The sequence below is a fragment of the Larus michahellis genome (genome assembly GCF_964199755.1).
Source record: "Larus michahellis chromosome W unlocalized genomic scaffold, bLarMic1.1 SUPER_W_unloc_1, whole genome shotgun sequence".
Classification (NCBI taxonomy): Eukaryota; Metazoa; Chordata; class Aves; order Charadriiformes; family Laridae; genus Larus; species Larus michahellis.
Window position 1 is genome coordinate 428742 of NW_027435888.1, and position 70557 is coordinate 499298.

The following is a 70557-nucleotide window of genomic DNA, read 5'->3' on the forward strand; positions in this document are numbered from 1 at the left end:
TTGAAATGATCTTGGAAAGAACAAAGTGAAGCTTGAGTGAAGATGGCCTCCTTGTTCAGATTTTTCTGAGTACTCCAAGCTCTTACAGTTCAGTAACTGCTACTTTTCACAATGGAAATCTAGTAATAGAAGCAAAGCTAGTATGAGGTAAAAGTAAACAGGATTTTAAAGCTCAGTGGAAAAATATGAGATGATGCTTTTAGAGATGCCGGGAAGGCAAAGGGATGGTTGGGACCTATTTTACAGAGGGGGTGGGGGGATGTCCTCTTCCACGCTTACTCTAGAGGCGTGTTCTGTAAGGGCAGAATTCCCTTCAAAAAGCCCATACTCAAGAATAGCGCATTTAAACTTGCCTCCTTTTAATTTGATCTGAATTTCTTATCATAGATGTTCTCACAATACTGTGGTAGAACAGTAAACTCCAGAACTCAGGTTTCTTGAGTACTCTTTCCTGCCCTGTAACATTCTGTCTCAAACCCCTTGGAGAATGTGCTATTCTGCTTATCAGGCAAAAGACAAAAAAGTATAAAACCAAAAATGGGACTCTGAACGCTCTTGGGTGATTAGTTTTAAGGAAGAAGAGTGCTCTTCTAAGACTGTCTCTGCAGCTCGGAACTTGCTCGAGTTCAGTGTTACAGCATGCACTTGACGGTTTTAGTAATGCTGTGATGCGATGTCTTCAAAACAAACTCCCGCTAACTCCAAAGGAAGTCATGCCCATAGGAAGAATATACTGAAAAATGATGCCTAAATTGTGAACTATTCCTATTTTGGGTCTGATCCCTGAGCAAAATCTCCCTGACAGAGCTTAGCTTGCTATCCGGTATCTTTGGTTTTCAGGCCGTCGTTCTGCAAAGGTAAGGGCTTTTAGCATTTGAAACTGTAGGCAGATTACGGGGAATGGCTGCTGGTAGTGCTTTAAAACAGTTAGTCATATCCAGCTGGTGTAAGTACAGTAGACAACCATTCTCATGGGAAGGGCTTTGCATTTTAAGCTTGCTCAGTCCGAGTGTCTCAGGTAGTAAGGGCAGGTTTTTTTGGGTCGTATGTAAAAGGTCAGAAGGCTTTCCTCCGTTTCAAAAGACTGACAGGGTGTAAGCCAAGGCAAAGCACGGGTAGCGTCAGGCACACACTGTTTTCTAAAGGCTTTTAGAGGCTGTCTTCGTATGTAGTTTTGTTTGAGTCTCTCTGCTCTGCAAGAAGGGAATTGAAAGCGTTCACGTCCCTTCACGTTTAATTCAAAGAAGATGATTAGCTTCAGAGGGGAGATACCACTTTAGTTTGAGCCAATTCTGCCCTACTTGTGAAAGCAAGCTCAAAAAAGGCCAAAAGTTCTGTGATGCAAATTCTAGCACTGCCAGTTTGGGTTCCATTCAAATGTAAAGCACTGAGAGGCCGAGAAGTGTGGTTGTTGGTGGAAGATGCTCCAAGAAATAGACAGAGATGGCAGGGTCTCTTCTGCGTTCCATCAGTCTTGAGCACTGGTGGCATTAGGTGAATCGTTTGAGTTAACAGCTAGGGAAGCAATGGCGTTTTCATGCTTTAGCTCGGTGCCTGTTTTGTTGCAGGGCAAGCTAGACAGACTTTAGACTCTGGTTTATGCAGGTGAGACTTTGCTGTGGGTTGTTCTGCTCCGGAGATCTGTTGGCTTTGTAGCCTAACAGAAGCAAAAGCAGCTTGAGTTAGATCAGGACAGAACCTCATGCGTTAGCAGACTCTCTTTTAGTGACCATTGAGACCGTTTTGCTGTTGGCATTCCAACTTTTTTTAAAAAAGGAGACAAATTTTGCTGTATGTGTTTGGTTCTCAAACCTGAAGATTTCTTGCAATGTACTGTTAGTGTGTTGAGACGATAAAAGCGCGATGTGACATACAAAAGTTTGCTTTTCTATCTGTCAAGGGATTCTCTGAAGTGCTGTGTAATTACGTATTAATCCTTAATCCTTATGAATGGACTAGGGTTTTTTCCTGTGTTTCTCTTGTTCTCAGAATACACAGATGACAATGCCCTGATTCCTAAGAACTCATCGGTGATTGTCAGAAGAACCCCTGTTGGAGGAGTTAAAGCTACCAGCAAAACATCTGTTAGGTAAGTATCCATATACCATTGTATTCTTTCTAAGGGGTTTTGGTGTGATAGCTTTTTAAATTTATATTAGTTTATAGGGGCTTTCAGCTTGTATCTTTCTTGTTAAAGCTGCTGTTAATTTTTGTTGTCATGGGCTAGATTTTAATGTGTCTGCCCCAAAGCAGGCTGACATTTTTAGTCCTGTTGGGACATGGGGTTCACACTCCACCAACTGTAACTTTTCAGATGCCTCTACTGGGTTTGTTCTTGGGGCTGATTGTTCGGAGACCCATGGTCTCTACATGGATCTCCATACGGAGAAATTCCTTATTATATGTGTTTGCTTTTATTGCTTTTATAGTACAGGCAGATACACATTGTAGTGTCATCTTAGGCTTTGTTCCCATCTCAGAAGAGCCTGCGTCTCAGTGTTTGACTATTTCTTGCATTTGGGCTGGAGGGTATTCTTACGGCCCAAATCTGGGTTTTTAGCGTACTAGCTATAGAGGAAAGACCCAGGGTTGCCAGCTGGCGAGCAATGCAAACAAGAAGTTTAATTCATAAAGGATTCCTAGTAGTTTCCTAAAGACAATGTCCGTTTAAGGCCAGAGAAAAAGAACAGTGTCCTAAAGCCTTTTGTGTGAGTACGATGAAGGAATAGTTAATCCTTTCCAAACTTGAAACTCAGTAAGCAGTTGAGCAGGTTACCAAATGTTACTAGTTATCTTTCTAAGTCTGTTTTTACCCTAAGCCGATGTCTGTGCTCCAGGTTTTAATTCTGTATTCCTAAGATTTACGGAGGACAGAGAATCGGGTGTATTGATTAAAATTACAGATACTCAAATGCACTCCCGACTACAGGATTATTGCTGTCATTTCTGCATTCATACAGACCCGTTCTATGTCAGCTACATTAGCGCTGTTTGAATGGTCATATTTTCTGGCCTTCTTAAAGATATCCCTCTCCCCCACAATTAAAAGATGTTATTAAATTGTGGTTTTGCCATGTCTTTCTAGTGTTGGTTCTCAACAGAGTAGAGTGATGAGTTACAGCGTGTCTCGCACCAACAGTACAGCAGCATCCTGGTACTCATGAAGTGTCTGCAAGCAAAACCCCCTGAATTTACGTGGCTCTGCATGTCAGCTTTGGGCATGTTACTGCCGTAGTTGTTGCAGTGCTTTCAGGTACTCCCTAGTAATTCTGGAGGCCACAGAGTTGTGCTTCTAAACACTGGGGGTTAATTAAAATGTGTATGCTTAGTGCTGCGTTGTCAGTGCATGCTCCGTTTCTGATTGGACGGCACCCTCTCCTGGTATTGTAATGCTGCCCCACAATGAGAGGATAGATGCTGCTAGCTTCAAAGATCAGGTAAATACCTGTACGTGGGGATAAGGGAAGAATGGCACTGCTGTTCTAGCATTGACAATTCACCAGGCAGATGAGCTTTCTGCTCCTCCAGCTGGAAACATTGCAGAAGCCACTGGCAGAGTGGCTAAAGTTTGGGAATGATGAACGTACGCTGTAAGGGTGGAGAGGCCTTCAAAAATGTGTTACTCACCTTGTAGTGTGTTCTTCGAGGTAAGTGGATGAAGAAACCATTGGGTGGTCATTGACAGTGTTTCCTTGTACTTGCTCCCCTTCGGGAGCTGGGTGGCTGTAATTGTGAGCCTGGTGGTGGTCTAGCAGTGGCAGGAAGCACGAGCCTTTCTCTTTGTACGTGAATTCCACAGCAGCCTTTGAATTGCCTCTGCGATACGGATCAATGAGTATGTGGAGTCTCAGCAAGTTTTCAAACGTAATAAATGGTTCCTAAAATATTGTAGCATTTTCAAGATCATCTTAAAACAAATTCTGGCAATCGAGGCCACTATTTTCTTTTGTCACGGGACTCCTCAATTGAACAAAATTCTAGAAACTGTTGTCAGGTGACATTTCTAGTACTATTTTGAATCAACATAGCATATGTAACACGTTTAGTGGCTAAATATGGTAGCCGTCTGAGCACAGTGCTTGGGCTTCCACAAAGACACGCTCTTGTAAAGACTCTGCTGCTGACATTTTTGTTATGTCTTTGTGGGATGACTGATTTCTGGTTCGCTTAAGGAAAGGTGCACTTTGAAGGGTCTAGACCATCACTGTTCTTGCTTAGAAACTAAAGTACTGTGTATGGCCCTATTTGTGATACTAGGGATATACGGACTGGCTAACGTTACCTTCCTGTTTTGATGGTTGATTATTTAAGAACACAAAATATAGGACAGACATCATGGTTTTGATACTTAGGTAGCCGAGGCAAAATACCTGAGGACTTCCTCGTGTGCTGTTGTGTTCTGTATCTGTAAGTCTTGGAGTAATTTGTGACAAAGGTGAAATGTGATTTGGGGTTTGTTTTTCTTTGCACTGAGTGTACAAGAGAGAACAGTTTATGTATACGGATAAATTTCCACATTCAGTAGACTATCAGAACATAATGTTTTGACAATCCGTTTTTATAATCTGTTTTTGCTGCTTGATGCTGGGCAGAAGTGCTTTATTTTAAATTCTGATCACCTTTCTTTCTTCTTCTAGAAGTCGAACTGAGCCAGTGAGTGGAACATCAAAAGCGGTATGTAAAATCACAGTCTCACTTTTTTACGTTTGGAAAAGGAGCAGCATTTTTCTTCAGGTTTGAAAACACTGTCATTCGGCTGCTGAAATATAATTAAGTAACACAAGGAAATACTTGACTGGTAATGGTCTAGATCTTGATTTGCCACTTGGGTTGAATGCTGTGCGTAACTACACATTTCAAAATAGTCCCTACAGTATAAAAATCACTCTTTGGTGGGTTTTATTTTTCATCTTTATTTTAAGTACTTCACTGCTGTGGTGTGAGGCATTACACTAACCCTGGACCGCTGGATCTGATGCCTTGATAAGCTGTTAGGATCACCTAAATCTAGAAAGAGATGAACTCTGGCTCTGTGTTCTGCGAAGAATGCAGCCTCTGATGCTCATGGAATAGTATCCAATCAACTTAAAATTGTAAGCTTGTTGTATGTAGGTCTAAAACCACTACGTCTTAATCTGACACCTGTAATTCTGTCACCGAGTGGTTCGAATTCCTTTTTGGCCATGAATGCATGAATGCCTCGCGTTGTGAGTTTGATTTAGTTTACTGGCCCAGTGACCCAAGTAGTTAATTTTATGCATTTATGTAAACCACGTTTATAGTATTTCATCTAATTCAGATGAGTTTTTATTTCTTGAAAAGGGTTATTTTTCTTGTTGTTTACTAGCATGTGCATAAACACAAATCACATGTTCCAAAAGAAGGTTAACGTTCTTTTCGCCTCGCGTCTTCCCTGGCGTGTCTGTGTCACGTTTCTGAGTAGCATCTCGCCATCCGCTAGCACAGATGTCTCCAAGAAAAGGAAAAATCCTGGAGTGGGAGGGAAGCCTCAGTGTTAGCTAGAACTACTTAAAGTAAATGAAAGACGAAGCAGAAACATTCCCTTCTAGTTTGCTCTGCCTGGACCTGATTTGGGTTGTGGGTAGCCGTGGGGAGGGTGGAAGCCTTGCATCGCTCTTTACAAATCCTCTCTCTCTCTCTCCCTGTAAAAGCACTGCAGCCTCGGGTGCTTCTGGTGTTGGAGACACAATTAACTTTATTCTTAAAGCTAACTCACTCTTGGTTCAAAGCGTGGGCTTTTTGTTTCGGTTTGGGTTTTTAAATACCTGTATTTCTGCATGTATTTCAAAGACGAACCTGGATCTTAGTGTGGGAGGAAGAAATCACCAAAAAGCTTGCCAATCACTGTTGAACAGTAAAGCAGCAAAATTAAAATTAGTCATGATTTTTCTGAACAGGAAGCACAAAAGGTTTTACTTTGAGTATTTCTTCCTTGTCTTGCTCTTGTATTAGCTGTCATTCTATACGTCCAAATTTGCGCTGCTGTCCTACTGTTACTACAGCCAAAGCAAGAAAGTGCCTCCGTTTTGGTTTAGTATTACTGTTTCGGTAACTGCGAGGATTTCTAGTTAGGGCTTGTCCTTAAAGGCTGCAGAAACGCAGCGCCAGGCCCATTGTTTTAGCACCGTCAGGCACAACTGTGATCCTTCCTGGCTGAATGTTTAGTTCAGCCAAGCAATCGGATTTTAGGAAACCGCTGTAATTTACACGTAATGTTCCAGCAGCGCGACTAGCCTTTTCCTCCTGTTTTTGGTGCCCTTTCCCACGTGCTTCATGTGAGTTTCTGTCTAGTCTTGTGTTTGAAATGGGAGTTAATAAATTCACTGTCGGTTCTTGGTTTTTGAGGGTTGCGTTGTCTGGTTGGGTTTGGATTTTTTCTCCCCAGTTCTTCTGCAGTATTACCTTAGGGCTGTGTACAAGTTTCATGGAGGTGTTGTTTCTGCTTGATTGATTTGAGGGACTGGCAGGAAATACTTCAGTAGAAATTTAGAGGGGAAAAAAAGTCACGAGAATGTAGGATCATTGGAAGAGGAAGATGGCTGTTGGGCAGATGTACTAACTAGTACACGAATTATCTATCGCCTGCGTTTGATAACTGTTTAGTAGAAAGGAGTGCTATCGCCACCTTTAAGAAATCAGACTGTTGCCTGCAGGCCATATAATAACTGCTCCCTAAAAAAATACCGGAACTACTTAATAGTTTATGAAGCGTTATGTTTCAGTTCCTGGTCAGTACAGGACTGTTTAATGCTAGACTCCAACAGAGCACCTTCCCACTCTCTGAAAAACTGCAAAACGGTGGTGATTGTTCCTGCCGTGAGAGAGCACGGGCCTGTTTTGCGCATGGGAAAGAGAGTGGCAGACGGAGCATGAAGCTGTTGGCCCAAATCTGGGTGTGCGAAGAGCTGAGCCACACACGGAGTGGAGACGGGTGTTTATTTTGTGTCTGCGCAGAGGTGGGGGCTGGGGGGAGCTCCACAAAGCTAGCACACCTTGGCTTACACGTTGTAAGCTTTCATATTTTACAAAAAGCGACTGTAGTATGGCTTGTGGTCTAATAAAATACAAGAAATCAGTTTTCTCAGTGTCTGCTCTGTCCTGGTAAACACCTTTATTTCAATAATTGGAGCAGTATATTTTTTTCTAGACTAGGTGGTGTGTTACTTTTATGGCTGATGTTTTGGACTGGTGTTTTTATTTGGGTTTCGTGGGGTATGGTGAGTTTGGCATTTTTAAACGTAGTGACAGGAGAGGCAGAGTTCACGTTTCGGGGCTGATATGCCGGTGCTTTATTTTGACAGGCACCTCCTGTCTTCATCCAAGTGTAACCGTGTGCATTTATAAATGATGAGACATGAACTGATTAATTTTCAAACTACACCGAAGATAAGTTTCCTGTAGTGCTGCTTCCTTCTTGAATAAACTTGAATTTGTTTTCTAAATGCTCTTTAGCTGGAAATTGACAGCTTCCTTACCCCTTTGACTTTTAAGCAGTCGTGAGCATTTGAGAAGGGTCCCTCTCTGAGATATTCTGGAGCAGTAAGCTGATCTCAAATGGGTTTGGTAATTGTAGTTTCTTCTCATTAACCTCATTAACCACACTCTTAAGCTGTCGTAGGTCTGGGCTTTGCTTTGAACAAATACAAGTTCCAGTGGGTTGGAAATGCCGCTTTCAGTGACAGTCAGAGGCTATAGTGCAGGCTTTGGGACTGCAGTAGAGGTTAGCTATTGCCGTGTTTGGATTGTAGAACTCGACTGTGTGTTTCTTTTCTTGTGAACAGATTGGTGACTCTCCTGCATCTATTTCTGTGGCCCAGCTTACTAAGGTATATGAATATTCTCGTCAAATACTTAAAAAATAAAAAAGCGTTTTCTTTGTACTTTTAAATCTTATACTGTCATCTGTGTCTGGCTAGCACTTGTAATTTGAACAAGACTTTAATAAAATTTCTACTAATTTAAAGTATTTACTTTAACTTTAAAATGTGTGTATATTTTGATACCATCCTGTAAAGAGTAGTTCCCATTTTGGAAGATAAAAGCAGAGTACCTTATCAGCCTCAAGATGATGTTGTAGTATTGGTCTTGTTCAGGACCCAGAGGAGCAGCACTTTAGCTGTCTACCATTTTTGATAAGTTTTGTTAATTTTGCGTTGGAAACAAACACAATTTTTATGGAAGCCTTGATTTGTCTGTAAGCTGTGGACATTTAAGGGGGGTTTTGAACAGCCAAAATAGAAGCGTTTCTGTAACGTGGACAATTGCATCCCTATTTTTGAATTTCTAGTGATGGTAGTCACAGAAACTTTGTGTTCTGTGACTGTCTTCTTTGAATGCTGCACAATTTCATAAATTGTAGTATATGTACAGTGGAGAACGCAATCTAATTTGAACACAAACTGTGAATTGTGAAAATGTGCCCAGTTGTTTCTAAGATTATACCAATGTGTCTGTGTGGCATAATAGCAGATGTGGCCCTCTGAAACTGTTGTAATGCCATGTTTGGCTATGGAATCGCTTGCATTTTTGGCTCAATAACGTGTGACTTTGGCCGGGAGAGCACTAGTGATGGCCCTTGGTGCACAGACGTATTGCTGTGCAATGAAATTACTCGTCTTGAAAGAGCACAAAGATTAGAGGAGGCAGGACCTAATGCAGAGGAGACAGTTCTTTCTTCTGAAAATAAAGGCCGGCATTCATTTCCAAGAAGGAGAGATCTCTTCCTGCTGGTAACATCTTCCCTCTCTCACTGCAGAAATTAAATTGTGTACAATTGAGAAAAAAATAGTTTGGAAAGCAGCCTACAAAAGAAATTGGTCTCCATTAGTGCTGTCCTTAAACGTGTCCTTGGTTCTGTAAACTCCTGTGAAGTTTTGCTCGAAAAAGTGAAAAACCGTCCAAGCGGTGTACACATTTAAGCTTTTGAGAGAATTTAACTATTTCAGAAAAATGCAGGAACATACCATAAAGCAGGTCAAAGCCGTTACTTACTCTAACCTCTTCAGTGCAGGCTGGCTTAGCATGGAGGCAAGGTGTTCAGAGTTCTCTGGTTTTTTATTACTGTGCATTAAACGCCATAATTGAATGTTGGTGTATTGCCAGTAATGTTTTGTGGGTTTTGGACGTGTTTTGTAAACCGTTTGGGTTCAAACAAATTAGTCAATGATCTCTAAAGTTTTCTGGAAATGTAAATGGCAGTGATTTCATAGATGTCGATCTGGATTATGTCACTGTTGAGCAAAAGCTGTGTATGTGAAACAAGCATTTAAGAAAATGTTGAAACTAGTTGGCTGCTTTTGTGCATGAATGCCATTAAAACCAAACCACGAGTGGCTGATCTGACCGATAGGTGCTTGAAGGTCCAGATCACTGAGAGTCACTCCCTTAGACCCTGCTCGTATCTGGACTAGTGTGTAATTTGAACATTTGAACTAATACGTCTCTACTAATCAGATGGCTTCAATAATTTGAAAATCTGATTCTGCATAAGGTCGATATGACAATCTGTGTGAGCTTAACTGTGTTTCTAATGTGCCTGTCAAATAATTCCCTGACGTCATCTGTTGAATATTTGCATGTTTTAATTACACAAGCCTCTGGTTGCGTATTCATGCCATTTAACGTTAGTCACTGAACATATGTGCGTGAGGTATGAACTCGGCCTTCCTACAGAGATGGTGAATCTAAGTTTCCCCAGTGACTGGCTCAGAGCCCTGAATTGAGATCTCCCTCTGAACTGTGCTTTGGAGGAGGAGCGGATTTGTGTCTCTTCTCGGAGTGGATGGTGAGCTAAGGGATATTTCACCCTTAAGGAACCTGAAGTTAAGGCAAAGGATGTCAAATGAGTTCAAACCACTGCTCAAGCCTTTGGAACATCCTGGCTATCTTCATTTAGGAACATAAGTATTTGAGTCAAGCAACCCTTCTGCTGGGTAAAAGGAGAGGATGAAAGGCTTTTGCCGCTTAACAGAATCACTGACAGATCACTTTAAGTGTGGGTCTTGAGATGAGACGTGTCTGCATTTCTTTTCTTAGCAGGACAAAAGTTTGGAGTCTGTTCCCAGAATTCAAAAGAGCACAGGAATTCCAAGGAGTTTCACGATGGAGGTGAAAGATCCCAAAACAAAGGGTGCTATGCTGACAAACACTGGAAAATACGCCATACCAACTATTAATGCGTAAGTATGGAATTAATTGGACTGACCAAAAACTGAAGGAGAGAAACCACGAGTGAATGTCTGAGTGGCAATGCAGCCGAGTTGGCCGGCATCTGTAATTGCAGGGGAGGAAGCATTGTCACCGTATCTTAACCTTAAAATCTGCCATACTTTCTAATATGAAAACAGGGTGGTCCTACTGTTCGTGCCCCTGGAAGTTAGTTAAACGTGTGGTAGGCTGAGAATCTATTTCTGCAAAACATTTCCGTAGTGTTTACACTTGGAGTCGTTCTCTCAGAAAGCTCGTTTTGCATCTGGTTTATGTTTCAAAGGCTTCTTGCAAAATTTATCAAATTGGACTATTGGGCTGAGATTTCCTTCCCCTCTGCCTTTTATCAAATCTCACGTGTGAAACAGACTGAAGTTTTCCTGTTGCTCCAAACTAAAAATGCTACTGTGTGCTGACAAGAGTGGTTCTCTTAAAAAGGAATCGGTAGCACTTCTGTTTTTCTGTCACGGATCTCCTTTGGTAGAAGCTGTAACATAGACTTCGTTCACTTATAAAATGCAATTATTCGAAGGCCAACTCTATCCTGAGCCTGCAATTTATATTTACCCTCTGGCAAAGGAGGTCTGGGATTCATTTCCCCTGATTTCTAGCCGTCAAAAAATGATTTTTCTAGTCTGAGCTAATTTCTTAGTTGATTCAATGAATGGTAGAGTTCTGCAGAAGGAAAATTGTTCCCCCCTCCCTTCTCTGGCAGTTGAAACTAAATGCCTGTGTTTTAGAAGGCTAATGCGGAGTGAGAATAATTCCATCCGTTATCTTCCTTTGCTAAAATTAAAAGCTCGGAACAGTTTTCATATCCACATCTTTAACTTTTTTCTTTTTCCTTCCCCACCCCACCCTCCAGGGAAGCTTCTGCTAGAGGAAAGAAGGAAAAGCCGCCCTTTTTACCCTCATCCTCTGATGATCCGATTCCAGATGAGTTGCTGTGTCCCATTTGTAGAGATACGATAACCGATGCAGTTGTTACTGCCTGCTGCAGAAACAGTTTTTGTGGCGAATGTGTTACTCCCCTGTTTGTTGATTCAAAACCTGATCTTCTGAAAGCAGAAATAGGAGAGAACTAAATGACTGTGTTACCACTTCTATTTACTACTTAAGTATCCCCTGAGTAGGAAAAGAATTTTCTCACATAAAGGAAAGAAAATTAAGGCGGAAAGCTTTTTTTGCTTTTTATGCATGTAGTTAAATCCTCTTTACCCGCGGAGGGATGATTATGAGAAGAGTGCGTAATTGTGCAGGTGATTACAGGATTAGATAGTGAATGCCTTTAGTGTCTTTCTCTCACACAAAATTATGTGGCCAACTCTGGTGACTTGCTGTGGTCTGCAACAAGCGGATAGTCAGGCATTTAATCCACATTCTTCTCCACAGGAGAGTTGGTTAAAGCCGGCAGAACTCAACCCTACTATCGTTTTTTTGAGATGAGTTTTTTTCAAGAACCTTGAGGTTGGTGACTTGGCACCGTAGAGCCTGGAAAAAAAGAGGAGTTGAACCATCAAGACGCAGCCTGCCCTACATCTTCAAATGTTCAATAGTGAAGTACCAAAACTGCGTAGCTATTTACTGCATACTAGGAATTTTTTGCACTCTGGAACGTTTATAGCTTGATGCTCTCAGGGCAAGAGCAGATTCACCCATTAAGCATATACGTCTTTTTATGAATGATTAGAACCCTCAACATTTCCTTAGTTTGGCTAAAAACTATTTTGATGATTCTAATGATTCGCAGGTATTAGAACAGCATTACTGGAATCGGAGGAACATACGTGCCCAGCATGTCATCAGGCAGATGTTTCTCCTGATGCTTTAGTTGCCAACAAGTGCCTACGCCAGGTAACGTGATGACTTTGATGTAAACTGTTTGCATGAAAAGTCTATTTGTAAAAAGCTGAAAGGGAAGAAAATAGTACTTTACGTCTCCTTAAGAAAGGCTAAATTGAATGAGGCTAAATTTACTTTTCAAATGCTTCATCTGTTATTACAGAAGCTTACACCTTTAGAGACAGTCTGGCAAATTCGGGTCACACTTTTGTTTAACGTGATTGCCTCCCTTTCCAATTTGATGTTAACACAGAATTACTTTAAGTGCAGATACTCTGAGGTGCCAATCATTACTGACACTGTTTAACGTCCTGTGTTTGTGTATCCGCACATTGATTTATTTCAGGGTTGGTGGCATTTCCAGGAATACACCAGTAAATTTACTCTGTGGAGGTTTTTGTTCGCCTATCTACTGACGTTTCATAGTACGTTTTTGTAAATGTTTTTCTGCCTCTAGGCTGTGAACAACTTCAAAAGTGGAACTGGCTACAGAAAGCGGATTCAGCAGCAACAGCAGCGGCAGCTGCCACCGCCACCACCTTCACCACCACTCGTGAGACAAGCAATAACCCGCAACCTGCAGCCTCTGCTCCGGCCAAAAATGTCCAGACAGCAGGCGCCACTAATGATTTCGTTAGCTTCTCTGGCTTCTCCTTCTGCTTTGGCATCGTTGGCCCCTTGTCCGTCACCTGTGGCAGCCTGGCTGCCAGTAAGTCCCTCTTCTGTCATTGTCCCTGATCTCCCTCCAGCAGTGCCCCTACCTCTCCGTGCTGAAAAGCCAGATAGACCTTCTCGGTAAGTAAAGCTATAGAGCAACATGAATATGAAACGCTGAAGTTAGATTCTTCTTCTTGCACTCCTCTCTAGCGAGTGACATTTAGTGACATTCATTAGTGACATCAGTGACAGTTCCAGCTATATTTTTTTACTTTGAGTGAGGACACTTTGATAAGTTGGAAGTACACCTCATGCAAGAAGCTTCTCAGAAGTATTTGTTGTTTGGTTCCCCTATCAGTCGTTCAGTCCAGGTTTACCCCGAGAGAGGAACCTTTCTTCCCCGGGAGCCCTCTGATTTGAAGTGGCTAGGAATTCCTAAAGTAACCATTCGGTTATGCCAGACCTTCTTGAGTGCATTCATTTCTGTGTAGTACTGAGGATCTCATGTTCTCATGAAAAGTGTAAAACCAGCTGGAGGTAACATTGATCAGGTGTTTTCATGTTACTTTTTCCTACAGTATTTCTGCCATCAATGGTACGATAAGTCAGAGCCATCCTCAGTAGTCACAGGGTAGTCAGTGATGCATGCAGATTGGATAACAAACATTGAAACACTACATTTGAAGTATTTACAAACATGACAGTCTAACTTTGCAACCCAGTGAATTCATATGAAAACACGTGAAAAATCTGAACTCTAGTTTAGGGTTTATCTTCTTTCAGCTCGATGCCTTGAATGCAAACAGCCACTCTGTCCAGAAGGCTGTCAGGCTCCGCCGTACCGTTGAATACAGGGGCTCCCAATTCAAAAGAACCTCTCAGGCAGCCTCCGAACTAGAACACAGCTGATTCCTAATAGAATTTCCGTTCTTGCATCATCCAAAACTGAGGTTCAGCATGTGGGTTATACGTACTCTAATCCTCCCGTGTGCAGCCAGCTTAACAAATTCTGTTTCCAGTGAGCTGTCTCTTTGAATGCCGGTATTCCACGTAGACTTCTCTTCAGGGCTTCATGTGGAATCGCCCAACTTCCGATTGGTAGATCTGGTGAAGATTACTTTTTCTTTATTTGTTTCCATTTACAGTAGTCAGCCTTTTCTCACCTTGGACTTTATACTTCCAGTAGCACATCAAAACACTGTTTGAATAACAAAAATTCATGTGTTTTGTAGCGATGCTGATACTGTTATACCTCCTGGTGCTCTGGTGACTGCTGCTGAGCTTTCTAGATCTTCCTCTCTGTCAGTCAGCAGTTTGTTGGAAGAGAAGGTAAATTTTATTTCAACATATGCAGTGAGTCCTGTATTTTAGTAGAGCTCATTTTCCAACTGTTTGCGTTTATTCACAAGGGCTGTCAGATTCCTGTACTAAGACAACCAGCATTACCAAGTCTTCTGGGCCCCCAAGGGCAATCAATGCCCACGACTGGTAAGTAACTAAAACTTTAGAATTTCTTTTCAGAAATTATCATCAGATAAACTGAACGGGATTTTTTTCTTTTTCCTATCCCCACTCTGAAAGGTCATCCAACGAGAGCCAGTACACCTCGCTCGGCAGGTGGCAGACCAGGCTGGGACCTGTAAGTGTTCTGCAGAAATTCAGTATATTACTGCTCGTAACCTGTTAAATGAGGCCGTAGCACGTAACTTAGATAACAGCTGATTTATAATGAGGTAAGTGTGCCCAGATAGCTGTGGAGAATACAAGTGGTAATCGGGAGACCTTATTGTGGCCTTCCAGTACCTGCAGGGGGCCTACAGGGAAGCAGGGGAGGGGCTGTTTGCAAGGGCATGTAGCGATGAGGGGCAACGGTTTAAACTAGAGCAGAGCGGGTTTAGATTAGACATGAGGAAGAAGTTCTTTACAGTGAGGGTGGTGAGACACTGGCCCAGGTTGCCCAGAGAGGTGGTGGAGGCCCCATCCCTGGAGACATTCAAGGCCAGGCTGGATGAGGCTCTGAGCAACCTGATCCAGTTGAAGATGTCCCTGCTGACTGCAGGGGGGTTGCACTAGATGGCCTTTAGAGGTCCCTTCCAACCCAACACATTCTATGATTCTGTGATTCCAATTAGTTTTGAAATGGTTTGATTTTAATTGTCTTTGACAAAGGGCATATGTGATGGCACGAAGATGATTTAAAGTAAAACTCCAGTACACGATTGAAAAGAGGACTCTGAAAAATTAACACTTTTTGAGGAAACCGTAAGTAAGTACATCTAAAAATGAAATACAATTAAAGAATCAGGTGGAAAGATGCCCTCTTGATTACTGGCTGAATCGGGCTGAAGAAATTGATTTCCCCATAGAATTCGGCCTCCAGCATTCTCTTTTTAACAACCTAGTTGATACTGATTGAGCAAATTATTGGAAAAGTCAACGTTCTTATATGATGACAATTTTGAATTCCTTCCATTTAGTCGTCTCAAATAGCCAAGCTGCTTTCTCTCAGTTGGAGAGAGAGAGAAGAGTCTGTTTGATCTATTACTGCCGTGTCAAGTGAGTCCTTCCTTTTGGTATATATTTGTTCTAGACAGATTGTAAGGGTGCATTGTGTTTATAAAATCTTGAAGAAAAATGAAAACAAAAGCCAGGGTCCATGCCACAGATTATCTAAAAATCTCAAATTCAGTAAGCAAGAAAATAACAATTCGGGGGTGAGAACAGGACAAATACATCATCATGAGTCCGCAACATAGGAAGTGTACGTGGAAGAAGTCCAAAGACGTTTGAGAGAAGATTAGTTATTATTTGTGCAGTACTTTGAAGGTGAGAAGTGTGAAGTATGAGGTGTATCAAGGATTGGTAGAGGAGCGGTGGGCACTTGGCACGTGGGAGTCTCTCCTAAGCAGGGGCAGCCTCCATCCACAGTCGCAAAGCTGCGTATAGGGAGAGAAGACTGAGGGAACTGCTGGGGGTGAGGATGTGGGAGGCAAGTGTGAGGATCAAGAAATGAGCGTAGTCTCAAATGGAAGCAGGGAGAAAAATGCTGAGGCTGAGAACACGCAGTGCTCGCCACCACGCTCCGGCTTCGTTCGCTTTCCTCTCTGAAATCAGAGCAGAGTGTAACAAACGGTGACACGTGTATTTGGGTTTCTTTAGAAGTTCCAGTCGAGGACGCCTGCGTGGTGAACGTACCCAGAGCACCCAAGCCCCAACGCTACCAGCATCAACAGCAGTCTTCGTGCCAGCGCCTCCGCCTTCCTTGTACCCTCCACCACCCCAAGCACTTCCTCTTCTACCGGGGGCACTACAACCACAGTTTCCTCCCCAGTTTCCACCTGGTCAGCCGCCATCTGCCAGCTACACTGACTCCCCTCCAGGATATCCCCCAGCTCCTGCAAACACGTCATCAGCCTGGGTACCAACAGCAGTACCAACGGCGCATTCCGATCCCATCCCAGTGACACAAGCTCCTCCTTTATCTAGGGAGGAGTTTTACAGAGAACACCAGTGAGTGGAAGAGGAGTAAGTACTTGGCTCAAGGAAGTTGTGTTTGTTCTTTTTCATTTTTGTATTTTGAGAGCGTACTGGACTGCAGTTACACTGAAGTGCATCTGACATAAGCAAAAATGACATAGTATTTTTTTCAACAGGCTTTTTTCTTGCAGATGGCAAACGTGCAAAACTAAAAGAAGACAAACGTAATTCTAAAACTGTCCCTTCAACTTACAGGAATTCTAAACTGGTTTTGCTTAAATAGGACATGCACCTTTTGCGCTTGCATGCAGTATACGTTTTCTCACGTTGGGCACGGTTTGTTTCTTGGTGTCGTTTTGTCCTAAAGGTCAAACTCTAATTGTAATAAAGGTCAAACAAATGCTTTTGCTAAGGAGTTGATGGAATACAAAAGGTGCAAAAGGAGCGCAGGCGTTCATTTTCCAGGTAAGTGCTCGACATGTCCATAACGGAGAAGCAGATTGTCTAGAAGAATCAGGAGGAGTTCCGCTCCACCCCTCGGTCATTCGATGGACTGGATGGTTCGAGGCGTTAGCAGTGACAGGAGTTTCATATGTAGCTTACTAGCTCAGATACATGGCAGAGGTTGCAGTTGGCTGACAGTTATAATTTGGCAGTTGTTGTTCAGGAACAAGGGTCTCTTTTAGTAGAGTTTAGCTGCAGTGACGTCCCTCACCTCCTGACAACCTGAGAGGGCTCGAGACCGAATAGGAGCAGTTGCTGGATTTTCTGCGTCTCCCTGGTCTGATTGCCACCATTACCTCAAAGCACTTTGGAGGAGATACATGAGGGAAATTGTCTTCGTTTCCTCTTTTGTCTGTCTCATGTGGATACACGGAGAGTTTTTAACCTGGATCGCAAAGTGGTGGCTTTCGCTAGTATTTTGTTGACACTGTTAAATTTTCCTTAGGAATTAAAAGATCTGGCTTGTTCATAAGGAAATCTAAAATTTGTGAGGGACTTTGAGAGGAGGAATGATGCTGATGAACATATGCGGGATAATGTCAAACGCTTCTTTAAAAAATAAGAAAAGAAAAGCTTGTGAAGAAAAGCCTCAGGGTAGCTGATGGTTTCTGTCCCAAAAAATGACTTGGGCAGGTGTCTGAATAGCTCTTTAGTCGCAATGCGGTCAGTCTCTTTCCTGGAGGAATGGCATTGAGTCGTACTACTAGAGGCTGAGTTTAGAAGCTTTTAGGTATGATTTTTCTTGAAATGTGGTCACTACCCTTGGTCAGAGCTAGAGGCGTGTGCAAAATTTTGCTGGGACTCTCGTCCGTCTCGAGGTGTTGATTGAATAGTCCTGTATGTAAGATTGCAGTACGAGCATTTTGCATCCTTGCCAAATAAGCAGCAAGGTTAAATCGACTAAGCTGGTATTTTAAAATTAAGCTTTCCTGGCATCAGGCTAAATCGTGTTTTCTTGATGTTTGATGCTGCACTGTAGCCATAAAGACTTGCACTTTTTGCATCTTGCTGCAACAGAAGTGATTTGCGCTGCACGTGGTTGCTGGGTAGTGAAAAGTGTGTGTGCTCACCTACCAGTATAGGCCAGTATACATCGCCTTACGTCAGTCAATAGCTACAGTAGCTCACGTGGTAGAAGTGAGCGGAAATAGACTTCCCCTTCCGGTATGTTTTTACACTAACAAGGCAGCAGGTGTTCTGTCTTGTAAGCAGAAACTTCTACGTGTTATCAAGTTCTTCAATTCACAGTAGCGTTATGTCAGCAGCTGAAAAAAGCTTTGCCGTAAGCATATGGAGAGGGGGAAAAAAAAATTAATCAAATTTGGGAGGAAAAAAACTGGGGAGAGTGACGGTTTTGAATTAACTTCTTTTTTTTTTTTTTGGTGTTATGTTTTAAGGTCCAAGTCTCCCTGTGGTGCTTCATCCTACTCCAGTAGTTCACATACCTACTCCAAGTCAAGATGGGGTTTTTCCCACTCCTGCTCCTGCTCTCGATCATTTAGACGTTCCCATTCTCATTCCTACTCGCGATCGCCACCCTGTCCAAGAAGAGGCAAAGGGAAGAGTTGTTAACTATCGTTCTAGATCAAGGTCCCGTAGTTATCACTGTTCACAGTCAAGGTCACCCCCATACCCAAGATACTATTCTGATGCAAAACCTGAAAAAAGGAAAAGAAAAGTAGATGAAAAGGTTGATAAAGATCATGAAGCCACCTACATAAAGGCCTCTAAACCAGAAACTGCTGAATCGAAAACATGGCCGAAGGGGAAGACTGACCCTGATGGTGAAAAAGGAGAGCGACCTCCAGAAGGGGATAAATCTGCTTTTCTTAACAACCCTGCAAAAAAGATTGAACTTAACCAAGAAACTGGCAAAATGATGGTGAGTGGAGAAAATGTGCCACCTGCGAAAGAACCTGCTGAGAAACCTGAGCCGAGCAGCAGCAAAGTTAAACAAAAGAAAGCAAAGGGAGAAGTGAGAAGAAAAGTAACAGCAGCTGATGGATCTAGTTCAGCTCTTGTAAATTACACCAGGTACCTCATCATTTCTTTTCCTATTCTTTCTTTCCTCCTCCCCGCACCCCAAAAATGTCAAATTATTTGTGGTGACTAATGAAAGGAACAGCTAAATCCATGCTACATGAGTGAATAATCTGTGACTTTTCCTGTTAAACGGTCCTTGGGTCAGAATCAAATTTTGTTAAAGAAAACAAACAGTCTGTACTGCGCAGAAAGCTCATGAGGTTAATTCATTGCTGACGTGTTTGACCCTTCCTCTGGGACTTTTTCCCCCTCTTCTTATTCATTACATGGTGACTCTGAGGAGTCCTCCCCATGTCTTCCTTCCCATCCAGCTGACTGCTAAAGGCAAGGATAACAGACACGTCTATACCGTGCAATACTTTGACATTAACAATTGCACGGTGCTGTAATGATCTGCCTTTGTCAGTGTGACATGAAATCGATCCTTGCAGAAATAGCAGCTTGGTTGCCAATACACTGCACTGATTTTAGCTTTGAGCACAGTGCCACGGCGACACAGCTGCACTGCTTCCAGCTCAGTGCCGACTCCTTCGGCTCTTACCTTGGAGATGAGTCTTCTATATTCCATTGTGTGACATGTGAAAAACAGGAAAGTGATCTGGTGTGGGGCTGCTATTCCTTACAGTCCAGCACCTAAAGAAGCACAACAAAGCAAACTCAAAACATTGAAGACATCGCTGTAGGCTTAAGACAGTGTCTTGATAGTCTAAAAAGTTTCCAAAACGTAATTTTTTCTAAAGAAGAACATGGGACTTGAGGATAAAATTTGGGTTGTGTGTACCTCTCCGTAACTGCTTGCTTCCACGTTGAAGCAGGAACGTGTATCTAATTCATCTACCATTGGTAGAAGTGGGATGTGAAGGAATTAGCAGCTCAGACAGACCCCAATCCGGTAATCCTGTGTCTTTGTTAATGAAATGTGGAGTAGGAAGACACTAAATTAATTGATTGCTCCTCATGTTAGCTAGTGGACTCGTTCTGTCTCTTGCCTGTTCCCCTAATTGAACATCCTTTGAAGAAATGCTGCAGACAGACAATTGAAAGAAAAGCTCTTTTATAAAATGTTACAAAAGATCATGTATCCCAGCCATTATTGAGGTACGCTTTTTTCCTCTCAGCAGTAGTTCTACTGGAGGAAGTGCCGTTAGAAAGACCGAAGAAGAGCCAGATACAAAAGGAGGTGTCATTGAGGCAATGGAGGAGCACAGTAATGATATCCCAGCCCCAGCTGAAGACGTCGTGAAGCTGAAGCCTGAAGCAAGGGGAAGTCACAGTCTAAGCAGTCCCCATGTTAGCCGCAGCCGCGGTCAAAGCCCTTCTGAGAGTCGGACTCGAAGGCACAGGGGCAGTGCCAGCTCAGCAGCGAATCACGGCAGCAAGAAAAAGAAAAAGAAAAAAGAGAAGCAGCAGCACAAGAAGCACAAGAAACACATTGGAAACAACATGGAATTGGGAAAGAGGCAAAAACACAAGCACAAGAAGAAAACAATGAAGATGAGCAAAGAGAAAGAAAGAGGACCAAAAAGTGAAATGCGTCACTACACAGAATGACAGATAATTTAAAAAAGACTGAATTCCCAAGGGATCTGTACTAATTTTTCCTAAAATGTAAACAAATTTGGGCGTTGCAAATAATGACACGAAAGAGCCTGTGCTGCAGTTCCAATTTTGCTGCTTGATTATTTCATTTTTACATCAGAGCTTTGTAAGAGTGAGTTTTTTGTACAGAGTTGTTAGTTGTGACCATGTAACACAAAAGGTTTACTGGGGCATCTTTTTTTTAGCCACCGTTAAATAGTTTAGGTGGAGTTTTCTGTACTGTGAAAATTTTCCTAGTTGAAGGTCTTTTTAGTTGCCTGGCAGAAGCAGCTGGTATCAGTTATAAAATACCAGCGGAATGATTTGCAGAGACATTACAGCCCTCTTATGTCACTTTTTGATGAGAATAAAATGTTTTTGGTAAACTGTCCAATGTGAGATTTCCAGTGATAGCTGAACATTAGCAAAGGTCAGTGACTTTTAGCAAAGGTCAGCCTTCTTTGCTTCGGTCTTTACTGCTCAGGCCAGCCCTCAGGAGCCCCAGACTTTGGAAGTGACAGCGAAAGTCTAGACAAAGGAGGACTTCCCCTTGGTTGAGGAGAATTAAGTCAGAGATCAGGGAAGTAAGCTGGATATCCACAAGTCCATGGGTCCTGATGGGATGCACCCGAGAGTGCTGAGGGAGCTGGCGGAAGTTGTTGATGGGCCGCTCTCCATCATCTTTGAAAGGTCCCGGAGAACAGGCGAGGTGCCTGAGGACTGGAGGAAAGCCAACGACCCTCCAGTCTTCAAAAAGGGCAAGAAGGAGGAGCCGGGGAACTACAGGCCAGTCAGCCTCACCTCCATCCCTGGAAAGATGATGGAACAGCTCGTTGTGGGCGTCATCTCAAGGCATGTGGAGGAAAAGAATGCTATGGGCAGTAGTCAACACGGATTCACCAAGGGGAAATCCTGTGTGACTAACCCAATAGCCTTCTGTGATGGCGTGACTGGATGGATAGATGAGAGGAGGGCAGTGGATGGTGTCTACCTTGACTTCAGCGAGGCTTTCGACACCGTCTCCCACAGCATCCTCATAGGGAAGCTTAGGAAGCGTGGGTTAGATGAGTGGACATTGGGGTGAATAGATAACTGGTTGAAAGACAGAGCTCAGAGGGTGGTGATTAGGGGCACAGAGTCTAGTTGGAGGTCAGTGAGGAGTGGTGTTCCCCAGGGGTCAGTGCTGGGTCCAGTCCTCTTCAATATCTTCATCAGCGACCTGGATGAAGGGACAAAGTGCACCCTCAGCAAGTTCACTGATGACACAAAGCTGGGGGGGTGGCTGACACACCAGAAGGCTGTGCCGCCATCCAGAGAGACCTGGACAGGCTGGAGAGTTGGGCAGAGAGAAACCTTATGAAATTCAACCAGGGCAAGTGTCGGGTGCTGCACCTGGGGAGGAATAACCCCGTGCACCAGGACAGGTTGGGGCTGACCTGCTGGAGAGCAGCTCGGTGGAAAGAGACCTGGGACTCCCAGTGGACAACAGGATGACCATGATCCAGCAATGGGACCTTGTGGCCAAGAAGGCCAATGGCATCCTGGGGTGCATCAAGAAGAGTGTGGCCAGCAGGTGGAGGGAGGTCATCCTTCCTCTCTACTCTGCCCTGGTGAGGCCGCATCTGGAGTGCTGTGTCCAGTTCTGGGTTCAAGAAGGACAGGGAACTGCTGGAGAGGGGACAGCAAAGGGCTACCAAGATGCTGAGGGGACTGGAAGACCTCTCTTATGAAGAAAGGCTGAAGGATTTGGGTCTCTTCAGCCTGGAAAAAAGACGACTGAGGGGGGATCTTATCAACACTTATAAATAGTTAAAGGGTGGGTGTCAGGAGGATGGGGCCAGACTCTTGTCAGTGGTGCCCGGGGACAGGACAAGGGCCAATGGGAACAAACTGGAACATGGAAAGTTCCATCTGAACATAAGGAAAAACTTCTTTACCTTGATGGTGACAGCGCTGGAACAGGCTGCCCAGAGAGGTGGTGGAGTCTCCTTCTCTGGAGATCTTCCAAACCCACCTGGACACGATCCTGTGCAACCTCCTGCAGGTGAACCTACTTTGTCAGGGAGGTTGGACTAGAGATGATCTCTAGCGGCCCCCTCCAACCCCTACCATTCTGTGATAGTGTGGTTCAGCTCCAGCAAAACGCTTTCAATGATCTCCCTCAATATTCTTTTACCACTGGTGACACCACTGGTGACCGGCCGCCAAGCGGATTTCACCCCATTAATCACAACTCTCTGGGCACGGCCGTCCATCCAGTTTTTAACCCAGCAAAGAGTACACTTGTCTATGCCATCATTCACCAGCTTCTCCAGGAGAATGCTGTGGGGGACGGTGTCAAAGGCCTTGCCAGCCAGCAAGCTGTTCCAAGTTCCAGCCAGCTCCAAAAGAAACCCACCGCTGGCCAAAACTGAGCCCGTCAACGAGGATGGTGGAACCTCTGTGAGAGTGTATTTAAGAAAGGACACAAGGGCTCGAGTGGGAGAGGAGTTAGGGAAAAACCAGTGTGAGAAACAGCCCTGAAAACACCAGGGTGAGTGAAGAAGGAGGGAGAGGAGGTGCTCCAGGTGCCAGAGCAGATGGTCTCCTGCAGCCTGTGGAGAATACCACAGTAGAGCAGGTATTTCCCTGCAGCCTAAGGAGAGGAGCACAGCGGAGGAGGTAATCCCTGCACTTGGTGGAGGACCCAACACTGGAGAGGCTGGATATTTCCTGAAAGAATTTCAGCTTGAGGAGAGCCCATGCTGTAGCAGGTTTATCTCAAAAGACTGTAGCCTGTAAGAGGGACCCCATGGGAAAAGTGGTAGAAGGAAGGAGCAGTAGAGAGGAATTGGTATGGACTGACCAGGACCCCCATTCCCCATCGCCCTGCACTGCTCAGGGGGAAGGAGGGAGAGGAGCTGGGAAGGAAGCAGCAAAGTTCAACAAGGAAAAAAATGTGTGGAAATAGTCTTTCCAGGTGATAAGGTCTTCCATCGGTCCTATGCTTCTTTGACCCTCAGCCTTTGCAGTTGTACATGCCTGGCCTGCCCACTTACCTTCACTCCTGTCCCCTTTGTACGAGGCCCACACACATCTTGGCACGCCCAGCGTAACGTGGCCTCCACCAAAGCTGGAGCCCACCTGGCCTTGGAGGCAGGGAGGGGCCCGGTCCCCTCTGTCCGGGGCTGGGCACAGCTTTTCCCTGGGAACCTCCCTGAGGAGCACTCCTCCTCTGTGTCAGCCTGGGGCCCGGCAGGGGTGGCCCGGGGACAAGGGCTGCTGGGGCAGGGCTGAAGGAGCTCAGCTGGGAGAGCATTAGACTGAAGATCTAAAGGTGCCTGGTTCAGCCCTGGGCTTCAGCAGTGATTTTTCTCCCTCTGCTTTTTGCAGAGTCCGTCTGCCACCTTCCAGCCTGCCCCAGCCCTGCTTGCTCCTTCACCTCTTGCCAGAGCACTGTCCCTGCCCTGGACCTGCACATCTGCGGCTTAGAAGGAGCCTTCCTCCAGCCCCACAAGTCCCCAGCCTCCCCCTGGGCAGGACTCTCCACTCAGGGCTGCTTTGGGGTGGTCTCCAGCTGTGCCCCCTTCCCTGCTCCACAGGATCGGGATGTGTCCTCTGCGGGGTCTCTGCACGACCCAATTCCTCTCCTCTTTGTCATGCTCAAGGGTGCAGAGTCTGTTCCCCTCCTCAGGCGCCTCCTGCACCTTGTCTCCATTCCCAGAGCAGAGGCCACTGGACCCATAGTCCCAGGGAGAGGCACTCCCTGGAGCTGCGGCCTGAATGGCAGCATCCTTCCCCCGGGGGGGTGTTGCAGTGAGACCTCTGATGTGCCCAGGACAGCTGACAAAGGCACGCTGAGGATCACCCACCGGAGTGCATGGCCATCGGTATTGTTTAGCCACACGCTGTCCTGAGCAGAATTTCTTGGCCCCCTTTGCCCCCCTGCTCCAATGACTGGTAACACACCAATATGCTCCTCTCTGGGCATCAGCCCCATGGAGATGGACACCTGCCCTTCACCCCACCTCCAGGGATGCTGCGGGGCAGAGGGGTGCAGGAGGCCCGCTACATGGATGAGGGCGTGTGAGCTTTCTGCCCCCATGTTTCCCCATCGCACACCCTGGGGTGCCATCAGAGCCTGGGGGCACCTCACCCCAGGGAGGGCATGTCCCTCACCCTGTTGTACTTCTCCTCCTGTGCCGCTGCGCACAGATGTGGCACACAGGGGGGTTGCCCTTGCCCTGGGGGGCAGAGGAGGCTCAGGAGTTTTCTCCTCTCCGTTGGCCCTGGAGGGGGCCAGAGCGTGGGAGCAGCACCTGCAGCCAGAGCCTCCTTCTGCCCCATTGCTCTTCAGAGATGCTGGAGGGGCAGTGCTCTGCCGTGCAGCCCTGTGCCAGGATCAGGCCCCAGGGGAGAGGCAGTGCGGACTTCCCCCATCTCAGGAGGGCTCAAGTGCTGTTTGCTGCAGAGGGTCCCTGGGCACCCAGGGGACAACGGGGCTGTGCTTGTCACAGGCCCCTCATGGGAGGAGAGTGTCTCCTGCTGGGAAGGCTCCAGAGGGTGTAGCTCAGTGGCAGAGTGCCCACTTTGCATGTGGGAGATCCTGGCTTCCATCCCCAGCACCTCCAAGGGGCTTCTTCCCTGAATGCCCAGCCTCTGGGAAAGGCTGGAGCTGGAGCCTCTGGTCCTCTGCAGGCACTGTGGGCCTGCCCTGCCCAGCCAGGGTCTGGCTGTGGGGTGAGGAGGGCTGTGTGCGCTGCCTCCTTGGAGCCCCCTCTCAGGAGAGAGGCGGGCAGCTGTGCTGGACCTGAGCTCAGCTCACTGCCCTGCACCACACACCCACCCGAGACATGCCCCTTCCCCACCACCATGTCTTTGGGCTCCGATATCCTCCAGCCACCCTCGGGGAGACACTAAAGCACCTGGGCAGGCAAGCACAGCTCTGGCTCAAAGGCTTTTAATAAGAACCAATATGGGGGCCCCTATGTAAAAACAGGGGAATGAAAATCAAAGAAACCCCTGGCAGTTTCTGCTGCCCGTGGGAAAAGGGAGAGGGTTCCCTGGTGCTCACGGCTCTCCCAGCTGCACAGACCTCTCCTCCCTCCTGGCTGCCCCCAGCTGCACTGCAGGGACGGGCTCTCCTGGCCAGGGGCTCAGGGACCGTTGTGCACTGAGCTCCGGTGTCACAGCCTCTGTGTCCTCAGGGGGATGTGCCACAGACACCTCTTCAGCATCGTCATAGCCCGTGCTCTCTGGGGACAGGGACCAGCCATCCCCCTCAGCTCCAGGGGCACCAGCACCTCTCTGGGAGAGCAGGTTTGGCCCTGCAAGAAGCAGGGCAGGCCACTGCATGTTCACCCCATGGGGTGCCTCTCCTGGGCTGTACATCACCTTCCTCCCTTCTCCTCACCAGTCCTGAGACATTCAGCTCCCTCTCCCACCCATGGAGCCCCCAAGGAAAAACTCCTGGGGCAGGTTGCCCCATCCGAGCACGTTTGGCTCTCAGCGTGACAGCGAATCATCCAACGCCAGGGATGCCACCCCAGGAACCAGCAGCACTTTCTTTCCCTCTCACCTCCAAGGGTATCTGTGGGTCCAGATCCTTCCTCTGCCACCCTGGGCATTTCCCAGTCTTCCTGCCCAGGGGAAGGATCCTCCCCAGGGTCAGAAACCTCCCTGGCATCATCATAGCCATCAGCTGGGTCACCTCCAGGCAGGACAGGGACATCTGAAAGGAGAGGAGAGCTGGTGACAGTGAGAAGATGCGTTCTGCAGAGCAGAGGATGGGAGGATGCGCAGGGACGTGGGGCTCCGACATCGGTGTTTGCAGCCCCACAGGAGATCCCGCCCGATCTCCCAGCTCCGAGGGTGACACTCAGTGACACTGCTGTCCATCACATGTCTACAGGGAGGAGACATCCACCCCTTCCTGCACCCATTACCTGGTGCTGGCCATGGACCATCCTCCTCCTCGCTGTCCCCGGGGTAGGGCTGCAGCTTGCTCAGGGACCCCTCTGAATAGGAGCCTGGAGAGAGGCCCAGCAGGTGTCAGGGGAGTGCGCTCTGCTGACCCAGCTTGTGCTCAGTGCTGCTGGGGACGTGGGACCCACAGAGCCACGGCTGCATGGGGACGAGGGCTCAGGACTCACCCTGCTGCCCTGGGACAAAGCCCATCTCCAAGGGCCTGCCAGAGCTGCCCTGGGACAGCCCCTTCCCTCACCCCTCAGGTGTCCCCCAGGGTGCAGGGGCAGGCAGAGAGGGGCTCTCCCCAAATGGGACGTGCAGAGCAGGTGGGGAGAAAGCTTCTCTCCTGGGCCCAGGACATGGGTGCTCCCCACACAGATCCAACAGCCCCACAACCGCACGAACCATGGGTTAGGGGGCTGCAGGGGTCAACCCTGGGTGGCAGCCAGGGGAAAGAGCACTGTAGATGTGTCCTCAATGAGGGACACACACCAACCTGAGCCGCTGAACCTTGCCTGCTTCTGCCATGCTGTGCTGGAACCGATCTCCTCGTACACGGCCTCAGGGAAGGGCTCCTGAGCTCTCTCAGAGCCTGTGGACAGAGGCAGGGCTGGCCCAGGGATGGTCAGAGAGGGGATGGGATCCCGCAGAGAGCACACACTCTTGTCCCCCCAGCTCTGCCTCTCCCACTCACTGACACCCCACGGCACGCCGGCCTTGCCAGCAGGCATCTTCCCCTGGGAAGGGACCCACCTCTGCGCCCAGCCCTGGCGCTTCGCACTTGCCCGGCCAGGAGGGCCAGGAGCAGGCAGACAAGGGCTCCCAGGATGATGCACATGATGACGGGCAATGAGACTCTCCCGCTGCCGGTCAGACGGCCCCGCGTGGGATCTGCATGGCAGGAACACAGAAAGGGCAGCACCAGGCCTGGGAGAGGTGAGGGGCCGGCACACCCCAGTCCTGACCCCCATTACATACCGGGTTTCAGGGGACGAGGGATGGGGAAGCTCCCACCTGAGTGGGTGAATGACAGCCCTCCCCAGCCTCCCGCCCCACCGCTACCCCGGTGCCTCCTCCTGGGAGTTTCACAGCCCAGCAAGGAGCCCCTTCCCTCCGGCTGTGGGTCACAGCCTGGCCCCAAGAAGACCCAGCACTGGTGGGGAGGACGGGTTACCTGCTGGAGGGGTTGGTGCTGCCGTCCTGGGTGCATCTGCAGAGGAGGAGAAGGAGAGCTGGGCTGAGAGGGTGGGGGTGCAGGTACCAGGGAGCCTCCTCTCTGACACACCGTGTGTGTGTGTGTGTGCGCGCACGTGTGCATGTGCAGACATCCCTGCCACATCCCACCCAAATCGCCCCTCCTGCACGACTGGTGAGCATGGCCAGGAAGGAGCGCAGGGCCCAGAGCAGGGACAGAGCCGGCAGCCCGGGAGGTGCCCCTGGGGGCTGCAGGGCCCTGCGGGCAGAAGCTGGAGGACACCCAGCCCCACAGAAGCTGCTACCCACTCGGCAAAAGGCTCTCCTGCTCTGCAGGGATGGCCTTGCTCTCAGGAGCTCTGGAGCCATGATGGCAGGCAATGGAGGAAATTGTGAGGTGTCCCTGCCCTTCGAGGTGTCGCAGCCCTGCCGCTCACCTGAGCAGATCACGGCCGCGTCCTCCTTATGGCGGCAGGCACCGCTGTCCCCAGGCCGGGCCCAGCAGTCCTGCAGAGATGGCTCTGTCCCCCGGCACTCCACCTGCTCCAGCCAGATGGGGCCGCTCCCCTCCCCAGATGCAGCCTCGGCCAGGGCAGACACCGCAGGGCCACAGCCCAGCTGCCTGCATGCCACCTCGGCATCCCGCATGTCCCAAGAGTCGTCACACACCGTCCCCCAGGAGCCGCGGTGCCACACCTCCACTCGGCCGGAGCACCCCTTCTCCCCTCCCACGGCACGAATCTTCTCCCTGTCTGGAGAAGGCAGAGAGCTCCCAGGGCCGCGGGACAGCAGGCAGAGCCCTGCCAGGCGAGAGGGGCATGCAGAGGAGCAGCTACCTGTGCAGCTCGGGGTGCTGGGGCACGCAGCCATTGGGGCCGGGGGCGTTTCTGGCTGACTCCCTGCAGAGGGAAACGCTGTGGTGAAGGGGCTGCTGCAGGGGGGCGTGCAGCAGAGAGTGGGGCTCAGCTCAGCTCGTGCCACCCACCCATGGCAGCAGCTGAACCCCGGTCCTTCGGGGGACACACACTCGGCAACGTGGGGGACCCTGACTGCTCAGCCCCAAAGGGACCCTGGGTCACAGAGCAGCAGGAGGGTGTCCATGGAAGGGACACTCCTCAGAGCCCTGGCTGTTCCCTTCTGGGACCTTGCCTCGAGAAACCTCTGCCCCAACCAGGCGAAGCTGGGAGCCCAGCTGGCAACCGCTGGTGAATGTGTGGGGCTCCAGGAGAGGAAGTCCCATTTTTGGTACCAGCAGCAGCAGCGTCTGCCTTGGAAACGAAAGGCCCCTGCAGGCCCAGGAATTTGACCATGCCCAGCCAGGAGCAGGAACGCAGGGGATGCTGGTGCCCGGCTAGCTCAGAATTACCCTTGCAGGTGATGTGGGTCTCATCTCGCAGGTTGTCGCATGACTGCGGGTGCCAGGGAGCGGAGGGACACTGCCAGAAGGAGCTGTTTCTCTCCCCACACTCCACACGATCCAGCCAGGCCGTGCCAGACAGCCTGCCGTAGGGCCGTTGTGTTTCCAGGGACCCTCTGTCCCCGCAGCCCAGCTCCTTGCATGCCAGCGACACAGTTTCAGGAGTCATGGAGTTGGAGCAAACGCTCCCCCACGTCCCATTGTAGAAAACCTGCAGGCGCCCGGAGCAGTTGGTGCCATTCTCCAGCCTCAGGGCCATGAACTCTGGGAGGAAAGGCAGCGAGGGGGAACAGGCTGGGCTGGGGCTGGGGGAGCAGGGACACCCCTGCACCCGCCAGGCCCTCAGACAGGCAAAGGCACGTCCAGCAAGTCCCCCTTGCACCCACGGACAGAGAAATGTCCCTGATGGACAGACACCCCTGCCCTCCCTGCGGACCGTCAGGGACAGCGGAGCTCCCCAGGGACCCCCGGTGGGACTGAGGGCACCTGTGCATGGGTGTCCCCACGGTGGCCTTTGTCAGGGGCTCAGAGCTGGCCAGGAACAGCCTCGGCCGTTGCCGGCTCTCCCCTCGTCCCGGCCTGCCTGGGCACTGGGCTCCCACCACAGCTCCCGGCACACACCTGAGCAGACGACTCCTGCGTCCTCTTTGTGCCCGCAGTCGTGCTGCCCCCAGGACCCTGCCGGACAGTCCCAAAGAGCAGCTTCGGCCCCGGAGCAGTTCACGCTCTCCAGCCAGATCTGAGCGGAGCCTTCCCCGAAGCGAGCGGAGCCAACCGCCTCCAGCGCCCCTCCGCAGCCCAGCTGGCGGCAAACGACGGCAGCATCAGACAGGTCCCAGCCGTCATCGCAGACACTCCCCCAGCTGCCCTGGTAGTAGATCTCCACTCTCCCCGCGCAGCGCCCAGGCCCGTTCACCAGCCGCGCCTGACGGCTCCCTGTAGCAGGAGGAAACCCCGGCTGCCGTCAAGGGCCAGCTGCCCACCCAGCCCAGAGCCTGGGGGAGCCATGCAGCGCCACTCACCCCAGCAAACGACCCCCACGTCCTCGGCAATCCCTGCTTCCAGCGCACTCTCAGGCAGGGAGGTGTTGCAGAGGGTCAGGTTGGCCTCGTGCCCTGCACACCGCACCCCGCGCAGCCCCACGGGACCCGTCCCTCTCTGAGCCTTCGGGGGGTTGTAGGCTGCCTCTGCCTCTCCGCACTGCAGCTGCCGGCACACCACACTGGCCTCCTGCACGTCCCACTGCTCATCCAGGACTCTGCCCCACGTCCCGTGCTGGAAGATCTCCACTCGCCCGTCGCACGGGCTTCCTCCACCCACCAGCCGCAGGGATGCGAAGCGAGCTGGGCCTGGGGAGAGCAGCCATGCCCCAGCCCTTGGTGGCATCGGGGAGCCCGGCAGCCTGCAGCATGTCTCCAGGCTCTGGCACCCTTGCAGGAGGGCCCTGGAGCTCGCCTGCCTGCCGCCAGCCCTCTGTGGGGACCTTCTGAGCCAGAGCCTTGCACTGCCACAGGGTCCCCTGCTTTGGGAGCATTTAAGAGGAAAACAGAGTAACCGAGTGTTTTCCTGCACTCACCTGAGCATATGACAGCAGCGTCGTTCTCATGGGAGCACGGCGAGGCCCCCAGGGCAGTCACTGGGCACTCTCCCAGGTGGGCTTCAGTCCCGTCACAGTGGAAGGAGTCTCTCCAGACAGGGCCGCTTCCTCTCCCAAAACGCCCTCCTTTAGGAATGGACTCAGCAAACCCGCAGTTGAGGTGACGGCAGAGAACGTGGGCGTCCAAGAGGTCCCAGCGGGAGGCACAGAGGGTGCCCCAGGTCCCCTGCACATGGACCTCCACCCTCCCCTCACACGCCGTGCTGCCGTTCACCAGCCTGAACCCTGTGAACTCGGGACAGAGAAGGATGAGACAGGGCAGACTTGTGCTTTTGCTGCCTTGGGTGGTGGAGTAGAGGCCAAATGGACACCCTGCCTTTCTCCTCCTTCTGCACCATTTTAGGGCTGCAGACAAACATTCAAGGTCAGGTTTAACGGGGCTCTGAGCAACCTGATCTAGTTGAAGAGGTCCCTGCTGGTTGCAGGCCAGTTGGACTAGATGACATTGAAAGGTCCCTTCCAACCCAAACCATCCTATGGTTCTGTGATCACCCCTTCTGCCCTCACACCCAGCACAGCACAGTCCCGTCCCTGCTCCCCCATCATCGGCACACCCCCGGTGGTAACACCCTGCCCTGAGTCCTTACGTGTGCAGGTGACACCGGCAGCATTCGCGTGGGTGCAGGGTTGGTCCCTGGGGGACCCCGTGGGGCAGGAGCTGAGAAGGGATTCATTCCCCACACACTGCAGCTCTCTGTCCCACATGGGACCAGCCCCTTCTCCAAAGTGAACTGCCCCCGGGACAGACAGGGCTGTGCCACACTGCAACTCTCTGCAGACCACGTCGGCAGCTTTGGGACCAAAGTCGGAGTCACAGACAGTTTTCCACTCGTTCCTATCATGGATCTCCACTCGTCCTGAGCAGGGGTTGTCCCCTCCAACCAGCCGGACAAATCCTGGAGTAACCAAAGAACCCTGTGAGTTCCCACAGCCCTCTGGCAGTTACATACCCATGTCCTACCTGGCCTGCAAGGTGGCCACAGGCAAAGAGACCCACGAGCTTCCCAGCAGCTCCCAGTGGGTGTTGATGTCACAAACACACCAGGGACCCCCTGCTGCTCCCCCAACATCATCACAGCACTCGTGGGCTGGCTTTTCTCCCAAACCCACAGCCACAGGAAGCGCTTAGAAAAACTGCTGCCCTCCTGGAGACCCTGGGCTACCTGGCACTGGCCCCAGGCACTGCAGCGCTTGAGCCCAAGGAGATGGGCTGAGGTTCTGCTGGCTGCTGCAGCCTGCTCTGCCCCACCAAGCTGAGAGCCAGGCTGAGGAACCCCTTGGAGCCACCAGAAATGGAGCCCATTGAGGCACTGCTATTAGATGGGACATGTCAGAGGGAGCAGATGTGGTGCAGCTGTACCTCCAGTCGCTGTCTCCACCAGCCCCCAGCTCCAGCACCTGCCTGGGGAGGGTCCTCAGCCAGGGCCAGAGAACACTGCCAGGGGTGCACATCCCTGGCCCCCAGCTGGGTAGAGGGCAGGAGAGGGGGCAGAGGAGCAGCCCTGGGCTGACACAAGCTCCCAGGGCAAGGAGAGTCAGAAAGTGCTGGCAAGTGCCCTTGGCACAGGGCAGGCAGGGGCTGGGGTAGGCAGGAGAGGCTGGGCAGCAGGTCAGCGCTGCCTGCACAGGGGTGTTTCCCTGTGGGCTCGCTCTCATGGGGTGGCTCTGGAAGGGGAATGAGGTGGCCATGAGCCACCCAGCTCTTCTGCCCAAGCCCAGGGCCCCTGCCCTCTGAGCAGCCCCTCTGCTTTGGGGGACTCATGTCTGCCAGGGGACACAACCCAAAAGTCCCTGACCTCCTTGGGCCCAGGGTTGTGGGTGGCCATGTGAGTTGCTCTAAGTCTTCTTGCACGAGGGCACCATCTCCCAGCCCCAGGCGCCGATGGAGGGTGGGCTGAGACACATCAGGGGTCAGGCAGTGGCGGGTTCCCACTGGCTTTTCCTCAGGGACCGGGGAAACCAGCAATGACAGTCCCAGCTCAGCAGCGTGACCAGCCACACCAGGCCCTTCTCCAGTAATCCCTTGTTTCCTTGAGGGCACAGCCAGGTCCCTTCCCCCGTCCTGGTCACAAAGGTGGGGAACAGGCTGGCACCGTACCTGAACACGTCACTCCAGCATCCAGACTGTGATCACAGTATTGTCGAATCTCTTCTGTGTCTGTGCAATCAGACAGGGCTGACTCGGTGCCATGACACGCAACATCAGCCATCCAAATGGGGCCAGATCCTGGCCCAAAATGTCCGTACTGAGGAGCTTCAAGAGCAGACCCACAGCGCAGCTGCTTACAAACCACTGCAGCATCGTCCATGTCCCAGTTGTAGCCACACACAGTCCCCCACTGGCCCTGGTGTTTCACCTCCACTCTCCCAGCACAGTGTCCGCCGCCATCCTCCAGCTTCACCTCTGCAGCCCCTTCGAACATCGACATGGGACCGCTCAGGAGAGCACCGAGCCCCAGAGTGCAGGTCTAGAAGGCCCCCCCTGCCCAGGATGAGTCAGAAGCACCACGGTGGGAGGGTGGGAGTCCTCACCCCTCTAGGCTGTCCCTTGGCCAGTGTGGGGGTCCCTGCTCTCCCCACAGCCTGTGAAGGCTAGGGGTGCAGTACTCTGGCCCTTCTGGGATGGGCTATTCACCATAACACAGCCCTGGGAACCTCCTGCCACTCCCATGGCCCCCTCCCATGACCACCCACTCATTGTGCCCCCAGGCCCTGCACAGGGAACCCGCTCCTCCCCAGCCCAACACCCCATAACAGCCCCATGCCCCAGCCCAACACCTTGCCCTGCTGACCACCTGCCCTGGCACCACCCAAGCTCACACACCCACAGGCCTTTCTGTGTCCTCATGAACACCAACATGATCCCAAGGATCCCCCCAACTCATGTCCCCTCCTGGCCCCTGGTGGCAGCCCAGCCCCTGTGCTTGGTGGGGGCCCCTGAGAAGGGAACTTCTCTACCACCTCTGGGTGCAGACAGTCCAGTCCCCCTCTCTCTGTGGGGCACAAACTGCCTTCCTGGTGTCAGGGCTCCCCTGAAGCCTGGAGCCACAGCCAGCCTCAGGGGCACAGTACTGGGGAACAAGTCATCCCAAAAGGGTACCCCAGGATGGGTTGTCTTTAAATGCAGCCAGGCACAGGCTGCCCGAAATACTGGAGCTCTGGAAGTGGAGACACCCTCTCCCAGCCAAATGGACACAGGCAAAGGCACAGGGTCCATGGACTTGAGCTCCTCCTGACCCTCATCTCAGCGGCACTTGGAAAGAAACTCTCTTCCCAAAGGGCTCTTGATGACCCCACTGGTACCCGATGGCCCTGGGCTGTGGGAAAAGGGAGCCGGCACTTACCTCTGCAGAGCTGCACCCAGAGGAGCAGCCACAGCACCCGAGGGGACAGGAGTCCCTCCATTCCCATCCTGAGCCTCCTGCCCTGCTGGCACAGCCCTGCTCTTCCCCACTCCCTGTCACAGCTCCTGGGGACTCAGGGGGACGTCGATGATGGGAGGGTAATATATCTCTGCAGATGCCGACCCAGCTGCAGAAGGAGCCAATCGAAGCAGCAGCACCTTTTTAGACGTTATCGGGAGCTATCTCCCCTCCGACACAGCCCAGCCCGCCAATGAACTTCTCCAGCGCCGTTCATGACCATATATGAGGGACATATATGTCCCGCTGCCGGTGTCATGGTCGCTGTGGTGGCGGATCATCATGGGACAAGCTGGGTGTGCAGGGGAATTTGGTTAGTCACCCCTTGCACCCTGCTGTGGGCCTGGAAGCACTGAGCATCTCCTGCACTGGGCTCATCCAAGAAGCCATGAGGCAAGTGTCCAGCTGCCCCCAAGCTGCGGTGACCATGGAACGGGGACTGCACCAGGGTCTGTGTCAGGATGGGGAGGAAACAGCCCCTGCCCCTGACACGGACCTCACTGTGCTGGGAGCAGCATCTGGGAGAGGTCTTCATCCAGGGCAAGGGCTCCATCCAAGGAGTGTTGGCTTGTCCGTCCCTCCCTGCAGACCCCCACAGTGAGTCCCTCGCAGGAGCTGCAGCTGGATCATGTCCCTGCCCTGGCAGCAGACGGGAAGCCCAGAGGCTCAGACGTGTCCCTGACTCAGTGTGTCACCCAGGGGCCGTTATTCCCCGCGGGCGGAGCGGGAGCTGGAGCCTGCAGGTGCACAAACCACAGCCCACGTGGCCTCGCCGCGCTCTCCCCACTCCCCCTGCAGCGCCCGGGCAGGAAGTCTGTGGTTTCCTCCTGGCGCCGTGCCCAGGCACATCCCTGGGGTGCCCCCGAGCCACCCCCACCCCGACTGCTCCAGCCAGGGCCGCAGGGGCTGCTCCTTCGGCCTCGCAGACACGGGGACGGGCAGCTCCCATCCCCTGTCATGCCCCTGTCATGCACATGGCCGCTCTGCACCGAGCCCCACGGGCACGGGGTGACATCGGTGATGTGACCTCACATCCTTCCTACTGCCAAAGCTGTGTGTTCGTGGGTTATACTGACGGTGACCTCACACTCTCCTACTTCTGCTGCCGTGTGCTCATGAGTGGTACCGACAGTGACCTCACGTCCCTCCTGCTGCCACCACCGTGTGCTCAGGGGTTACAGTGACCATGACCTCGCACCCTCCTGCTGCTGCTGCTGCTGCATGCTCAGGAGTCCCGCTGTCACAAGTGTGTGCGTGTTGTGTACAGGCTTCTGATGACGATGGTTCTTCCAAAAAGCCATATTGGGGTGGGGTCCAAGTATTATCTTAATGGCATCAGAAGCGGCCACACAAGCCATATGCCTGCTCCTTGCCCAAAAGCTACACAGGCAGCGGTGAAATCACAAGAGCAACATTCACAAGCCACGTTCCTGCTCCTGGCCTATCAGGTATTCAGACACCAATGACCTCACAGACATCTACATAAACTACTGCTTGGCTCCCAACCTGTCACCTACTCGGGCACCCGTGACACCACAACACCCTACACCACCCATGTTCCTGCTCCTGCCCTACCAGGTACGCGGGCAGCAGTGACTTCACCAGCTCCTACACAACCCATGGGCCTCTTGCTGGCCTGTCAGCTCAGCGGTCACAGGTGACCTTGCAAACACCTACACAAGATGGGGGCTTAGTCCTGGCCTACCAGCTTCTCAGGCACCTGGGACCTCAAAACACCCAACACAAGACATGTTTCTCCTGGGCTCCTCAGGCACCAGTGACATCGCAGAGACATCCACAAGCCAGGTGACGGCTCCTGGCCTGTCGTCTGCGCAGGCACCAGTGACCTCCAGGCACCTACACAATCCCTAGGCCTGTTCCTGGCCCACTGGCTACTCAGGCGTGAGCGACCTCATAAGCACAGACGCAGGGCGTGGGCCTGCTCCTGGCCTGTCAGGTGTCCAGACATGAAGGATCTCACCAAACCTACACGAGCCGTGGGTCAGCTCATGGCCTGTCAGCTGAGCGGGACCTCACAAGTGCGTATCTGCCCATTTGCCACGTACTTGCCGGTGAGGGACTCAGGCTGCAGTGACCTCACAGGCACCTACACGAGCTGTGCACCTGGGCCTGCCTTATCAGCTACTCAGCCAAGAGTGACATCCCAAGGACAAGCCCAAGCCACGTGTCTCCTATCAGTTACACCAGCACCAGTGACCTCACCAGCCCCTACAGGAGCCCTGGCCTTGCTCCTGCTCTATCAGCTACTCAGGCACCAGAGACCTGACCCTCACATCTCCCCCTGCTTGCTGTCTGCTCACCTCTGAGATACGACTCCTCACAAGCTCCTACACAGACCAGAAGCCTCCTCTTGGCCTGTTGGCTACTCAGGCAGCAGCTCCTCACAAGCACAGACCAACCTATTTGCTGCGTGCTCATCTTTTGGGGGGACCCAAGCCAGTACTGACCCCCCTCTCCGTCACTTGCTCACCCCTCCTAGAAGGGGGCCGTAGCCCCTGGGCATGTTCCAGCGTGTCCGTGCCCCACCACCTTTCGGGCACCCCTCCGCCCTCTTGAATTCCCCCCAGCCCACCCTGTCAGGGCTTGTTCTGCAGCCTGGTAAAGTGGGGGACCCCCACCCGGCCTTTTCCTTCTGCTTCCGTTCACATTTAAACTCTAATTCTTCACTACACTAAATCTTATTGAAGAAGGATTTATTCAATTCAAAATGACAATTCAAATTTACAAATATTCAAAATTTTCAATTCAAAATTATTAATTTAATTTCTATACCTTTATTAATGTTGACCTAGATCAAAATGTATATACATATCTAGATATATTTATAAGTAGTGTATCTACTTATAAATGAATAAATAAATTTATTAATAGAATTATACACTTCCTTTCATAGATATATTCCTCTAGGTGTATATATTGCCTACCAATCTTATAGTTTTATATCCAAGCACTTCTGGGCCAAAGGAGGCAGGCAGCCAATCCCAGGGGCTGTGTTCCTCTAAAGAAGTTGCCATGGTCAGTGGCCCAGCTGAAGTGCCTCTGTACCAACGCACGCAGCCTGGGGAACAAAGAGGAGGAGCTGAGCACCCTTGTGCAGCTGGAATCCTCGCGGCTGGGGTTTGCTACAGGCCATCCGAGCAAGAGGAGCCTTTTGACGAAGCGTTCTTACTTCACCTCCAGGAAGCACCACACTCAGAGGCTGAGATCTACTGGGGGACTCCAGTCACCCTGGCAGCTGCTGGAAGAGCATCCCATGAAGCTGTGAGCAGTGCAGGAGACTCATGGAGTGTGTTGACGAAGGGATTGAGAGCAGCCCTGCAGAGAAGGGCGTGAGGATGCTGGGGTTGGAGTAACTGAACATGAGCTGGCAATGTGCGCTTGCAGCCCCAAACCATTTTGTGATTCTATGATTCGATGTCTCTATGACCTACACCCAAGGAAGCACATGCCAGTGGTGGTTACCAAAGGAATTTTACTCAAAACATGAAGGGATATCAATAAGCTGAGTTTCCCACAACAGGACACTCCTAGGAGTAGCTGCTGGCACTTGTGCTCCCTCAAATTCATCTCATCGCACACATGAAATGTGTATTCCTAAGTCTGTGATGCAAGAACAAACTTCTGATGCAGTCATTTTGTGTCCCTCCATGGAGGGACAGAGCAGCTCTCTGAGCTGAGGTGAGTGGCTGCTGCTGCAGCTGTGAGGGGCTGGTTGGTGACGATTACCCTGGGGCAGGTTCCCCGGGGTGTCCAGGGACCATGGCACAGAGCAGGTCCTGCTCTGCTGGTCCTTCCTGTCTCTCCAGAAGGCCTGGCTGTGTGAGAACACTGCTGTGTGCACCCAGCCTTCACACTGACACAGCTGAGCTCTGCACTGGTGTTTTCCTCTCCCGAGCACTTCCCAGCTCAGCCCAGGTAAAGCCAAAGCTGCGTGTGTAAGCAAAGCAAAATAAAGCATTCATTCACTGCTTGATTTTCTGCTGCTGCCTTTATTTTGTTTCAAGTATGGAGGGAGTCTGGCTTCTCATGTACATCTCATCATTGGGATGCTAAAAATGTGAGCTTAGGAATAATATTATCACAAGCTTAAAATAAGAGGAAGAGAGAAAAAGAGAAACAGTGAAAGAGAGAAAGAGAGAAAAGAAAGCAAGTAATATAGGAAGGAAAAAAAAGGAACGAAAGAAAGAAAGAAAGAAAGAAAGAAAGAGAAAGAAAGAAAGAAAGAAAGAAAGAAAGAAAAGAAAGAAAGAAACTACCAAAGAAAGCACGTAAAAAGGTTATGAACAAAAGGTCGTCCTGCTATTTTCTGTGAATATGCTGGGAGTCGTAGGAGAAAGACAGTTACCTCATTGAGGGTGAAATAGAGTATATTGCAACAGTTTAGTCAGGGCATCCCTGAGCTCCTGCTTCCTCATGCTGTAGATGAGGGGGTTCACTGCTGGAGGCACCACCGAGTACAGAATTGACACCACTAAGTCTAGATCTGTGGAGGAGATGGAGGTGGGCTTCAGGTAGGCAAACATGCCAAAAATGATAAAGAGAGAGACCACGGCCAGGTGAGGGAGGCACATGGAAAACGCTTTGTGCCGTCCCTCCCCAGAGGGGATACTCAGCATGGCCCTGAATATCTGCACGTAGGACACCACAATGAAAACAAAACACGCAAAAGAAAAAAAGGCACCAAACACAATAAGCCCAACTTCCCTGAGGTAGTCTGAGTCTGAGCAGGAGAGCTTGAGGATCTGGGGGATTTCACAGAAGAACTGGTCTAGGCCATTGCCTTGGCAGAGAGGTATTGAAAATGTATTGGCAGTGTGCAGGAGAGCATAGAGAAAGCCACTGCCCCAGGCAGCTGCTGCCATGTGGACACAAGCTCTGCTGCCCAGGAGGGACCCATAGTGCAGGGGTTTGCAGATGGCAACGTAGCGGTCATAGGCCATGACTGTCAGAAGATAAAACTCTGCTGACATCAAGAAGGCAAAGAAAAAGACCTGGGAAACACATCCTGAGAAGGAGCTGGCCCTGGTGTCCCAGAGGGAATTGGCCATGGCTTTGGGCAGAGTGGTGGAGATGCAGCCCAGGTTGAGGAGGGCGAGGTTGAGGAGGAAGAAGTACATGGGGGTGTGGAGGCGGTGGTCACAGGCTACGGCAGTGATGATGAGGCCATTGCCCAGGAGGGCAGCCAGGTAGATGCCCAGGAAGAGGCAGAAGTGCAAGAGCTGCAGCTCCCGCGTGTCTGCGAATGCCAGGAGGAGGAAGTGGGTGATGGAGCTGCCGTTGGACATTGGATCCCTTTGTTCCCGAGGTACTGCCAAAGGAGGAAAGCACACTCACAAGTCAGGACAGCTCTGAGCAAATCCCTTCCCGTTGCCTGCCCTTCCAAACCCAAGCCCCGGAAACACACTTTGCCTGTGTCCTTTTTTGCGGGAGCTTTCTGCATTTCCCTTGTTGGAGCTCTCATTGTTGCTGGCCAAGTGTGCCGTGAGGAGCAGAGCTCTGCTTGTGGACTTCCAAGGAGTCATCCCTGCTCCATAGCAGCGGGGATGTGGGAAAGGTGTTACAGCTTCTGCCATTCACTAGTTACCTCATCTGTAATCCACTTGTAACGCAGAGGAGCTGCTCAGCATATTCCTGCAGGAAAACCTCAAGGAAACTCCTGGTTGTCCTCAAACTGCAGTGACATGAGCAGAGCCAGCTCACTCCTCAGCCTTGTTGGGGGGGGAAAGACAACGCAGCTCCTCACTCACTGCCCCCTGATCCCCTGCAGAGGGATAGGGAGAAGAGGGAGAAAAAGGAATAAAAATCTCATGGGTTGAGATACAGACAGTTTGATAGACCAGTAACGGGAAAGAAACTAGCAATCATTGTAAAAGCATATAGGAAACCAGGAGTGATGCAGTACAATTGCTTACCCCCCGATGCCCATCCCGAGCAGCGAACAGAGATTCCTGCCGCCCGGCCAACCCCCATTTCTGTACTGAGCAGGACCAGCCCAAGGCGTTTTATTGACACCTCTGGTGGTTTTGGTGCTGAGCCCATGAAGCTCAGACACAGGGGAAGCTGATGAAACCTCTCCAGACGTCAACGTCAGATGTAATTTTGAAAGTTTCTTGGAGCGTTAATGGGTCCTACGGAGGACCATTAGTGCCAAAGGCTCCTGGGGGCTCATTCGTTGTAAAACTGGAGGCAGTGAGGGCAGGTAGGCAAAGGCAATGGAGAGGTGTCTCTGACGCTGGCTAATGCTGAATGTGTGAGAGGAAGGCAAAGGGCCAAGCCCTGGCCTCCAGCCCCTGGGAAGGGAGATCCTGCCCCACAAGCACAGCTCAGGGCTCTTCCTGGGGCATTGTGATGGGAGGACGTGCAATGCCAAGGGCAGAAAGACAGAATGACGGCTCCCGGGTGGGGAAGAGGAGGCGCTAAGGCCCTAGTGCTGTAAGGATAAGGTGTCTTCTGGTAGCCTTGGTGGCACAGACAACAGCCACAGCCAAGAGGAGAAAGGCATAAGCACTGTTGGGGGCTTTCAGCCTTGCCAACTCCCTTGATCGTCTCCACCACAGGCTGTGCTATGGTGTCCCACATCTGCTCCTCTTCCCCTGCAGGCTGCAGACATCCCCCCTGCTTCCCCGTCTTGCTCTCCCCTCAGCATCTCACTGCCTTTACTCATCTCTCTCCATCGTCCTTGGCTGGTCCTGAAACACAACGCCTTGGGCTGATCCCGACTCCCTCTGGGTGATCTGTTGCAGCACAGCGCTGCCCTTGCAGTGGCATTTCTTTCTCCTGGTGTCCAGTCTCCACCTCCCAAGCTGCCCTTTGTTGCATTATTTCTTTCTCCTGCTGTTTCCCACCAAAGAAAAGATCCATTGTCTCTGAAACAACCCTCCAACCAGGTTCAGGCTATTCCAATAGTGCCCAGAGCCTCCCTGCCACTGGGCCAGAGAAGCCCAGGTCCCTCAGCCTCTCCACCAAGCACACGTGCACTGGGCCCTAAAGGCCATCGTGGCAGACCTCCTCTGGACACTCTCCAGCTCCTCTCCACTTCTCCAAAATGGGGAGCCACACACTGGGACACAGCTGTGTGCGTTGGACCACAGCAGTGCTGAGTCAAAGGGGAAGGTGACTCAAGTTGCCTGGGGGGCACACGCTCCTCCTCCTGCAGCCCCGTAGGCAGCCGGCCTTGTTCATAGTGAGCGTGCACCACTGGCTCATGAGGCGTCCCTCAGGGTGCCCAGCCCCGTCTCCGCAGGGTCACTGCTCAGCACATCAGGTCCCAGCCTGTCCTGCTGCATTGGGGTTATTCTTCCCCGGGATGCAGGACTGGCCGCTTCTCCTTGAAAGACTTCAAGACATTTCTGTTGGCCAAATCCCAGCGTTTCTCCAGCTGCCCCTGGACTCAAGCTCCATTTGGTCAGCTGTTAATGTTTGTGTGCAGATGGTCACCCTGATGCTTGTTCCCCAGGGCTCGGAATTGGGGCCAGTTCACTTTAAGATCTTTATCAATGATCTGGACGAGGGGATCGAGTGCACCCTCAGTAAGTTTGCAGATGACACCAAGTTGGGTGGGAGTGTCGACCTGCTTAAGGGTAGAAAGGCATTGCAGAGGGATCTGGAGAGGCTGGATTGCTGGTCCAAGGCCAATGGTTTGAGGTTCAACAAGGCCAAGTGCCGGGTCCTGCACTTGGGTCACACCAACCCCATGCAGCGTTACAAGCCTGGGGAGGAGTGGCTGGAGAGCTGCCCCGCAGGAAAGGACCTGGGGGTGTTGGTCAACTGCCGGCTGAATATGAGCCAGCAGCATGCCCAGGTGGCCAAGGAGGCCACCAGCATCCTGGCCTGTATCAGGAACAGTGTGGTGAGCAGGAGTAGGGAAGTGATTGTCCCCCTGTTGGCACGGGTGAGGCCCCACCTGGAGTACTGTGTCCAGTTTTGGACCCCTCACCACAAAAAAGACATTGAGGTGCTGGAGCAGGACCAGAGAAGGGCAAAGGAGCTGGTGAGGGATCTGGAGAATAAACATTATGTGGAGCAGTTGAGACTGCTGGGATTGTTTAGCCTGGAGAAAAGGAGGCTGAGGGGAGACCTTCTTACTCTAAAACTCCCAGAAAGGAGTTTGTAGAGAGGTAGGGATCGGTCTCTTCTCCCAAGTAAGAGGCGATAGGACCAAAGGAAACGGCCTCAAGTTGTGCCAGGGGAGGTTTAGGCAGGATATTAGGAAAACTTTTTACACTGAGGGGGTTATTAAGCATTGGAACAGGCTGCCCAGGAAGTTTTTGAGGCACCATCCCTGGAGGTATTTAAAAGACGGGCAGACATAGTGCTTAGAGCTATGGTTTAGTGATGGCTTTTGTCAGAGGTAGGTTGATGGTTGGACTAGGTGATCTGAAAGCTCCCTCCCAACCAAGCAATCTGATGTTCCTCTTTTCCTTTCATGCCCTTTTCCACTCTTTTTCCACTCTCAAGTTCTTCTTCTGGATCATCCTCATCCCCTCCCATACAAAGAGCCAACTCTTTTTCACCGTTTCCTTGTTGGCCCTTCCCTTGGTGTTTCTGAGATGGTGACAGTGGCACTTTCCACCTTCCTCATGACGTCCATGACACTAGTAACCCCTTTTCTTACCTCTGCTGTCCTACAGCTACTCAATTGTCTTGTTAGAGGAACCACGACTCAGCATGAGCCATCTGCACATGCAGTTTAAATGCTGACGTGCTGGAGCTTCAGTGCACAGGGACCTTGACACACCTGGGGATGTGGCCAACAGAAACCTCCTCAAGTTTTTGAAGGAGAAGGGGCAAAGTGGGAGAGGACGAGGTGAGGAGTGAGTCTGAGGAGAGGGGCCTGGGCATTTTGAGGGATGCCATATGAGCCTCTGGTAAAGGCTCAGCACCATTAAGGCCGGCTGCATATGGGGTGGTGTTAGAAGGGATGTGGCCACCCAGACAAGGGGAGTTATTGTCCCCCTTGACTCAGCACTGGCGTGGCCACATCTGCCCTCATAGCATCCCAGAATGGTTTTGGTTTGGAGGGACGTTTAAAGATCATCTAGTCCAATCCCTGTTTTTTAGGGACATCTGCGATCAGGATGCTCAAAGCCCTGCCCTACCTGACCCTGAACACCTCCAATGATGGGGAATCCAGAACTTCTCTGGGCAACCTTTTCCAGTGTCTCACCACCCTCATTGTGAAAAATTTCCTCCCTATGTCCAGTCTAAATCCACCCTCCTTCAGTGTAAAGCCATTGCCCCTTGTCCTGTCATTACTGGCCCTGGTAAAATCTCTCTCTCTCTCCTCTATAAGCCTCCCTCATAGAGTAAAAGGCCGTAAGAAGGTCTCCTTGGTGCTTTTTTGTTTCCACGTTCAACAACATCAACTCTCTCAGTTTCTCTTCCTAGGAGAGGTCTTCCAGCCTTCGAATGATTTTTGGTGATCCTTCCCTTGACCCTCTCTAACAGTTCCAAGTTTTCTTGTGCTGGGTCCCCTAGAACTGGACGCAGTATTCCAGATGAAGTCATATGAGATTGGAGTAGAGACGGGGAATCCCCTCCCTCCACCTGCTGGCCACGCTTCTGTAGATGCAGCCCAGGCTATGATTGGCTTTCTGGGCTGCTGTCCTGGTTCCGGCAGGGATAGGGTTAATTCTCTCCAGGACACAGACTGTTCTAACAGATGGAGCCCAGAGCCACGGATGAAATGAACTCAACGGACACGTTGGAGGGATGGCCCATAGACTAAGGGCACTATATCTGCATGAATATATACGTATATATATACATGACAGGGGAAAGTGGTGGCAATTCATTGGAACCTGTAAGATGTGGGCATGGCATAGATGGTCTGGAATAAGGGGTGGATAATGTCCTGGTTGCGGCGGGGACAGGGTTACTTCTCCCCACGATGCAGGTATTCCATGCCATGTGAGCCATGCCCACCCTGAGCTGCCGGGGGAGGGGGCAGGACATCTCCGCTTGGAGCGGGCTGGGGTGTCCTGGGTCCGGTCGGGGAGCGGCGGGGAGGGGCGGTTCCATAATCGTGTTTGTACATTCCTCTGTCCGTGTGATTGTTGTTGTTTTCTTGTTCCCTTTGCTGTTCTGTGAAACTGCCTTTGTCTCAACCCAAGAGTCTTGCCTTTTTTCTTCCGATTCTTCCCGTATTGGGAAGGCCCGAGCGAGCGGCACGTGGTTCTTTGTTGTCGTCTGAGGCTAAAACACACCATGGGAGCACTGGGACCATACTGGGAGCACTGGGAGTAACCAGAGAGTGATACTGGGAGCACTGTGAGGAGTGAGGGAGTCATACTGGAAGCACTGGGACAGCACTGGGAGCACTGGGAGGAGTCAGGAAGTCATACTGGGAGCACTGGGACAGCACTGCGAGCACTGGGGGGAGTCAGGGGGTCATACTGGGAGCACTGGGACCACACCGGGAGGACTGCGGGTAGTCAGGGTGTTGTACTGGGAGCACTGGGACAGCACTGGGCGAACTGGGGGGACTCAGGAAGTCATATTGGGAGCACTGGGACCGCACTGGGAGCACTGGGGGGAGTCAGGGAGTCATACTGGGAGCACTGGGACAGCACTGGGAGCACTGTGGGGAGTCAGGGGTTCATACTGGGAGCACTGGGAAAGCACTGGGAGCACTTGGGGGAGTGAGAGGGTCATACTGGGAGCACAGGGACAGCACTGGGAACACGGGGCGGAGTCAGCGAGTCGTACTGGGAGCACTGGGACAGAACTGGGAGCACTTTGGGGAGTCAGAGAGTCATACTGGGAGCACTGGGACCGCACTGGGAGCACTGGGGGGAGCCAGGGAGTCATACCGGGAGCACTGGGAGCACCCTGGGAGCAATGGGGGGAGTCAACAACTCATAATGGGAGTGCTGGGAGCGCACTGGGAGTACTGGGGGGAGTGAGGGAGTCATACTGGGAGAACTGGACCGCACTGGGAGCACTGGGACAGCACTGGGAGCTGTGGGGAGAGTCAGGGGGTCATACTGGGAACCCTGGGAGCACTGGGGGGAGTCAGTAGGTCATACTGGGAGGACTGGGTCAGCACTGGGGGCACTGGAGGAGTCAGGGCGTCAAACTGGCAGGACTGGGAGCGCCCTGGGATCACTGGGGGTATTCAGGGAGTCACACTGGGAGAACTGGGACCGCATTGGGAGCACTGGGTGGAGTCAGCGAGTCATACTGGGAGCACTGGAACCGCACTGGGAACACTGGGGGGATCCCCGGGGGTCATACTGGGAGCACTGGGAAAGCACTGGAAATACTGGGGGGAGTCAGGGTGTCATACTGGGAGCACTGGGACCGAACTGGGAGCTCTGGAGGGAACCAGGGAGTCATACTGGGAGCACTGGGACCGCACTGGGAGTACTGGGTTGAGTAGTGGGGGTCATACTGGGAGCACTGGGAGCACCCTGGGAGCACTGGGGGGAGCGAGGGTGTTATACTGGGAGCACTGGGACAACACTGTGAGCACGGCGGGGAGTAAGGGGGTTGACCTGGGAGCACTGGGGGGAGTGAGGAAGTCATACTGGGAGCACTGGGGGGAGTCAACGACTCATACTGGGAGCACTGGGACAGCACTGGGAGCACTGGGGGGAGTCAGGGGGTCATACTGGGAGCACTGGGACAGCACTGGGAGCACTGGAGGAGTCAGGGCGTCGAACTGGGAGGACTGGGAGCACGGCGGGGAGTCAGGGGGTCCTACTGGGAGCACTGGGACCGCTCTGGGATCGCTCTATGCTGGTCCATACTGGGATTATTGGCCCGTACTGGGATCACTGGTCCGCACCGGCCCGTACTCCATCTCCCATCATCCCCTGCGCCGGAAGTGGGCGCGGTTTCCGGCCGCGGTGGGCGTTGCCCTGTGACGCGCGGCAGCATGGCGGAGCTGGGGTCGCCGCGGGAGGTCGCGCAGGTCGGTTGGCCCGGGGACACCTTGGGGACACCCTGGGGGGGGGACGGGACACCGCTGAGACTCTCCCGGGACCCCCCCGGCCCCCACCCGCCCGTGGGCGGCCCCCGCTACCGGGTCGCGCTCATCGCTCGGTCCCCCCCCGCCATGTCCGCGTGATCCCGCACCCGCTTCCGGGTCCCGCCACGGTTCTGGGTCTCCCCCCCATCCGAGGGTGCCCCCCCACTTTCTGGCTGCGCCCCCCCGAATATCTGGGTGCCTCCCCCCATCTCTGTGTGCCCCCCGAGTCTCTGGGTACCCCCTCGCCATCTCTGGTGTCTCCCTCCAGTTTCTGGGTGCCCCCCCATGGGTGACAGCCCCCCCAGTCTCTGGGCGACTTCTCCCATGGGGGCCCCCCCAGTCTCTGAATGCCCTCCTCAACCCATGGGTACTGTCCCCCCGCAATGTCCAGGTGCCTCCCCTTGCCCAGGTGTCCTCTCTCATCTGGGTTTCACCACCACCACCCTCCCCCCCGGGTGCCGCCACCCCTGGGTGCAGCCCCCCCACGCCCCCCCAGGAGGAGCTGCCGCCCCACGCCCTCCCCCGTCTCTGTCCTTCCTGGTGCCGGAACCCGAGGACCTGGAGTACCTTGAAACCTGCCATAAGGTGGGTGTGGGCACAGGGGGTGCAGGCAGGAGAGGGTCCATGCAGGCGGGCGGCGGGCAGGAGGGGGTGCAGGCAGATGGTGGGGGCAGGCAGGACCTCCCCCCGACCTCCAGCTGTGGCAGGAGAAGCTGCAGCAGGAGCTGGAGTTCTTGGAGGCGGGGGAGGAGCACGTCAAGGAGGAGCAGAAGAACCTGAAGAAGGAGCTCCCGTCCCTCCTGCTGCCACCCCTGTGTGCGCAGGGGTTACGGTGACCGTGACCTTGCGCCCTCCTGCTGCTGCTGCTGCGTGCTCAGGAGTCCCGCTGTCACACGTGTGTGTGTGCTGTGTCCGGGCTTCTGCTGACGATGGTTCTTCCAAAAACCCCATATTGGGGTGGGGACCAAATACTATTTTAGTGGCATCATCTACTCAGGCACCCGTGATACCACCCATGTTCCTGCTCCTGCCCTACCAGGTACGCGGCCAGCAGTGACTTCACCAGCTCCTACACAACCCATGGGCCTCTTCCTGGCCTGTCAGCTGAGCGGGACCTCACAAGTCCTTGATTTCCATTTTTATTAACTCATTCATGTTACTCATCCCGTTTGTGTCCCAGAGCTCAAAATCCACCTTTTTGAGTGCAAGTTGAAGGTAAGTGTCCATTTAGTTTTAGGACCTTCCCTACCCCACCCCAGAGGAGACCCCCCTCAGACCCATAGGGCCGCCCCATAGAGCTGCCCCAGCCCCATAGGGCCCCGCACCGTGATGGTGACCAGGATGGGTTTGGGGTTTGGGTGCAGGTTGGGGTCCAGGGAGAAGACGCAGAACTGCACTGGGGAGGTACGGGATTGTAGGAATGTATCTGAGAGAAAATGGCCATGTGAGCCAGCCTCCCTGCTGTGAGAGAGTAGATTAAGGGCAAAACAGGTGGTAGAAGATGGAATTAGTACATGGGAAAAACGGGACTGAGATGGCAGAAAACATGTTGTGCTAGTGACTAAGCAATTTACGACGCGAATTCTTGTAACCAATCTGATGTGTGAATGAACTGCATGCACAGCGCGTGGACAGTGTAACTAGCTAATCAGAAATAAGCGAGTCACGGGTACAGCTACAATGCAGGGTATAAAAGATGATGATCTGTGCTTAATAAACGGCTTCTGTTGATTCACATTGGATCGTCTGGAGTCCAGTTATTTCTGCTCAGATGGTGACCCCGACGTGATCCCGATCGGCGCTTGGCTTGAGCAATGGAACGCGAGGGGCGGAAGACCCAGAAGGAGATCCACCGGCTGGAGGATGGCTCAGCTGGACTGAGACCGGGCGGATTGGGCGGCAATCCGGAATAAACAGACAACGTGGCCACGGACACCCGGAGAGACGTGAGCAGCTGGGACAGGAGATGGGGCAACAAGTAACAAAAGAAGAAGGGGCTCTATTAAGACTTCTCCTGCATATCCTCTCTAAGAGAGGGGTGAAATACAATGAGCGTATGCTCCGAAGGCTGTTAATATGGTGCAGAGAGAACGGATTTGCACCAGAGCCCCAGACAGCTTTTAAAGCAGAAATATGGGAGGCTGTTGGGAAAAAACTGTGGGAAGTGATAAGTAAAGGAGACAAAGAGGCATCACCGTTGGCGACGACATAGCGGTTGGTGTTATCGACCTTACAAGATATGAAGGCGGAGCGAGCCACAGCGGCCGGGGCTTTTGCAGCATTACAACCCACGGGAGGGGGATCGAACAGGCCAGGTCCAAAGGTTTGGGACGATCCCCTGCTGATCCCCTCTGCTGCAGCTGAGGAAGTTCCAGAGAAAGAAGAACCGATGGAGGAGGACGTTCCCTGGCCAGCACCGCCACCCTTGGAAGCAAGACCAACGGCACCTCCACCAGAGTGGTACAACCCCAGAACTGGGTTTTATGAAGGTCCACCTAAGCCTCCATGGCAACATGTTGATGTGCACCCCAGACCACCTTTTGATCCATCACTGTACCCACCGCTTCCACCGTCGCCTCCCTCTCCCGCTGAACAAGAATTGCCGCAAGGCGCATGCGCAGCGGCAAAAACACTGCAACAGAAATTGGAACAGTTAGAGAGAGAACAACAGAGACAATGGAAAGAAGAGGAGGAGCAAGCGATATGAAATATGGAGAGGCGACAGCGGGGTGAAAGCGGGGGGGTATGGGGCGGCGGTAACAGGAACGTGGGAGGAAAGTTGGGTAACGGGAACGTGGGAGGAGAGTTGGGGGGTGCGACCGCGGGCTCAGGGGAGCCGCCAGATCCGCAAGTGCATTGGAAAGGAATCATTCAAAATGCCTTGGTAGAGGGTATAATGTTACCAACAGCATTTCCGGTGATACTGGGGGGAACTACGGGAGGTCGAAGGAATCCCAATAGATGGGAGGGTCTTCCTTGGCCGATGGTAAAAGAAGCGAGAAAATTAGTGTATGACTTTGGCCTTAGTTCTCCCTACACTCAGTCGTTTCTTAACAATATATTCACTACTAATATTATGACTCCTTTTGATAGCCGGACACTGATGTCCATTATCCTCACACCCACCAATGCAAGAACTAACGTGGAGATCAAGGTGGGAGGATGGTGTACAACGTGCAGTGATAGCGAATTTGAATAGAGTGGAGGGGGATCCGTTGCGGCTGGCAACCATGGAGATGTTATTAGGAGCAGGTCCTTTCGCTGATGCTCAGCGACAAGCGCGGCTAGATGTCACTATCTTACAACAGTCCGCAGAGTAGGCTCGCGAAGCACTGAGGACGTTGCCGGAGGATGGCAAGGTCACTCCCCCATATACGACGATAAAACAGGGCCCCAGCGAGGGATTCATGCAGTTTCTTGGTAGACTAAGGAATGCGTTAGACCGGGGAGAACTGCCAGCGGCAGCCAAAGAGGCGGTATTTCAATCATTGGCCGTAGAGAACGCAAATCCAGCCTGTAAGCGTGTCTTGCAAACTTTGCCTCGACACGCCACCATTACCGACATGATAGAGGCATGCTGTAGGGTAGGGACACCTGAAGAACAGGCAGGATTTTTGGCCTCCGCTTTTGCTGCGGCTGTCAAGCCCTTGGTCAGTAATCATAATTCAGGACCAAAATGCTTTAAGTGTGGGAAGGTCGGTCATTTGAAGATACAGTGTAGAGTAGGAAAGCAGAGGGGAGAGACAGATATGACGCCTGCTAGGAGCGGAGGAACGGGAGGATTTACGGGCACATGAAATCGGTGTTAGAAATTTGGACATAGAGCATCTGAATGCCGCTCAAAATTCCATAAGGATGGCACGCCATTGGGAAACGGGCTGATGAGCGCGGGGGGCCCGAGCGCGATGACACAAACCAGGCCTCAGGGTCAGGGTGCGTGGGTAGCGCAGCCTCTGCCACCACAGGGAGTGCCGGAGTGGACGTGGCAACAATAAAGGAGGTTACCCTTACAGACTCCCAAGTGCAGTGCATTCCTACTGATATGGAAGGGCCACTGGGGTATGGACTGAGTGCACTATTATTGGGACGATCTTCCATTACCAGACGGGGTTTGTTTGTGTTACCTGGGGTAATAGACGCTGATTATACAGGTCCAATTAAAGTAATGGTATGGACACCCACTCCACCTGTGCATATCCCAGCGGGTACTCGCATTGGACAAGTCATGCCATTTAAGGCCGCTGTTCCAACGGCCGGAAATCAGATAAGGGGGGATAAAGGTTTTGGCTCAACAGGTAATGCCGATATATATTTAGCCCTGAAATCAGTAAAACAAAGCCCTTGCAGCGAGTTGCCCTAAGAGCACCAGGGGGTCAAAAGTGCGTACTTGATATGCTTGTAGACACCGGCGCTGATGTGACTATTATCAGTCAAGGTCGTTGGCCACCCTCTTGGCCCCTAGAAGACCCAGCTATACCCATAATGGGGGTCGGAGGAACTCAGACAACAAGAATAAGCAAAGAGGTGATCCAATGCCAAATGCCTGATGGTGGAGCTTGTTCAATACGACCGTATGTGCCAGTAGCGCCGGTGTGCCTGCTCGGCCGGGATGCTTTAAGTCAACTGGGTGCTTGCTTAACGACTGGGGGGACGGGTTTTCTGGGGCAGCCATTGGGGAAGGGCGACCTCTTTTGAAATTCAAGTGGAAAACGAACGACCCGGTATGGGTGGACCAATGGCCGCTCAATTCAGAAAAAATCGAGCAATTGAGCAATTAGTACAGCAACAGTTGGAGAAGGGACATATAGAACCAACAACCAGCCCCTGGAATATACCCATTTTTACCATCCCAAAAAAGAGTGGCAAATGGCGGTTACTGCACGATTTACGAAAAATTAATGAGGCTATGGAGGACATGGGTGCTTTACAGCCAGGTTTGCCATCCCCTACCATGATCCCTAGAGGGTGGGAGATTCTGATAATAGATCTGAAGGACTGCTTTTTCACAATATCCTTGCACCCCGATGACTATCCGAAATTTGCTTTTTCCGTGCCAACAACAAATAAGAACGGGCCTATGTGCAGGTATCATTGGGTAGTGTTGCCACAGGGAATGAAAAATTCACCCGCCTTGTGCCAGATGTACGTAGCATGGACTTTGGCACCAGTGCGGAAAAAACACCCTGAGTGGATAATTTATCATTATATGGATGACATCTTGACAGCTGGACAACAATTCGAGTGTGACAAGGCTATTGAGGAGCTGCAGCAGGTACTAGGGAAAGCAGGGTTACAAATTGCACCAGAAAAAGTTCAAAAAGAACCACCCTGGAAATATTTAGGATGGGAAATAGCTAAAACTACAGTTAGGCCACAGAAGTTGGAGATTAGAACACACATTTCGACGCTGAATGATGTTCAAAAACTCTTAGGAGATCTAAACTGGGTTCGTACATTGTGTGGTCTTACGAGCGAAGACTTAGCACCTCTCATGCGCCTGTTGCGAGGAGGCGGTGGCGTTGATGCCCCTAGACAGTTATCTTTGGACGCGCAGAAGGCGATGCAGATGGTCAGTGATAAGGTCATCAACGCCTACGCGCATCGATGGGACCCTGATCATTCGATAGGTTTACTAATTATAAATCATGACGAACGTCCTTTCACTTTAGTAATGCGATGGGTACAGGAAAGGGACCCGCTACGAATTCTGGAGTGGATTTTCTTATCTGGCCAACCAAAGCGTACGGTTACCCCGAGGATAGAGGCGATGGCGCAACTTGTGATTAAGGGGCGTCAGAGGATCGTTGAGATATCCGGTCAGGAACCTGAATATGTGGTAATTTCTTTAGTAGCTGAATACTTGCAGTGGGCCTTACGACACTCTATGGCGTTACAGATTGCGCTTTTGAACTATGCTGGGACAGTTAAGGTACATTCGCCTCCGCACAAGTTTTTTAGTGTGTTACAAGTAGGACACATTGAGGAAATTCCCACGTTGTCTCAACGACCTGTCCAAGGGCCGACAATCTTTACAGATGCTGGGGGGAAGACACAGAAAGCAGCAATAACATGGTACACGGACAATAAATGGCATGATATTGTGATCACGGACTGTAAAGGGTCCACACAAAAGCTAGAATTACGTGCTGTACTAGAAGGGTTTGCAGGTGGACAAAAGGAGGTATTAATATCGTATGTGACTCCTTATATGTGGTTGGAATCGTTCAATGAATGGAGCGTGCTTTGCTGAAGGAGGTCAGAGATGAGCAGCTGTTCACCCTGCTCCATGAACTGTTGCTCCTACTCAGTGAACGGCACGATCCTTATTTCATCACCCATATTCGCAGCCATTTGGGGCTCCCAGAAGGTTTAGCTGAGGGCAGTAGACGAGCTGATAAACTTGTGGCTCCTGCATGGGCCGCACCACCTCCAGATAAGTTTGTGCAAGCACGTGCCTCCCATACATTCTTCCATCAATCTGCACGAATGCTGTGCAGACAATTTGGGATCTCGGAGTCTGACGCCCGAGGTATAGTGCAAACTTGTGCTGATTGTCAACCATTTATACCTAACTTCAACCCAGGCGTCAGTCCCCGAGGGCATGGACCTTTGGAGTTCTGGCAGACTGATGTAACCCATGTGTCAGAATTTGGAAAACTGAAATTTATACACCTGAGTGTAGACTGTTATTCAACTGCAATTTGGGCAACTGCGCAGACTGGTGAATCCGGTAAACATGTACAAAGACATTTGTGATGCGCGTTTGTGGCCTTAGGCGTACCGCGTGTGATAAAGACTGATAATGGCCCAGGGTACGTAGCCCGTTCAACAGAGGTATTTCTACGGCTGTGGGGCATTACACGTGTGACTGGCACACCACATTCTCCGACGGGTCAAGCCATAGTGGAACGCATGAACCAGTCTTTAAAAAATTTGCTTCAAAAACAGAAAGGGGGAGAGCAAGGGCTGAGCCCTTTAGATCGACTGAACAAAGCCATTTACGTCCTGAACTTCCTACGCCTCCCTCAACGCTGCCTTGTACCTCCAATCGTGCGGCACGGCGCAGGCCTGCAGAGAGACCTGGGGGATTTTAGGCAGGAAAATGGCATGGTAGCAGTTAAAAACAGTGTGACAGGGAAGTGGGAAGGACCGTGTAGACTATTAACCTGGGTTCGAGGATATGCCTGTGTCGTTACAGATGCTGGAACCAGATGGGTACCAGCCAAGTGGATAAAGCCCTGGTTTGAGCAGACGGATTCGAATGAGTTACCCCACAACACCAACAACGATGGTGAGGGCTGAAGAAGTGCAGTGCCCTAGGTGTGGAACTGTGACCCATGGATCCTTGTGCCTTGTGAGGATTGTCGAGGACGATGGTGGTTTGAAAGACCACGTGCTGCGGCCCACTGTGCTGTGTGTTTTAAATCCGGTGGGCTGTGTGTTTTAATTCTAGTGTGCTGTGTGTTTTTATAAGGAATTAGGTAAAGTGATAGGGTATGCTGTCTGTTTTTAATCCGGTGTGCTGTGTATTTTAATTCCGGTGTGCTGTGTGTTTTAATAAGGACTTAAGTAAGGTGACGGGTTTAATTCGTTTAGCTATTGCAACAGGGCATATGGAGTCAGGTTCACCTCAACATGAGCTGGCTGAACGGCAGGAGATTAGGGAAGTCTACCATTCACAAGGACTGGCCAGGGTGCGTGACATACAGTGCCGTTACACGGTGCTGCTGCCAGAGGTTTGGTCGGTTCCGGAGGACCAGTGGGAACAGGTAGTACGTCACTGTAGCAACAGGTTCAGTCATCTACAGCGCAGAAAGAAGGGCAAGGGTACTGATATTTGAAGATGCCACTGAGAATTAGTGTCGGGCTTATCCTCGTGATTGGAAGTTGCAGCTGAGCACAAAATTGAGAACCCTTGGTATTTCGGCTTCTTTTAATACAGCAGGATTCAATTCAGTTTACCCAACATTTAACGCGTCCCTAGTGAACTTTTGTGGAGACACCACAGGGGTGATGATTGATTTCTGCTGTTGGCTCAGGGTCATGGATGTGAAGATTTTGAAGGTATGTGTTGTATGAACCTTTCTGAACACTTATCATCCATTCATAAGCAGTTACGGGAGCTGAAGGATAACATGTCCAAATTAAAAGTGGTTAAAAATGGTTTCGATGATTGGTTAAGCTCATGGGGTATAACGGGATGGTTATCAGACTTACTAAAGCAAGGGCTCATGCTATTGTTTGTTATATTATTATTGATTATGGTAGCCTCGTGTGTTCTCTGCAAAGTGACTGACATGATAGAAAATGCCATGCATAAGGTCTGGCTGGCTCAAGAAGAAAAAGCGGGTATTGTAGGAATGTGTCTGAGAGAAAATGGCCATGTGAGCCAGCCTCCCTACTATGAGAGATTAGATTAAGGGCAAAACAGGTGGTAGAAGATGGAATTAGTACATGGGAAAAACAGGAACTGAGAAAGTAGAAAACATGTTGTGCTAGTGACTAAGCAATTTACAATGTGAATTCTTGTAACCAATCTGATGTGTGAATGAACTGCATGCACAGCTCGTGGACAGTGTAACTAGCTAATCAGAAATAAGCGAGTCACGGGTACAGCTACAATGCAGGGTATAAAAGATGATGATCTGTGCTTAATAAACGGCTTCTGTTGATTCACATTGGATCGTCTGGAGTCCAGTTATTTCTCCTCAGCAACCTCTGCCATGTATCTGAGCTAGTAAGCTACGTATGAAACTCCTGTCACTGCTAACGCCTCGAACCATCCAGTCCATCGAATGACCGAGGGGTGGAGCGGAACTCCTCCTGATTCTTCTAGACAATCTGCTTCTCCATTATGGACATGTCAAGCACTTACCTGGAAAATGAACGCCTGCGCTCCTTTTGCACCTTTTGTATTCCATCAACTCCTTAGCAAAAGCATTTGTTTGACCTTTATTACAATTAGAGTTTGACCTTTAGGACAAAACGACACCAAGAAACAAACCGTGCCCAACGTGAGAAAACGTATACTGCACGCAAGCACAAAAGGTGCATGTCCTATTTAAGCAAAACCAGTTTAGAATTCCTGTAAGTTGAAGGGACAGTTTTAGAATTACATTTGTCTTCTTTTAGTTTTGCATGTTTGCCATCTGCAAGAAAAAAGCCTGTTGAAAAAAATACTATGTCATTTTTGCTTATGTCAGATGCACTTCAGTGTAACTGCAGTCCAGTACGCTCTCAAAATACAAAAATGAAAAAGAACAAACACAACTTCCTTGAGCCAAGTACTTACTCCTCTTCCAGTCGCTGGTGTTCTCTGTAAAACTCCTCCCTAGATAAAGGAGGAGCTTGTGTCACTGGGATGGGATCGGAATGCGCCGTTGGTACTGCTGTTGGTACCCAGGCTGATGACGTGTTTGCAGGAGCTGGGGGATATCCTGGAGGGGAGTCAGTGTAGCTGGCAGATGGAGGCTGACCAGGTGGAAACTGGGGAGGAAACTGTGGTCGTAGTGCCCCCGGTAGAAGAGGAAGTGCTTGGGGTGGTGGAGGGTACAAGGAAGGCGGAGGCGCTGGCACGAAGACTGCTGTTGATGCTGGTAGCGTTGGGGCTTGGGTCCTCTGGGTACGTTCACCACGCAGGCGTCCTCGACTGGAACTTCTAAAGAAACCCAAATACACGTGTCACCGTTTGTTACACTCTGCTCTGATTTCAGAGAGGAAAGCGAACGAAGCCGGAGCATGGTGGCGAGCACTGCGTGTTCTCAGCCTCAGCATTTTTCTCCCTGCTTCCATTTGAGACTACGCTCATTTCTTGTTCCTCACACTTGCCTCCCACATCCTCACCCCCAGCAGTTCCCTCAGTCTTCTCTCCCTATACGCAGCTTTGCGACTGTGGATGGAGGCTGCCCGTGCTTAGGAGAGACTCCCACGTGCCAAGTGCCCACCGCTCCTCTACCAATCCTTGATACACTTCATACTTCACACTTCTGACCTTCAAAGTACTGCACAAATAATAACTAATCTTCTCTCAAGTTTCTTGGTTAAGTTCAATCTTTTTTGCGGGGTTGTTAAGAAAAGCAGATTTATCCCCTTCTGGAGGTCGCTCTCTTTTTCACCATCAGGCTCAGTCTTCCCCTTCGGCCATGTTTTCGATTCAGCAGTTTCTGGTTTAGAGGCCTTTATGTAGGTGGCTTCATGATCTTTATCAACCTTTTCATCTACTTTTCTTTTCCTTTTTTCAGGTTTTGCATCAGAATAGTATCTTGGGTATGGGGGTGACCTTGACTGTGAACAGTGATAACTACGGGACCTTGATCTAGAACGATAGTTACAACTCTTCCCTTTGCGTCTTCTTGGACAGGGTGGTGATCGTGAGTAGGAATGAGAATGGGAACGTCTAAATGATCGAGAGCAGGAGCAGGAGTGGGAAAAACCCCATCTTGACTTGGAGTAGGTATGTGAACTTCTGCAGTAGGATGAAGCACCACAGGGAGACTTGGACCTTAAAACATAACACCAAAAAAAAAAAAAAGAAGTTAATTCAAAACCGTCACTCTCCCCAGTTTTTTTCCTCCCAAATTTGATTTATTTTTTTTTCCCCTCTCCATATGCTTACAGCAAAGCTTTTTTCAGCTGCTGACGTAACGCTACTGTGAACTGAAGAACTTGATAACACGTAGAAGTTTCTGCTTACAAGACAGAACACCTGCTGCCTTGTTAGTGTAAAAACATACCGGAAGGGGAAGTCTATTTCCGCTCACTTCTACCACGTGAGCTACTGTAGCTATTGACTGACGTAAGGTGATGTATACTGGCCTATACCGGTAGGTGAGCACACACGCTTTTCACTATCCACCAACCACGTGCAGTGCAAATCACTTTTGTTGCAGCAAGATGCAAAAAGTGCAAGTCTTTATGGCTACAGTGCAGCATCAAACATCAAGAAAACACGATTTAGCCTGATGCCAGGAAAGCTTAATTTTAAAATACCAGCTTAGTCGATTTAACCTCACTGCTTATTTGGCAAGGATGCAAAATGCTCGTACTGCAATCTTACATACAGGACCTCGAGACGGACGTCCTGGCAAAATTTTGCACAGGCCTCTAGCTCTGACCAAGGGTAGTGACCACATTTCAAGAAAAATCATACCTAAAAGCTTCTAAACTCAGCCTCTAGTAGTACGACTCAATGCCATTCCTCCAGGAAAGAGACTGACCGCATTGCGACTAAAGAGCTATTCAGACACCTGCCCAAGTCATTTTTTGGGACAGAAACCATCAGCTACCCTGAGGCTTTTCTTCACAAGCTTTTCTTTTCTTATTTTTTAAAGAAGCGTTTGACATTATCCCGCATATGTTCATCAGCATCATTCCTCCTCTCAAAGTCCCTCACAAATTTTAGATTTCCTTATGAACAAGCCAGATCTTTTAATTCCTAAGGAAAATTTAACAGTGTCAACAAAATACTAGCGAAAGCCACCACTTTGCGATCCAGGTTAAAAACTCTCCGTGTATCCACATGAGACAGACAAAAGAGGAAACGAAGACAATTTCCCTCATGTATCTCCTCCAAAGTGCTTTGAGGTAATGGTGGCAATCAGACCAGGGAGACGCAGAAAATCCAGCAACTGCTCCTATTCGGTCTCGAGCCCTCTCAGGTTGTCAGGAGGTGAGGGACGTCACTGCAGCTAAACTCTACTAAAAGAGACCCTTGTTCCTGAACAACAACTGCCAAATTATAACTGTCAGCCAACTGCAACCTCTGCCATGTATCTGAGCTAGTAAGCTACATATGAAACTCCTGTCACTGCTAACGCCTCGAACCATCCAGTCCATCGAATGACCGAGGGGTGGAGCGGAACTCCTCCTGATTCTTCTAGACAATCTGCTTCTCCGTTATGGACATGTCGAGCACTTACCTGGAAAATGAACGCCTGCGCTCCTTTTGCACCTTTTGTATTCCATCAACTCCTTAGCAAAAGCATTTGTTTGACCTTTATTACAATTAGAGTTTGACCTTTAGGACAAAACGACACCAAGAAACAAACCGTGCCCAACGTGAGAAAACGTATACTGCATGCAAGTGCAAAAGGTGCATGTCCTATTTAAGCAAAACCAGTTTAGAATTCCTGTAAGTTGAAGGGACAGTTTTAGAATTACGTTTGTCTTCTTTTAGTTTTGCACGTTTGCCGTCTGCAAGAAAAACGCCTGTTGAAAAAAATACTATGTCATTTTTGCTTATGTCAGATGCACTTCAGTGTAACTGCAGTCCAGTACGCTCTCAAAATACAAAAATGAAAAAGAACAAACACAACTTCCTTGAGCCAAGTACTTACTCCTCTTCCACTCACTGGTGTTCTCTGTAAAACTCCTCCCTAGATAAAGGAGGAGCTTGTGTCACTGGGATGGGATCGGAATGCGCCGTTGGTACTGCTGTTGGTACCCAGGCTGATGACGTGTTTGCAGGAGCTGGGGGATATCCTGGAGGGGAGTCAGTGTAGCTGGCAGATGGCGGCTGACCAGGTGGAAACTGGGGAGGAAACTGTGGTTGTAGTGCCCCCGGTAGAAGAGGAAGTGCTTGGGGTGGTGGAGGGTACAAGGAAGGCGGAGGCGCTGGCACGAAGACTGCTGTTGATGCTGGTAGCGTTGGGGCTTGGGTGCTCTGGGTACGTTCACCACGCAGGCGTCCTTGACTGGAACTTCTACAGAAACCCAAATACATGTGTCACCGTTTGTTACACTCTGCTCTGATTTCAGAGAGGAAAGCGAACGAAGCCGGAGCGTGGTGGCGAGCACTGCGTGTTCTCAGCCTCAGCATTTTTCTCCCTGCTTCCATTTGAGACTACGCTCATTTCTTGATCCTCACACTTGCCTCCCACATCCTCACCCCCAGCAGTTCCCTCAGTCTTCTCTCCCTATACGCAGCTTTGCGACTGTGGATGGAGGCTGCCCCTGCTTAGGAGAGACTCCCACGTGCCAATGTCTTTGGACTTCTTCCACGTACGCTTCCTATGTTGCGGACTCATGATGATGTATTTGGCCTGTTCTCACCCCCAAATTGTTATATTCTTGCTTACTGAATTTGAGATTTTTAGATAATCTGTGGCATGGACCCTGGCTTTTGTTTTCATTTTTCCTCAAGATTTTACAAACACAACGCACCCTTACAATCTGTCTAGAACAAATATATACCAAAAGGGAGGACTCACTTGACGCGGCAGTAATAGATCAAACAGACTCTTCTCTCTCTCTCCAACTGAGAGAAAGCAGCTTGGCTATTTGAGATGACTAAATGGAAGGAATTCAAAATTGTCATCATATAAGAACATTGACTTTTCCAATAATTTGCTCAATCCGTATCAACTAGGTTGTTAAAAAAAGAATGCTGGAGGCCGAATTCTATGGGGAAATCAATTTCTTCAGCCCGATTCAGCCAGTAATCAAGAGGGCATCTTTCCACCCGATTCTTTAATTGTATTTCATTTTTAGATGTACTTACGGTTTCCTCAAAAAGTGTTAATTTTTCAGAGTCCTCTTTTCAATCGTGTACTGGAGTTTTACTTTAAATCATCTTAGTGCCATCACATATGCCCTTTGTCAAAGACAATTAAAATCAAGCCATTTCAAAACTAATTAGAATCACAGAATCATAGAATGTGTTGGGTCGGAAGGGACCTCTAAAGGCCATCTAGTGCAACCCCCCTGCAGTCAGCAGGGACATCCACAACTAGATCACGTTGCTCAGAGCCTCATCCAGCCTGGCCTTGAATCCCCCCAGGGATGGGGCCTCCACCACCTCTCTGGGCAACCTGGGCCAGTGTCTCACCACCCTCACTGTAAAGAACTTCTTCCTCATGTCTAATCTAAACCCGCTCTGCTCTAGTTTAAACCATTGCCCCTCATCGCTACATGCCCTTGCAAACAGCCCCTCCCCAGCTTCCCTGTAGGCCCCCGTCAGGTACTGGAAGGCCACAATAAGGTCTCCTGATTACCACTTGTATTCTCCACAGATATCTGGGCACACTTACCTCATTATAAATCAGCTGTTATCTAAGTTACGTGCTACGGCCTCATTTAACAGGATACGAGCAGTAATATACTGAATTTCTGCAGAACACTTACAGGTCCCAGCCTGGTCTGCCACCCGCCGAGCGAGGTGTACTGGCTCTCGTTGGATGACCTTTCAGAGTGGGGAGAGGAAACAGAAAAAAATCCCGTTCAGTTTATCTGATGATAATTTCTGAAAAGAAATTCTAAAGTTTTAGTTACTTACCAGTCGTGGGCATTGATTGCCCTTGGGGGCCCAGAAGACTTGGTAGTGCTGGTTGTCTTAGGACAGGAATCCGACAGCCCTTGTGAATAAACGCAAACAGTTGGAAAATGAGCTCTACTAAAATACAGGACTCACTGCATATGTTGAAATAAAATTTACCCTCTCTTCCAACAAACTGCTGACTGACAGAGAGGAAGATCTAGAAAGCTCAGCAGCAGCCACCAGAGCACCAGGAGGTATAACAGTATCAGCACCGCTACAAAACACATGAATTTTTGTTATTCAAAAAGTGTTTTGATGTGCTACTGGAAATATAAAGTCCAAGGTGAGAAAAGGCTGACTACTGTAAATGGAAACAAAGAAAAAGTAATCTTCACCAGATCTACCAATCGGAAGTTGGGCGATTCCACATGAAGCCCTGAAGAGAAGTCTACGTGGAATACCGGCATTCAAAGAGACAGCTCACTGGAAACAGAATTTGTTAAGCTGGCTGCACACGGGAGGATTAGAGTACGTATAACCCACATGCTGAACCTCAGTTTTGGATGATGCAAGAACGGAAATTCTATTAGGAATCGGCTGTGTTCTAGTTCGGAGGCTGCCTGAGAGGTTCTTTTGAATTGTGAGCCCCTGTATTCAACGGTACGGCGGAGCCTGACAGCCTTCTGGACAGAGTGGCTGTTTGCATTCAAGGCATCGAGCTGAAAGAAGATAAACCCTAAACTAGAGTTCAGATTTTTCACGTGTTTTCATATTAATTCACTGGGTTGCAAAGTTAGACTGTCATGTTTGTAAATACTTCAAATGTAGTGTTTCAATGTTTGTTATCCAATCTGCATGCATCACTGACTACCCTGTGACTACTGAGGATGGCTCTGACTTATCGTACCATTGATGGCAGAAATACTGTAGGAAAAAGTAACATGAAAACACCTGATCAATGTTACCTCCAGCTGGTTTTACACTTTTCATGAGAACATGAGATCCTCAGTACTACACAGAAATGAATGCACTCAAGAAGGTCTGGCATAACCGAATGGTTACTTTAGGAATTCCTAGCCACTTCAAATCAGAGGGCTCCCGGGGAAGAAAGGTTCCTCTCTCGGGGTAAACCTGGACTGAACGACTGATAGGGGAACCAAACAACAAATACTTCTGAGAAGCTTCTTGCATGAGGTGTACTTCCAACTTATCAAAGTGTCCTCACTCAAAGTAAAAAAATATAGCTGGAACTGTCACTGATGTCACTAATGAATGTCACTAAATGTCACTCGCTAGAGAGGAGTGCAAGAAGAAGAATCTAACTTCAGCGTTTCATATTCATGTTGCTCTATAGCTTTACTTACCGAGAAGGTCTATCTGGCTTTTCAGCACGGAGAGGTAGGGGCACTGCTGGAGGGAGATCAGGGACAATGACAGAAGAGGGACTTACTGGCAGCCAGGCTGCCACAGGTGACGGACAAGGGGCCAACGATGCCAAAGCAGAAGGAGAAGCCAGAGAAGCTAACGAAATCATTAGTGGCGCCTGCTGTCTGGACATTTTTGGCCGGAGCAGAGGCTGCAGGTTGCGGGTTATTGCTTGTCTCACGAGTGGTGGTGAAGGTGGTGGCGGTGGCAGCTGCCGCTGCTGTTGCTGCTGAATCCGCTTTCTGTAGCCAGTTCCACTTTTGAAGTTGTTCACAGCCTAGAGGCAGAAAAACATTTACAAAAACGTACTATGAAACGTCAGTAGATAGGCGAACAAAAACCTCCACAGAGTAAATTTACTGGTGTATTCCTGGAAATGCCACCAACCCTGAAATAAATCAATGTGCGGATACACAAACACGGGACGTTAAACAGTGTCAGTAATGATTGGCACCTCAGAGTATCTGCACTTAAAGTAATTCTGTGTTAACATCAAATTGGAAAGGGAGGCAATCACGTTAAACAAAAGTGTGACCCGAATTTGCCAGACTGTCTCTAAAGGTGTAAGCTTCTGTAATAACAGATGAAGCATTTGAAAAGTAAATTTAGCCTCATTCAATTTAGCCTTTCTTAAGGAGACGTAAAGTACTATTTTCTTCCCTTTCAGCTTTTTACAAATAGACTTTTCATGCAAACAGTTTACATCAAAGTCATCACGTTACCTGGCGTAGGCACTTGTTGGCAACTAAAGCATCAGGAGAAACATCTGCCTGATGACATGCTGGGCACGTATGTTCCTCCGATTCCAGTAATGCTGTTCTAATACCTGCGAATCATTAGAATCATCAAAATAGTTTTTAGCCAAACTAAGGAAATGTTGAGGGTTCTAATCATTCATAAAAAGACGTATATGCTTAATGGGTGAATCTGCTCTTGCCCTGAGAGCATCAAGCTATAAACGTTCCAGAGTGCAAAAAATTCCTAGTATGCAGTAAATAGCTACGCAGTTTTGGTACTTCACTATTGAACATTTGAAGATGTAGGGCAGGCTGCGTCTTGATGGTTCAACTCCTCTTTTTTTCCAGGCTCTACGGTGCCAAGTCACCAACCTCAAGGTTCTTGAAAAAAACTCATCTCAAAAAAACGATAGTAGGGTTGAGTTCTGCCGGCTTTAACCAACTCTCCTGTGGAGAAGAATGTGGATTAAATGCCTGACTATCCGCTTGTTGCAGACCACAGCAAGTCACCAGAGTTGGCCACATAATTTTGTGTGAGAGAAAGACACTAAAGGCATTCACTATCTAATCCTGTAATCACCTGCACAATTACGCACTCTTCTCATAATCATCCCTCCGCGGGTAAAGAGGATTTAACTACATGCATAAAAAGCAAAAAAAGCTTTCCGCCTTAATTTTCTTTCCTTTATGTGAGAAAATTCTTTTCCTACTCAGGGGATACTTAAGTAGTAAATAGAAGTGGTAACACAGTCATTTAGTTCTCTCCTATTTCTGCTTTCAGAAGATCAGGTTTTGAATCAACAATCAGGGGAGTAACACTTACATTCGCCACAAAAACTGTTTCCGCAGCAGGGAATAACAACTGCATCGGTTATCGTATCTCTACAAATGGGACGCAGCAACTCATCTGGAATCGGATCATCAGAGGATGAGGGTAAAAAGGGCGGCTTTTCCTTCTTTCCTCTAGCAGAAGCTTCCCTGGAGGGTGGGGTGGGGAAGGAAAAAGAAAAAAGTTAAAGATGTGGATATGAAAACTGTTCCAAGCTTTTAATTTTATCAAAGGAAGATAACAGATGGAATTATTCTCACTCCGCATTAGCCTTCTAAAACACAGGCATTTAGTTTCAACTGCCAGAGAAGGGAGGGAGGAACAATTTTCCTTCTGCAGAACTCTACCATTCATTGGATCAACTAAGAAATTAGCTCAGACTTAGAAAAATCATTTTTTGACGGCTAGAAATAAGGGGAAATGAATCCCAGACCTCCTTTGCCAGAGGGTAAATATAAATTGCAGGCTCAGGATAGAGTTGGCCTTCGAGTAATTGCATTTTATAAGTGAACGAAGTCTATGTTACAACTCCTACCAAAGGAGATCCGTGACAGAAAAACAGAAGTGCTACCGATTCCTTTTTAAGAGAACCACTCTTGTCAGCACACAGTAGCATTTTTAGTTTGGAGCAACAGGAAAACTTCAGTCTGTTTCACACATCAGATTTGATAAAAGGCAGAGGGGAAGGAAATCTCAGCCCAACAGTCCAATTTGATAAATTTTGCAAGAAGCCTTTGAAACATAAACCAGATGCAAAACGAGCTTTCTGAGAGAACGACTCCAACTGTAAACACTACGGAAATGTTTTGCAGAAATAGATTCTCAGCCTACCACACATTTAACCAACTTCCAGGGGCACAAACAGTAGGACCACCCTGTTTTCATATTAGAAAGTATGGCAGAATTTAAGATTAAGATACGGTGACTTTGCTTCCTCCCCTGCAATTACAGATGCCGGCCAACATTACAGATGCATTGCCACTCAGACATTCACTCGTGGTTTCTCTCCTTCGGTTTTTGGTCAGTCCAATTAATTCCATACTTACGCATTAATAGTTGGTATGGCGTATTTTCCAGTGTTTGTCAGCATAGCACCCTTGGTATTGGGATCTTTCACCTCCATCGTGAAACTCCTTGGAATTCCTGTGCTCTTTTTAATTCTGGGAACAGAATCCAAACTTTTGTCCTGCTAAGAAAAGAAATGCAGGCACGTCTCATCTCAAGACCCACACTGAAAGTGATCTGTCAGTGATTCTGTTAAGCGGCAAAAGCCTTTCATCCACTCCTTTTACCCAGCAGAAGGGTTGCTTGACTCAAATACTTATGTTCCTAAATGAAGATAGCCAGGATGTTCCAAAGGCTTGAGCAGTGGTTTGAACTCATCTGACATCCTTTGCCTTAACTTCAGGTTCCTTAAGGGTGAAATATCCCTTAGCTCACCATCCACTCCAAGAAGAGACACAAATCCGCTCCTCCTCCAAAGCACAGTTCAGAGGGAGATCTCAATTCAGGGCTCTGAGCCAGTCACTGGGGAAACTTAGATTCACCATCTCTGTAGGAAGGCCAAGTTCATGCCTCACACACATACGTTCAGTGACTAACGTTAAATGGCATGAATACGCAACCAGAGGCTCGTGTAATTAAAACATGCAAATATTCAACACATGGCGTCAGGGAATTATTTGACAGGCACATTAGAAACACAGTTAAGCTCACACAGATTGTCATATCGACCTTATGCAGAATCAGATTTTCAAATTATTGAAGCCATCTGATTAGTAGAGACGTATTAGTTCAAATGTTCAAATTACACACTAGTCCAGATACGAGCAGGGTCTAAGGGAGTGACTCTCAGTGATCTGGACCTTCAAGCACCTATTGGTCAGATCAGCCACTCATGGTTTTGGTTTTAATGGCATTCATGCACAAAAGCAGCCAACTAGTTTCAACATTTTCTTAAATGCTTGTTTCACATACACAGCTTTTTCTCAACGGTAACATAATCCAGATCGACATCTATGAAATCACTGCCATTTACATTTCCAGAAAACTTTAGAGATCATTGACTAATTTGTTTGAACCCAAACGGTTTACAAAACACGTCCAAAACCCACAAAACATTACTGGCAATACACCAACATTCAATTATGGCGTTTAATGCACAGTAATAAAAAACCAGAGAACTCTGAACACCTTGCCTCCATGCTAAGCCAGCCTGCACTGAAGAGGTTAGAGTAAGTAACGGCTTTGACCTGCTTTATGGTATGTTCCTGCATTTTTCTGAAATAGTTAAATTCTCTCAAAAGCTTAAATGTGTACACCGCTTGGACGGTTTTTCACTTTTTCGAGCAAAACTTCACAGGAGTTTACAGAACCAAGGACACGTTTAAGGACAGCACTAACAGAGACCAATTTCTTTTGTTGGCTGATTTCCAAACTATTTTTTTTCTCAATTGTACACAATTGAATTTCTGCAGTGAGAGAGGGAAGACGTTACCAGCAGGAAGAGATCTCTCCTTCTTGGAAATGAATTCCGGCCTTTATTTTCAGAAGAAAGAACTGTCTCCTCTGCATTAGGCCCTGCCTCCTCTAATCTTTGTACTCTTTCAAGACAAGTAATTTCATTGCACAGCAATACGTCTGTGCACCAAGGGCCATCACTAGTGCTCTCCCGGCCAAAGTCACACGTTATTGAGCCAAAAATGCAAGCGATTCCAGAGCCAAACATGGCATTACAACAGTTTCAGAGGGACACATCTGCTATTATGCCACACAGACACATTGGTATAATCTTAGAAACAACTGGGCACATTTTCACAATTCACAGTTTGCGTTCAAACAAATTAGATTGCGTTCTCCACTGCACATATACTACAATTTATGAAATTGTGCAGCATTCAAAGAAGACAGTCACAGAACACAAAGGTTCTGTGACTACCATCACTAGAAATTCAAAAATAGGGATGCAATTGTCCACGTTACAGAAACGCTTCTATTTTGGCTGTTCAAACCCCCCTTAAATGTCCGTAGCTTACAGACAAATCAAGTCTTCCATAAAAATTGTGTTTGTTTCCAACACAAAATTAACAAAACTTATCAAAAACGGTAGACAGCTAAAGTGCTGCTCCTCTGGGTCCTGAACAAGACCAATACTACAACATCATCTTGAGGCTGATAAGGTACTCTGCTTTTATCTTCCAAAATGGGAACTACTCTTTACAGGATGGTATCAAAATATACACACATTTTAAAGTTAAAGTAAATACTTTAAATTAGTAGAAATTTTATTAAAGTCTTGTTCAAATTACAAGTGCTAGCCAGATACAGATGACAGTATAAGATTTAAAAGTACAAAGAAAATGCTTTTTTATTTTTTAAGTATTTGACAAGAATATTCATATACCTTAGTAAGCTGGGCCACAGAAATAGATGCAGGAGAGTCACCAATCTGTTCACAAGAAAAGAAACACACAGTCGAGTTCCACAATCCAAACACGGCAATAGCTAACCTCTACTGTGGTCCCAAAGCCTGCACTATAGCCTCTGACTGTCACTGAAAGCGGCATTTCCAACCCACTGGAACTTGTATTTGTTCAAAGCAAAGCCCAGGCCTACGACAACTTAAGAGTGTGGTTAATGAGGTTAATGAGAAGAAACTACAATTACCAAACCCGTTTGAGATCAGCTTACTGCTCCAGAATATCTCAGAGAGGGACACTTCTCAAATGCTCACGACTGCTTAAAAGTCAAAGGGGTAAGGAAGCTGTCAATTTCCAGCTAAAGAGCATTCAGAAAATATTTCCTGCATTTAGAAAGTATTTCCTGCCAGTCCCCCAAATCAATCAAGCAGAAACAACACCTCCATGAAACTTGTACACAGCCCTAAGGTAATACTGCAGAAGAACTGGGGGGAAAAATTCCAAACCCAACCAGCCAACGCAACCCTCAAAAACCAAGAACTGACAGTGAATTTATTAACTCCCATTTCAAACACAAGACTAGACAGAAACTCACATGAAGCACGTAGGAAAGGGCACCAAAAACAGGAGGAAAAGGCTAGTCGCACTGCTGGAACGTTACGTGTAAATTACAGCGGTTTCCTAAAATCCGATTGCTTGGCTGAACTAAACATTCAGCCAGGAAGGATCACGGTTGTGCCTGACGGTGCTAAAACAATGGGCCCGGCGCTGCGTTTCTGCAGCCTTTAAGGACAAGCCCTAACTAGAAATCCTCGCAGTTACCGAAACAGGAATACTAAACCAAAACGGAGGCACTTTCTTGCTTTGGCTGTAGTAACAGTAGGACAGCAGCGCAAATTTGGACGTATAGAATGACAGCTGATATAAGAGCAAGACAAGGAAGAAATACTCAAAGTAAAACCTTTTGTGCTTCCTGTTCAGAAAAATCATGACTAATTTTAATTTTGCTGCTTTACTGTTCAACAGTGATTGGCAAGCTTTTTGGTGATTTCTTCCTCCCACACTAAGATCCAGGTTCGTCTTTGAAATACATGCAGAAATACAGCTATTTAAAAACCCAAACCGAAACAAAAAGCCCACGCTTTGAACCAAGAGCGAGTTAGCTTTAAGAATAAAGTTAATTGTGTCTCCAACACCAGAAGCACCCGAGGCTGCAGTGCTTTTACAGGGAGAGAGAGAGAGAGGATTTGTAAAGAGCGATGCAAGGCTTCCACCCTCCCCACGGCTACCCTCAACCCAAATCAGGTCCAGGCAGAGCAAACTAGAAGGGAACGTTTCTGCTTCGTCTTTCATTTACTTTAAGTAGTTCTAGCTAACACTGAGGCTTCCCTCCCACTCCAGGATTTTTCCTTTTCTTGGAGACATCTGTGCTAGCGGATGGCGAGATGCTACTCAGAAACGTGACACAGACACGCCAGGGAAGACGCGAGGCGAAAAGAACGTTAACCTTCTTTTGGAACATGTGATTTGTGTTTATGCACATGCTAGTAAACAACAAGAAAAATAACCCTTTTCAAGAAATAAAAACTCATCTGAATTAGATGAAATACTATAAACGTGGTTTACATAAATGCATAAAATTAACTACTTGGGTCACTGGGCCAGTAAACTAAATCAAACTCACAACGCGAGGCATTCATGCATTCATGGCCAAAAAGGAATTCGAACCACTCGGTGACAGAATTACAGGTGTCAGATTAAGACGTAGTGGTTTTAGACCTACATACAACAAGCTTACAATTTTAAGTTGATTGGATACTATTCCATGAGCATCAGAGGCTGCATTCTTCACAGAACACAGAGCCAGAGTTCATCTGTTTCTAGATTTAGGTGATCCTAACAGCTTATCAAGGCATCAGATCCAGCGGTCCGGGGTTAGTGTAATGCCTCACACCACAGCAGTGAACTACTTAAAATAAAGATGAAAAATGAAATCCACCAAATAGTGATTTTTATAGTGTAGGGACTATTTTGAAATGTGTAGTTACGCACAGCATTCAACCCAAGTGGCAAATCAAGATCTAGACCATTACCAGTCAAGTATTTCCTTGTGTTACTTCATTATATTTCAGCAGCCGAATGACAGTGTTTTCAAACCTGAAGAAAAATGCTGCTCCTTTTCCAAACGTAAAAAATTGAGATTGTGATTTTACATACCGCTTTTGATGTTCCACTCACTGGCTCAGTTCGACTTCTAGAAGAAGAAAGAAAGGTGATCAGAATTTAAAATAAAGCACTTCTGCCCAGCATCAAGCAGCAAAACCAGATTATAAAAACGGATTGTCAAAACATTATGTTCTGACAGTCTACTGAATGTGGAAATTTATCCGTATTCATAAACTGTTCTCTCTTGTACACTCAGTGCAAAGAAAAAAAAACCCCAAATCACATTTCACCTTTGTCACAAATTACTCCAAGACTCACAGATACAGAACACAACAGCACAAGAGGAAGTCCTCAGGTATTTTGTCTCTGCTACCTAAGAATCTAAACCATGATGTCTGTCCTATATTTTGTGTTCTTAAATAATCAACCATCAAAACAGGAAGGTAACTTTAGCCAGTCTGTATATCCCTAGTATCACAAATAGGGCCATACACAGTACTTTAGTTTCTAAGCAAGAACAGTGATGGTCTAGACCCTTCAAAGTGCACCTTTCCTTAAGCGAACCAGAAATCAGTCATCCGACAAAGACATAACAAAAATGTCAGCAGCAGAGTCTTTACGAGAGCGTTTCTTTGTGGAAGCCCAAGCACTGTGCTCAGACGGCTACCATATTTAGCCACTAAACGTGTTACATATGCTATGTGGATTCAAAATAGTACTAGAAATGTCACCTGACAGCAGTCTCTAGAATTTTGTTCAATTGAGGAGTCCCAGGACAAAAGAAAATAGCGGCCTCGATTGCCAGAATTTGTTTTAAGATGATCTTGAAAATGCTACAATATTTTAGGAACCATTTATTACGTTTGAAAACTTGCTGAGACTCCACATACTCATTGATCCGTATCGCAGAGGCAATTCAAAGGCTGCTGTGGAATTCACGTACAAAGAGAAAGGCTCGTGCTTCCTGCCACTGCTAGACCACCACCAGGCTCACAATTACAGCCACACAGCTCCCGAAGGGGAGCAAGTACAAGGAAACACTGTCAATGACCACCCAATGGTTTCTTCATCCACTTACCTCGAAGAACATACTACAAGGTGAGTAACACATTTTTGAAGGCCTCTCCACCCTTACAGCGTACGTTCATCATTCCCAAACTTTAGCCACTCTGCCAGTGGCTTCTGCAATGTTTCCAGCTGGAGGAGCAGAAAGCTCATCTGCCTGGTGAACTGTCAATGCTAGAACAGCAGTGCCATTCTTCCCTTATCCCCACGTACAGGTATTTACCTGATCTTTGAAGCTAGCAGCATCTATCCTCTCATTGTGGGGCAGCATTACAATACCAGGAGAGGGTGCCGTCCAATCAGAAACGGAGGATGCACTGGCAACGCAGCACTAAGCATACACATTTTAATTAACCCCCAGTGTTTAGAAGCACAACTCTGTGGCCTCCAGAATTACTAGGGAGTACCTGAAAGCACTGCAACAACTACGGCAGTAACATGCCCAAAGCTGACATGCAGAGCCACGTAAATTCAGGGGGTTTTGCTTGCAGACACTTCATGAGTACCAGGATGCTGCTGTACTGTTGGTGCGAGACACGCTGTAACTCATCACTCTACTCTGTTGAGAACCAACACTAGAAAGACATGGCAAAACCACAATTTAATAACATCTTTTAATTGTGGGGGAGAGGCATATCTTTAAGAAGGCCGGAAAATATGACCATTCAAACAACGCTAATGTAGCTGACATAGAACGGGTCTGTAT

At 49.3% G+C, this 70557-nt stretch overlaps 4 protein-coding genes across 4 annotated transcripts in view; 1 reads left to right on the plus strand and 3 right to left on the minus strand.

The window, feature by feature from the left end:
- Positions 1–4740, plus strand: part of LOC141736632 (E3 ubiquitin-protein ligase RBBP6-like) — a 5455-nt gene extending 715 nt beyond the window's left edge. The window contains exons 2-3 of the mRNA XM_074571179.1: positions 1990–2089; positions 4638–4740. Coding sequence (XP_074427280.1) covers positions 1990–2089; positions 4638–4740 — 203 coding nt within the window. The remainder of the gene's footprint in view (positions 1–1989; positions 2090–4637) is intronic.
- Positions 4741–24459: 19719 nt separating this feature from the next.
- LOC141736633 (antigen WC1.1-like) lies at positions 24460–34015 on the minus strand. Its single transcript, XM_074571180.1, has 15 exons — positions 33887–34015; positions 32641–32955; positions 31130–31438; positions 30462–30776; positions 29908–30234; positions 29507–29821; positions 28835–29149; positions 28305–28367; positions 27906–28220; positions 27449–27484; positions 27028–27165; positions 26771–26866; positions 26253–26336; positions 25886–26038; positions 24460–24551 (listed from the first exon to the last, which is right to left on the minus strand). Exons 1-15 carry the CDS (start codon positions 33951–33953, stop codon positions 24460–24462), a joined length of 2940 nt encoding a protein of 979 aa, XP_074427281.1. The 5' UTR covers positions 33954–34015.
- Positions 34016–37820: 3805 nt separating this feature from the next.
- LOC141736661 (olfactory receptor 14A16-like) lies at positions 37821–39270 on the minus strand. The gene has a single exon (XM_074571213.1). It carries the CDS (start codon positions 39268–39270, stop codon positions 38332–38334), a length of 939 nt encoding a protein of 312 aa, XP_074427314.1. The 3' UTR covers positions 37821–38331.
- Positions 39271–68771: 29501 nt separating this feature from the next.
- The window catches only part of LOC141736687 (E3 ubiquitin-protein ligase RBBP6-like), a 4250-nt gene continuing 2464 nt past the window's right edge, over positions 68772–70557 (minus strand). Inside the window, exon 3 of the mRNA XM_074571245.1 lies at positions 68772–68874. Within this exon, the coding sequence (XP_074427346.1) occupies positions 68772–68874 (103 nt within the window). The remainder of the gene's footprint in view (positions 68875–70557) is intronic.

Bases quoted from the DNA above. Each gene is read 5' to 3' on its own strand.
- LOC141736633 (XM_074571180.1), bottom strand. From the start codon at position 33,953: ATGGGAATGGAGGGACTCCTGTCCCCTCGGGTGCTGTGGCTGCTCCTC. The intron at 29,822-29,907 runs GTGAGTGGCGCT...CTCCTGCTACAG, and splicing joins CGTGGGGGTCGTTTGCTGGG to GGAGCCGTCAGGCGCGGCTG. The intron at 26,867-27,027 runs GTGGGTCCCTTC...CTCTGTCCACAG, and splicing joins CGCCAGGGCTGGGCGCAGAG to GCTCTGAGAGAGCTCAGGAG.
- LOC141736661 (XM_074571213.1), bottom strand. From the start codon at position 39,270: ATGTCCAACGGCAGCTCCATCACCCACTTCCTCCTCCTGGCATTCGCA.